This window comes from Acomys minous, assembly GCF_964271855.1.
Source record: "Acomys minous genome assembly, chromosome: 1".
Taxonomy (NCBI): domain Eukaryota; kingdom Metazoa; phylum Chordata; class Mammalia; order Rodentia; family Muridae; genus Acomys; species Acomys minous.
This window is the reverse complement of record NC_140483.1, coordinates 118,840,524-118,912,612: the sequence shown is the minus strand read 5'-3', so window position 1 is coordinate 118,912,612 and position 72,089 is coordinate 118,840,524. Positions and strand designations below refer to the sequence as shown.

The 72,089-nt window shown below is 45.1% G+C and overlaps 2 long non-coding RNA genes across 2 annotated transcripts; one reads left to right on the top strand and one right to left on the bottom strand.

Annotated features, from left to right (window-relative positions):
* Positions 1–16,444: 16,444 nt before the first annotated feature.
* On the bottom strand, positions 16,445–66,520 carry LOC311593353. The gene is made up of 3 exons (XR_014777660.1): positions 66,439–66,520; positions 66,192–66,308; positions 16,445–16,517 (listed from the first exon to the last, which is right to left on the bottom strand). It is a non-coding gene; the product is annotated as an uncharacterized lncRNA (long non-coding RNA).
* LOC311593349 lies at positions 29,680–33,674 on the top strand. Its single transcript, XR_014777658.1, has 4 exons — positions 29,680–29,888; positions 30,190–30,325; positions 32,720–33,080; positions 33,587–33,674. It is a non-coding gene; the product is annotated as an uncharacterized lncRNA (long non-coding RNA).
* Positions 66,521–72,089: the final 5,569 nt, after the last annotated feature.

Here is a 72,089-nt window from a genome sequence, read left to right as displayed (position 1 = left end):
AGCTCACCAACTGCCTGGATTGGTTCTCCCTGCGTCCTGCCACTCAGGGCCGCTGCCTGGCCTAGTGGCCCCTGTAATAGTGGGAAAAGGGATTAATGTCCCAAATGAGTCACTTCTCCTTTCTTAGGGGCCTGAAGAGAAAGGAGCAACTGGGAGTCATCAGCAGCGACCCCTGTCCCCATCCCCACCCCCAGAGCAGTGAATGCAGTTAAGTGGGGCAGGCTCTGGTGTCTTTTGTAATGTAGATTTCAAGTGAACAGTGAAACAGAAACAATTTTTTTGTAGAAGTATGACCCCTCCCCCTGCCCGTTCACTATTTATATGAAAGCATTTACACTGATAGAGATATGTCCTTTGTATTTTATTTTACATTCTATGATCTCTTTATGCCACATTTATGTGTTACAACTAAAAAGCACCTGTTGCTCATCTAACGTTGTGACTTCCGTTGCTGTCCCAGGTTCTAAATTAGATGGAAGCCTGCAGCCATCCACAACCGTCATTCCCTGGTGTCGGGCACTCCTCAGGAACTATCTTAAGTCAGATCGTTAAAGTAGTATCTCCTTATGTTACAAAGGAGAATAACAAAGAGTCTCAGAAACATAACAAGTAAAGAGAGTCAGATATGGCCCTCACTCCACCCCATCATAGCTGCGCCTCCGACTAGGGTCGCATCCAGGGGAAGGAATCCCAGATGGAAAATGATGTGCGTGTGCGTGTGTGAGTCCTGGAGAGGCAGGGGGACATTCCCCTCGCCCTTCTCCTCCTTCGTGCATCTGGTGGAGGAGAATGTTCTCTGCTTCTGCTGGAAGTACTGTGATTCTGCCTAAGGCAACATGGAGTCAAGAGAGATGAGCATTCTAAAATAGGAAGCTGACCTGGGAGCATGCACAGCCCCTAACTCGATGGCACTTTCTGCCCACTGAAAAAGAAGAAAGGGCATACCAACAAATTAAGCCCAGACTCAGGGCTAAGCTTTGTATTCAACAGACGGACACGGACATATTGCCTGACAGAGTTACAAACAGAAAAAAAAAGAGCACTAAAGTCAGGGTAAAATACCAATCCTTGCATGAAGATTTGTTTTGAATCTGGCTAATTCTTTAATATCTTAACAGCTTCACTTAGGCTTACACATGAAAGTATAACAACGTATGTCCCTTCCATACGTCCTTCCAAACACCCTTACGAAAGTACATATTACCTGATAATAGGCAGGTCGTGAGGAAAGAGAGACAGCATACAGATGCTAAGACTCACAGAAGCGAAGATGGAAATAAATTACAGTACAGACCCATGGAGCCATCTTATACTAGAAATAACAAAATCAACAATAGTGAATGGCACAGAAAAACTTCAATCAGACATCACTCCTTTCATTGTAAAAGAGAAATTTAGAGCCCATTTTTCAACTAACAGTGCCGATTTTATTGTATTAAACACTGGGCAGAAGGACTTTTTTCCATGTTGTTGCATGATGAATTCTGAATGCCTGCAGGACTGCTTAGTGTAGATCCTCAGTGACTATCCATTGAGTGACTTAAATTTCAGCTTATAAAGCAAGAGAACATGAAGAAAACACGGTGCTTCACCATGAGGCCCAATCCAAAGGAGCTAGCTAAGGAGTCGAACTCTGAACCTGCAGAAAAGGGGAAGATGCTGAAAAGATGTTGCAGTAACAGCCCAGCTTCCTGCTGGAGTCACCCGCTAAGGTTCCCACAGCAAATCATGTCATTAGAAGAATGGGGGTTGCAAACAAAGAAAGGGTACACTTATCTTCGGAAAAAAATGGCCCACAATCTCTGGGTTGGACTTGGCTACATTCTACATGTTTTCCTGCCTCCAAACTCATGTGTTGAAACGAGGCCCCGAAGTGATGACACTGGGGCAGGGCCTTTGGCAGGTGATTAGATCAAGTAAGGGTGCCGGTGGTGAACGTCGCGAGTGCCCGTCCAAAAGAGGCCAGAGAGACGCCGTCACGTCCAGCACATCACGCAGTCCCTGAGCGCTGAGTCCTCCTCAGACACAGATACTGACAGCCTCTTGATGTAGGGCTTCCCAGACTCCCAAATTTTCAAGCAACAGTTTCTGACGTACATAAATTACACAGCAAAGATATTTTATGTAAGCAGCCCAAAGTAACTAAGTCTTCATTGACTAAGAACCAAATGATTAAATTCAGTTTGGAAGAAATAAATAAATAAATAAATAAATAAATAAATAAATAATAAAAATAAAACGTTTGTGACAATCCTGTCTGTCCTTCATTCTCTAATTTGTTAGTGATTTGAGTTTCGAATTGTCCTAGTTTTTACATGGACTCCTTTATGGAAACAAGAGATTTAGCAGCAGTGTCTAAAGGCCATTGGGACAATTTCTAGAAGGGGACACTCCCCCTGATTTCAGAGGCCATCCGAGGCCACTTTCTCTGAAATGCAGGTCAGTCCGCGTCCTGAGCTTTCCTGTGTGATGTGTTTTCTCAGGTAACCACGCAGCCACCAGCCGGCTTCTCACCCGTTCCATCCAATGAGTCCTGGGAACCTGGCCCTCTACTCCCTGACAGGCTTCCAAGCCCCAAAGTCTGTCTTTTCTTCTCAGTGTAATGGAGAAGCCCAGAGAACAGAAAGGAACTGATGCGTATCTGTGGGCTCCACGGTACCTGGAGGTTTAGCCAAGAACACTTCCCTGGCAGACTCTCTGAAGAGCAGAGAGCACCGACATCCAGCCGTCCCTGTGGGGTTCTGTCCAAGCCATCTGCACCTGGGCTGCTTGTCAGCTTGCTCTGAGCTTGGAACCGCCACCTACCCAGAGGTGCTGGCGCTTGCCTCTTGGTCTAATGCTTATGCCTGAACGCAGGGCTCGTTGACCAGGTTTCTAACCCTCCTCCAGCACTGCTTTTTGTCGGCTTCCAAGCCACGCGTCAGCCTTCTGAAGTTAAGCCCTTTCTAAACACTGTGTTCTCCTTCCCCGCATCCACCAGTTCAGTTTCATCGGAGATCTTTCTCTTAGCTGCTAAAGCGCCAGCCACCCGCTTTGGCGGTGCTTACGGGTTATTGGTGATCTATTATATTACATTATTTTTGAAAGAGTACTATTTATGCCCCGCTCTTACTGTTTTTAGTCCTAGTATTGACTTCATGTTTTAACACAAGTTAACGAAACAAACCCTAACCAACCAAGAACTCACGAGGCGTCCTCTGCAGAGGTGACTCTTCTGTTCAGGGCCTAAAGGGAGGAGCTTGTGAAGGGAGGAGAGGCAGGACAAATGATGCCAGCGTGTAACAGTACGGTAGCCGACAAGGTCATACAGTATGCTGCTGGCACAGCAAGAGATGGGCCAGCTCACCTGGAGGAACAGTAGCTGGAGCAGGACATGGTCCTGGACCCCAGCACAGACCGTGAACTGGAGATGAGGGGTAGAAGGAGCTAGAACTCAAAGTGAAGTAATTGAGTCTGATGGGTCAGGCTGTGTTGCTGTGGGCCACACGCCATGGCTTGTGTGTGTGCTTTGTCCAATAGTGTCCTGTAGCTGCTGATACCTAAGTGTTTGGAATTTGAAGGTTTCTCTCTCTCTCTCTCTCTCTCTCTCTCTCTCTCTCTCTCTCTCTCTCCACGTTCTGTGTAAAAATGGCTGGGTTTTTTTTTTAATATTAAGAAAATGCATGCAAAAGTAGATAAAAATGAGGCCTGGAAAGCTGGCATTCTGCTCTTACAAAGGACCCAAGTTCAGTTCCAGCATCTCACAACCACTCCAGCTCCAGGGGATCCAACACCCTCTTCTGGCTTCCAAGGGCAGACACAGACAGACAGACAGACAGACAGACAGACAGACAGACAGACTTAAAAATAAGCCTTTGGTTTTATTTCTTTGTTTTGAATTTTTATTTTGGTTTTTCTTGTCATTTGGTTTTTGTTTGAACTAGGGTCTCACTGTGTAACCCTTGGCTGACCTGGAACTTTCTATGTAGAACAGGCTTACCTCAGACTCACAGAAATCTGCTTGTCTCTGCCTCCTAAGTATTGGGATTAAAGCTATTCATATATACACAACAACAACGATTAAAGAAAAAAAAAAAAAAGAGGCCATGAATTTGACAGAAAGCCAAACGGGGACAGTGTGTGTGGAAAGGTTTGGAGATCGGGTGGGGAAGGGGAAAATGGTATAATTATGTTGTAATCTAAACAGCTTTTAAATAAGTTTTAAAGTAGCCAAATGTTTTTATTGAAATGGCAGTAAAAACTGAAAGCCCTGCTATAAAATATAGACTCATACATTTCCAAACAGTGTTCACAGGCGCTACCCGGAATCCCTGTCTTGCTGAGTAGAATCCGTCTGAAATAAGTGGAGCACAACACCATGTCTACAACGCTTTCTCCTTTTCTTCCCAGTATTATTTATCATGTCTGAAAACCTATACGGTATAGGTGTGGCCTTTCATCCTCTCGAATATAATAAACTCATGTTCTGCTCTTAATTCCTTCTCATAAATTCTTAAAGGAAAATAACCCAAATAAGACTTTTCTTCAACAAACTCAAGCTTCAAATATGGCTTAAAAGTTTAGAAAAAATAAACTCTTGTCCTGTGAAAGCAGAAAGATAAATGTCTGGAGATGTTGAGATGTGTTTTGGGTACTTCGTTTTGAACCCTGTAGGCATCATAGGTATGCCTCGAAACCATCAAATTACTTTCATGTTTGCACCAATTCTGCTTACAAATCTAAGATTTGAAGGATGTGAAAGGGAGAAAGCTATGGGCCCAAAACAGGATGAAAGAATTGATTATTGCTGGACATCCTATTGGGACTCTAGGTGAGAGAAGTATGGGAGAATGGGGAAATAGAAGAGTCCAGAGGGTCCTAGAAACCTACAAGAAGAGCACTATGATGGGCAGATCTGGGCCCAGAGGTCTGGCTCAAATTATGGCACCAGCCAAGGACAATACATGCAGTAAACTTCGAAACCCTACCCAGATCTAGCCAACGGACAGGACATTCTCCACAGTTGAGTGGAGAGTGGGATATGACTTTCTCACGTACTCTGGTGCCCCATATTTGACCACGTCCCCTGGATGGGGAATCCTGGTGGCACTCAGAGGAAGGATAGCAAGTTACCAAGAAGAGACTTGATACCCTATGAGCATATACAGGGGGAGGTGGTCCCCCTCAGTCACAGTCATAGAGGAGGGGAGTAAGGGAAAAATGTGAGGGAGGGAAGAATTAAAGGATACAAGGGATGGGATAACAATTGAGATGTAATATGAATAAATCAATAAAATATATTTTTTTAAAAAGTTTGACATAAATGTTTTATACTGGGGGAGGGACACCACACCTAGAAAAGTATAGCTTGTTTTTAAAATATAAAATCAAATATACCTTGACACATGTTTTAATTGGTCACTTGCAAGTTGCTTTCTCTACAAGCCTGGAAGTTGATGTCTTGAAGGGGTCAACAGTCTTAACTGTACAAGATCACTTTCCTCTCCTTCCTCCACTCCTACTGCCTAAAATGTGGGGCTGACAGTTCGATCTCTGCTTCACTGAGGTTTTAATTCAGCCAGGAGTCGGATATGCCCTCTGCCTTAAGGAGTTCTTTCTGTCAGGTATGAAAAATGGGCTGAGCAAGAAAGGACCTGGGGACAGAGGAGTCAGCTCTGAAGCCACCGAAGTCCCCATGGCACCACCTGTCTGCAAAGCCTACTCGTAGGCGTAAGCTACGCACAGCAGCACTGTATATATGCTAAGCGGTTTCTCATTCCTCCCTGTAAGTCCTGACAAAAGCATTTTTAAAAACAGACTTTTAAAAATATGTCTACTACAATTATTCTTTTACTAGAAAAATTAAAGTTTTATCTAACATCTTTTTAACCCCATAAGCTGTTTCTTTCTTTAAAAAAAAAAATGTATTCTGTTGGCCAAGTGAAGTGTCCAGATGGCGATCAGAATGTGTGTCATGATTCAGCAAGACTACTGTCGCTCTCGACATTAAACAGTGTGCGTCCTTTGTAATCTAGGTGTGTTTTTTTTATTCTATGACAACCGCCGTGTACTTGAGTCAAGGACTACATGGCAACCCCCAGGGTTCCCCATCACTCCTGCCCAAAGCCAAAGAGACGTGCACACTGCCCGCACCTTTGAAGTACACCAGTCTAAATCTGTCGGAACAACTGTTTAACCCTCTTTTCAGCTCAGAGGCTTTGAAGTTGGCCAAATGACGAATCCAATCTGACTTCCTTTTTATATGGCCCAGGTTTCTCCCTTCTGTTGCCTGGAGCCTGGGTTTCTATTATCTAAGACTAAGCAGCCTTCAGAAAAGAAGAATTTTTCACAGGGATGATTTTGTTCTCCAAGAAGAACAATAAAGCTAATTTTGCTGATGTCCGTGCCTTCTGACACCCCAGTGTCCAGTAGACTGCGAATGCAAGGGCAAGAAATGAATAAAAGTATCAGATTTTGTGATGTATGTCGATTGTCTGTTGTGTCCTGACCCTGGATATAAAAGCCTGGAGACTTTGTAGTTGGTGTTTTGTTGAGCTTCTAGAAGGGGTGCAGATGAGAGAGGACATAAGGAGACCTCTCCACTCGCAGCCTCACCCAGCAGCAGGAATAGACCCCTGATGCTTGCATTCTTTAAGCCAGCCCTTTCCTAAAGTTCACCCTTTCCTGCAAGTCGGCTCAACTGTTTAGCACATGTCGACCCTGCAGTAATGAATCGGCAGAAGCCTAATTCTCATGATGATTAATGGGGCTCCTCAGAGGCAGCCCATTATTCCATCCAAAGTTAAAAGAGTGATTCATCATTAATCACTGTAAGAAATGGGCTCCGTGATTCATAATTCCGAGCCAGCCCATTTCCTTAAGGGTCCTTCTTGCCTTTTGTTATTCCAGAAGTAGCACGGCCCATGGCCTCATGCCGCCTGCATTCAGACATGCTCACTTGCTGATTAATTTTCTTCAGAAGCCATACACCTCAAGGATACTTACTTAAACTGCAAACCCTCTGAAGAATCGTACTTTCACATGCCAGGATCCAACAGCCCTCAGTTCCTCCGAGTTAAAATGAGCACGCTCACTCAGAGACTAACAAATCCATGCCAGGTCAGTATTCTTCCTGCGTGGTGACCTCAACACACCACAGCATTTGCAGGGGGGCCATTGAAACGGGCTCGAGTCCCTTGCTTATGTCTGCACTCCTACACACTCACCCCATGTGGGCCCTCCCAAGAATCCAGGGAAACCAAGCAGTGATGTGTCCCATGCCATTTCTAAAGGAACACTGACAAAATGGTGTCCCTGTTTTTTGTGTGTATCTTTACATTCCATAGCACACCAGCAGAATGGCATTTTTCTCTGATGTTACCTGAAGAACTTACTTTTGTTACTGCTCTGATCAAACACCTGACAGGAGCCAACTTAAGGGAGGAAGGATGTTTCTTTTGGCCCAAGGTTTGAGAGGACATTGCCCCTTTAGTGGTAAGGAGGGTGTGGCAGGTGGTTAAGAGGGAGAGAGTAGACAGGAAGTTCAAGCTGTACTATGATACATCAGTGCTTGGCACCAGTGACTTAATTCCCACAGCAAAGCTCCACCCCCTAAGAGTTCTACAACCTTCTTAGACAATGCCACTGATCAGAGATGAAGAGTTCAAACACACAAGCTTATCCATGCTCCAATCTATCCTGAATTAGGAAGATAACACACCTCTGGCAGCATAAAAGGGATGAAAGCCTTCTGTGGTGTTTTGCATAGGAATAGCCATCATAGGCTCATATATCTGAATGTTTAGTCATCAAGGAATAGTGCTATTTGAAAGGATTAAAAGGATTAGGAGGTGTGGTCTTGTTGGAAGAGGTGTGTCACTGGAGGTGGGCTTTGAGGTCTCAAAGGCCCATGGCAAGGCCAGAGGTTCCCCGTCTCTGCCTATGGGTGAGGATGAAGCTGTAGCTACTGCTCCAGCACCGGTCTGCATGCTGCCATGCTCCCCACCGTGATGATAATGGTCTGAATCTCGGCAGCTCTAAGCAGAGCCCCCAGCTAAATGCTTTCTTTCATAAGAGCTGCCTTGGTCATGGTGTCTCTTCATAGCAAAAGAACAGTGACTAACACACCTTTACTATACGGCACCACCATTGCCTCTTGAGGTAGCAGGAGCACCGTGCATAAGGTCTTGCAGCAACGGAGGCAGCCCGCATAAGAACTAATAGCTTCACTGCTGGCACTCCATCTTTTCATCCTCCTCCCTTCCACGTTAGTCCTTGCTCCTCTCACTGTTCTCTCTTTACTCTCCCACGCTCCCCTTGTTATGTCTCCCATGGTTTTACCCCCTTAAGAATCTAGCAGCTGATGCCAGGATCATGGCTTAGCCCAGTCATTGGTGACATTGGCAGTGGATAGCTGTGGAGAGGGGCATGAAGCTTCTCACTATAGTTCATAGCATCTCTCAAGCTGTGATGCTTAGCTGCAGTAATTGGACAAAAACATAAAATAAAGGCAACCATATTGTTGTTATAGTCTGGGGTGGAGCCAAGTGGTTGAGCACTAGGATGTATGGAACCTCAGAGTCCTGGGTTCAAGACCAACACTGCCAATTTGTAATAGCAAAAGTTCAGCCTCTGGCCTGGCATAGAAATCCCTAAAGAATCCACTTTTTAAAATTCCTATTAGAACTAATACACAAGTTTAGTAAGGCTATAATATTTTTAAAAGCCAGTTTATATGTATCTGTATAATATGAGCTAAAAAGAGGAAATTAAAAGAATTTCACCAGTCAGTAAGACGGCTCAGTGAACAAAGCAATTACTGCCAAAGCTGGCGACTTGAGTTCATTCTCCAGGATCCACATGATGGAACAAGAGAAACAACTCTTGTATATTGTCCTATGACCTCCACATGTGTGCTGTGGCACATGCACACACAGTGTTTGTTTTTTAGAATTCCATTTACAAAAGCACTAACAAAAACAAAATGCTTAGAAATAAATTTAACAAGTTAGCTGTATAGCTAAATCATAGTTAAAGATTGTTAAAGACTAAATAAACATAAGACCTTGTTGACAAATTGGAAGCTATAAAAACCATCATTAGTATGAAAAAACTTCTCTCATTTATACCTTCTTTGTAATCCCTAGTACCAGATATCTCATTTCTTCACAGAAATTGATAAGATGATTTAAAAATTCATATAGGACCCAGAATAGTCAAAACAATCTTGAAAAAGAAAAACCAAGTTGGAAGAATCACATGTCCCAATTTACAAACTTATTACAAAGTCATACTAACCAAAACAGTGTGGCACTAATATTAGACAGACATAATAATAATCAACATCCATGAGCTGATTTTTGACAAAGGTACCTAAACAATTAAACGGATGAAAAGATTGTCATCTCTGAAATGGTACTGAAGTAGATAACTTCATGAAAGTAGATAAAGTGGATCAGTAGAAAAGGCCTCCATGATGGGGTCCTTGGCTCTCTGAGACAAAAAAAAAGGGAGTGCAGTCTTCACACTCTTTTACTCTTGTCATGCGATGGTCCACATCATTCTATGGCCTATGGCAGAGAAAGGATGCCAGCACAGATGCCAGTAGTTTAGATTTCCTAGCCACTGGGGCTATGAGAAACCATCTCTTCTTTATAAAGTTACACCGGTTGTGCTATTTTGCTATAGTGACAGAATACAGCTGAGGACAGGAGGCCCCAGTCGGCTTCTATTTCTCCCATAATTGTGCATAACTCTAGAACTCTAACTTACTGTCCTCTTTTCTCTGGGCTTCTATTTTTCTTATTATGTAAGTTCTAAAGTGGTAATGACTGCGAGCCAAGCTCTATTGCTACGTGTCCTTCTTAAGTTTATCCTGCTTTCTGTAACCGATTATCATTTGCTTGAAGACTGACGCATCTGTGTGCTGTAGCTGGGAATGATTTGCATGTGTTAGAAACATCACTTCTGCTACCACGGAAGTGCACCAACGGGACAGGTTTCTCCAAAGGGACAACCCTTGGGGCTTAGTCATGATAAACACCTTCGGGAGACCCCTCCATCCTTCAGACTTACCTTCAATGACCAAGAGTGACCTTCTGGAAGAGTCGGCATGCCGTTCAAGCAATGCCATCCTGAGTATACTTAGGGACTATTTCTGCAGGTGCTGGGCTCTCATAATTATCCCCCTTGGTGCTTTATGTTTGTCCCTTGACTGCAGATTGCTGAATGATGATTACGCCATTTTGTTCACCTCAGAGCTACTGGACACCTAGCCAGTAGCTACATGTAAATATTTGTGGAATAAACAAATCATAAATAACTGCAAAAAAGGCCCAAGGAGACCCATGATTTCTCACTGTATTTGCTTTTCTGCCTTTTGACCCCAGGTGTCAGGCTTTCAATAGTTCCACCAACACACACACACACACACACACACACATACATACACACACACACTCACACACCACACACACACATACACACACACACACACCACACACACAAATACAACACACACACACACCACACACACAAATACAACACACACATACACACACACACACACACACACACACACACACACACACACACACACAGGCACCCACCAATGACGTTCATGTGAAGACAGCCGGAACTGAAGTGAAGCCAAGGAGAAATGGTTGTTTGTCAAACTTAAAAGACAAACGTTAGCAGCCCTCCATTTAAACAGAGTTCTGAGGCTTATAAAGTTCAAGTTCCATTTTTGCTTGGCCAAGTGTTATTTTCTGGCTCAGTGTAAGAAAAGTTTAAGGATTTCTATTAGAAGATGCTGCGGATTTGGGGGCACTCCAGTTTTACTTTAGTAATTACAGTTACCTCTTTTCTCCTTAAAAGTTATATTATGGTTTGTTTTTTTTTTAAGTCTTGGCATTGATTTTGGTACGATGTCCTGAATGTTGCTCAACACTGTTCACAAACAGGTAGAGATAATTCCTAAGGTGGGTGATGTGGGACAGAAGGCGCTGAGAAGCAGACTGGGGGTGGAACCTGAGTGGGCCCCTGCTCTCTTCCCAACGCTGATTCATGCAACGTTAGGACAGTTGCTGACACCCTTTGTGCCTCTATGTCCCTGTCTGGAAAATGGGTTAATCGTCTCACCTCCCAGCAGGTGTTGCAAGGTTTAATGAGTTAATGGTGTTTGAGCACTTTGAGCTTCAGATGAAAGCGATAGGCCAGAACAAAGCCTGCTGGTGATTATGGGTAATTAAAGCTCTGGTAGAAAGACTGGTCTGAGTTGCGCCCCCCCCCCCAAAGCCACCACAAGAGAGCTAAGACATAAAACAGACCCAAGTGGTGCAAATCCTGGGAGTTTTCACCCGGTCGTCGTGTGATCCCACTACACTAACTGTCACGTTTCAGGTCCCATGAGCCAAGCCCTCAGAATCTGTGGGGAAGCTTACATTGCCCGTCACTCTGAGGTGATCTCTACCACCCTGACCCCTGAGATAGGTTAATCAAAGGGCAGTGCTCACCCACTCCTTTGAGATGGACCTTGCCGTAGAGTTTTAGGGACACCGAGCAGATCCATCTTCATCTGCCTGGTCCCCGTGCGCTCAAAGGTCATTCAGGAGAGGAAAACCTTCGAAACCACGGAGGAGATATACTGCACAAATACTGTTAACCGTGGCAAGGACAGCGCCGGTGGTTCCAATTAGCGCCACCAGGACCTCAAGGGGCACACGTTGCAGCTTCCCACCTGGCACGGTTCAATCGAAAATGGGAGAGGGCACTGGATTCGGCGACGCAGAGGAGGACTTTCAAAACGAGATGGAAGGGACACCAAAAGTAGAGATCTAAAGGCCCAAGACTGACTCAAGGCCCTGCGCCACACGCAGCCGCACAGAGCGCTCCTTCTTCCCTGCCGGAAAGCAGCCTGTGTTCGCACCACCCCCACTGACATGCACAAGCCACAAGACCTAGACGCTTTGCTCGCCAGAGTCAAACAGCCACGGCCTATGCCACCCGGCTAGCATCAGAGAGGGAAAGGCTTGGGCTGTGGCACGCCTAACATACCCAACTCTGCGCGCTTCTACCTGATGACCCAATACCCCGCTTTATTAGGAGCTTAGGTATGTGAAGTGCTTTTTTTTTTTTTGGTTTTTGGTTTTTGGTTTTTTAGAGACAGGGTTTCTCTGTGTAGCCTTGGCTGTCCTGGACTCGCTTTGTAGACCAGGCTGGCCTCGAACTCACACCGATCCACCTGCCTCTGCCTCCCGAGTATGAGGTGCTCTTTTCCAGGAAACCTAGTATCTGAGATGGGGAGACTAGTGCACGGGGTCCACAGACTCCCTCAAGTCCGAGAACGTCTGCGTCAGACACAGGAACGGCATTAAGGATGGAGCGCTCGAGGGAAGCGGCAGAAAAGGACTGCCACCTAAAGATACAGGCTGCCTGCCCGGGGGGGGGGGGGGGCTTCAGAGAGACGGAAGGAGCCTCTGTCAGGAGGCATAGGAAGCAGCTGCCTGAATGATAAATCCGAGAACCGCAGTCAACATCTTCACAGATGTGCAGCGCTGTGCTGGGATCGGGGGTGGGGGCGCGGATTAGTTTCAAGCCAATAGAAAGGCTTTTTTTTCCTGTTTCTGTTTGGACAGGCTTTCCCTTTGTACCCAGGATGGCTTGAAGTTGGAAATCCTCCCGAGAGGAGCCCACTTCTAAGAGCACTAACCTGAGAGGAAATTGACTGTTCACCGGCTTCCCAGGCATGAGCAAAGAGGTTACTGGGTATGATTTGGACCGTTGGTCTTTTACAGGGAGAAGCACTGGGGGATCGCATTCTGCAGTAAGGAGGAGATAATACTATAAAGACCCATGTAGAGCCTTCGCCTCGTTCCTTCAGAAGCTGTGTGTGAAACAAATCCTCCCAGGTCTTCCTCTTTCTGTGTCTGTCTCTCATTTCCTAGATGGTCATCTGGGAGAATTTAAAAGATCGTTATAAAGAATATTTTCCCTATAGAACACAAAACTTCCACTTCGAGTTTCAAAGCAAAGCTGTAAAGTCAAACACACAGAAGGGAAAGAGAGCAGAAACTGGTTTCCTGACAACAAGCTGAGCACCAGTGTCAGGGGCGATGGTATTTCCAGGACGTCCTCTAGGTGGCAGCATTTAGTTATAGCTGCGCCCTCACGTCCGCTTTCAATGGCGGTTGGAGGGCGACTGGGTTGAGTGAGTTTGACTTGGTCGGCTTCAATTTTCAAACTATCGAGCATAATCAATGAAAATTTTAATATCATTAAATGAATGCCTATGCTGAGGAAAAATAGTTGGAATTCAGCTCTGCCTGACAAAGAGGAAGCGGCCTATTGATCACACTCAAGGTCGCAGCTGCCTCAGGCTTGCCAGCGCCCCTATCACATTTCCTCACCTCCTCAGATATGCACAATCTTTTATTTTTTTCCCCTTCTCCCTTGAAGTCAACATTAAAGCAACATAAACTGGTTGTGACTATTCTTTTTTTCATTCCCAGGCAGTTTTTAAAGAGATTAACAAAGCTGCTAACTCTATCCACTAAAGGGAAAAAATAAATAAATAATGTATGTACTGTGCTCACAGCTAAAGTCCGGGCACTAAGCTAATACTGTGTATAATTATATACTAGGAAAAAGACTTATAGAAAAATTTTCTTATAGGCCAAGTGTGCCTATAAAGGCATAACAATCAGGTCTCGGGGGGGGGGGGGATCACTATAATTTATTGATGGGAAACTTGGTATAGACGGAATTTTCAATTGCCATTTGGTTCTGTCCCTAGGAAAACAGTCTGTGACGTTGCGTAAGATCCTCTAGAGCAATCATTCCCGTCCAGTAGATCAGGGTCAACCAGCCCGGCGCCTAGCTTACCTGGGGCACTGCCAAGGCGGAGCTACCCACACCCTCTCTGGATCAGCAGGTTTCTATCCTGTGCTTCCAGTTAGGAAAAAGAAAGTGCAGTCTCTGGAGTTGCCTCACACTGGGGCCATCCACACGGGCCTGGGCCAGGCCTAAGCACTGATGCCCCTCTGGGGACCTTCTACTTCTCTGATGAAGGCTCTTGCTGGCCACTGTCCTGGGGTCAGACAGCCCCACTCGTTGGGGAATTTCCAAACCTTATTGTTTGCTTGGCTTTTTTGAAACCTTCCCTCTTCCTCTTAAAACCTAAAGCTGTTTTGCATAGGTATGGGTTGGGTTTCGGTGTTGTTTTTATTTTTTTTTTAAATTGGTAGCTTAAAAAAAAAAAAACAACTCCATAGCTCACCTGAAAAATAACTAGAGTAGGCAGCATAGCATAGAGTTCTGAAAGCGACTTCTTCAGAGTTTGTCAGTAAATACAAAGAAAGAAAGAGTCTTCAACAAGGAGTGCTCTCAATATACAAGCCAAGGCTCATGTGTATAACTGACAGTGGTTACGAACAGTAATAAGGCTAACAGATCAGGCTTCCGCAGTTCGGTGGAGCTCCAGGAAAGCCGTTCTACTGTTTGCTCAGCTGCCATGACAAAGTGCCACAGCCTGGGTAGCTTACATAAGAGAAATTTCTGGACTCACAATCGTGGAGGCCCGAATCAAGGCCCAGCTGTCGGAAGGGCTGGTTTTGTTTTGTGCGGTGTTTTTGTTTTTGTAAGCGTTCCGTCCTTTGGCTTGCCATCCAATCTGTCTTCTTGAATTTTGTCGTCTTCCTGCTGTGTGTATGTCTGTCCTAATCTTTCCTAATAAGGACAGGTGTCCGTATGCAGTCCACCCATATGGCCTTAATTTTGGCATCAAGGATCAGATCTTCCAGTCACAGCCAGTCTGATGTTAGGACATCAACTAATAGGAGTGTTGGGGACACTAACTCTACCTGTAACAGCTTTCCAACTTCTTGAGCCTTGATTTATGTGTGTGTGTGTGTAAAACATATACAATGTTATATACGTCCACATATATACATATATGTGAACAAACATAATATATACATACATGTACATATTACATATACATGTGCATGTGACATCAACAGCCTCAGAGTGCTTATGAGGATAAACTGACCAAAAGTTATAACACGTTTAGTTCTTTGTACAACTGAGGGAATTCCCTTACCAACAAGATAACGGTTACAGGGACACACCTCAGATCAGAGCCACTCTAGTGGAGCGAGGATGGGAACAGCAAGAAGAGGGATTAAGACCGTCATCCACTCTCCGTTACGTACACTGACAGCTCAGAGCCAGTACTTGTGGAGGAGGGGGGTCACAAGAGCGTCCAGTAGAAGCGGTTCACTCACAGGCCTGACTTCAAGGACTCAAATCAAACTTGGTCTCAGAGTGAAAGCAGGAGAAAAGCCCCAGGGTCCAGTTCCTCCTAACAGAATGAGTAGCACGGCAGAGAACAAGCGGTGGCCAAACAACCAAACCCCAGGGGTCCCGGCACATTGTCTGGGACAAAGTTTTAAATTCAGACCTCTCTCAAGCAGAGACAAAGGCTAGCCTGTCTGTCCCTGCTTCTCCAGGGAAAAAACCGCCTCAGCCATTAACCCAGTCACCCTAGCGCTTGTGACACCTGATGCTGGCCTTGCAATAAGCTGCTGAAACAGCATTGCTAAGGTGGCTGAGGGAGCAGAAGCAAGCCAGGACACACAGAAGCATGACTTCTTGCTGGGGGAGGGGGGGGAGGGGGGAGGGGAGAGGCCTGGGGGGAGGGGGGCGGGAGGAATCAGGCAGCCAGGCATGTGTGTTCCGGAAAGAAAAGCAAACACAGATCCACCTGGAGCTTCACTGCGTCCCCTGCACCGAGCCTTCTCGTTTGTGCTTCCTTTTAATTTATGACGCGAGGCACTAAAGGGACCGTCTATAGATTTAACATTGACACTCCTTCATGCTGTAATCCTCTGAATCCCATTTGCTGTAAATCTCAGCCAAATGGCAGAGAAATGGCTTTTTCCCCCTCCTACTAGTGAGGACATTATAATGAACTATGTTTTCTTCAGTGTTTTAGAAAGACTGAACGAGGCCCACAGGTTTTGGACACCCACACTCACCTCACCCAGCCTGTCTCCCGGAAGGAGACAGTCGCTAAAGAGTCCGGATTACAAACTGCCACTCTTCCGCACTGCTTAGAAAGGGTTTATGCAAAACGACTCTAACCACATGGTTTTCCCACTAAAATAACTCTCGGGCAATCACACAGGCTGGGGATAGATTTTTATGTTGCTCTAGCTGCCAATTTCAATAGAGCTGGTCTTTCTCTGACTGCTTTGCTGTACTTATAAAGCCGCCTATAGCTGTTATGTCTGCACAAGTACACACAGAGGAAAAGCACATCCATTAGCATGTCCTAGAAGGATTTTGAGATTTCTGATGAGGAAAAGAGTCATATTGTGTTAAAGCAGGTGTGCCCGGGTCCCCTTCACATAGTCTAGTGAGTCACTTAGGTATTCCACCTGCTGCACTCACACTTCTTGTCACTGGTGTCCAGCCAACGATGCCACTTCCACCTCGGGGAGCAGAATAACAGTTGCCCAAAGATGTCAAATCCTGGTCTCCTGAAAACAGGAAATTAAAGTCACACATAAGAATGAAGTCTCTGATGGAGGATAGTTTTGACACAGGGAGACTATCCCAGATTTTACAGATAATCACAGAGGACTGCAGATGTGGGGGGAGAGGTGGAGAAGTAAGGTTCGGGGTTTCTAATGTAAGAAAGTCTTAACCTGTGATTTCTGGCCTTAAACATGGAGGAGAGTCCATAAGGCAGGCACAGCCTTCAAGGCTCTGTGCCTTAGAACTTCCAGAGAAGAAGAAAACCTTGCCACCCCCGCCACCCCGAAGGGCCCCACTCTGAATTTTAACTCTGGAGCTAGGTGCATAAAACAGTGTGCTTGAAGACACAATAAGCATACAGTAGCTTGTCATGGCTGCAGAAGGAAACACGCATTGCCTCCAGCTGCCTAGAGCTAAGCATGGGAACAGCGTGCTGTTCTTCCTCAAATAGTTCAACTTTCTAAGGCTCCTTTTAATCACATGTAAAGCCTATATATCTGGTTTCCGCTCTAGACTGCCTCATGTGCATCTCATAAATACATTGTTCGACTAAAAGACAAAAAACCCAATGATTACATTCGTCACTTCTAGAAAATCGGTACTACTATGGCCCCATATCTTTTTCAGGCACAGGCTATCCACAATTCTTTTCCAATTAAAGAGTGCACACCCACATTTAACACAGATGAGTCAGACACTGTGTTCGTGCACATCTGATAAAGCCAGAGAGGAAGCGAGTAGGATCGTCTAGGATAGATGTGAACAGTCTGAACTGTTTCCAACCTCTCAGAAATCAAAAACTCACACATTTCCCTTATGTCATGATAGAACCCCCAAACTCCATTGTACAGAAGTAGTTCCCGTCACATCAGTGACCTTTCTCTAGCCTGCACTCGTGGAATGTTAACAACAGATCACCCTGCCGTTTTGATAAAGAAACTTCTGTGACTTGTGGTTACTTTTTTTCCTTAAAAACCTTGTATTTTCTGGGAAGACCTGTCCATCTGTCTGTTTCTGTCAACTGAGTTAACTTAAGAACTTAATAGAATCAGAAGTATTCCACACCAGATAGAAAATTAAAGAATGCTTTTTATGAAGACTTTAAACAGCCTGTCTTCTTTTTTTTCTATTTGTCTAAGGACATTACTTGTTTTTAAGATAACGAACATTGACTACTATGTATTAGACACATAATATCAGATAAAATGAATCCAACCGGGGGAATGCTGTTTCTCCTCTGGCTATAATTCTTGAATTCACAGAAGCATTTTGAAAACTTGGTTCAGCATCTGACTGCTGCTATAAAAAAATTTTCCAAAAGTACAAACACCTTTCCTTCTGGAAGGCAGAAGAACAAAATCAATCTTGGACGGCTTAAATCAAGACAGATTACCTAAGAAATACTGCAAGAGTCTTCTATGAGACTGTGGAGCCTAGTAACATCAGAAGCCACACCCATAAAGTCTCACCAACAGGACTGCTCAAGTGCGAGCGGAAACAAGGACAACGGACCATGGACACGCAAAAATGGATGGTAAAAAAAGACCATGAGGCCCCAACCCGGAACAAAGAACTATAGACAACTAAGGAAAGCTGAGCAGGAAGAGGTGGTCTTCCTCAGGGAAGATCACATGAATTGGTTGTCCGATGGCAAATGGTCAGCACTGAAAACATACATACAAGTAACACTGGGCTGAGCAGATTATATTGATATATTTTAACATATTATATATTAGGTTTAGATATGATATATACTTTATATTTCAAATATATAAATATGCATGTCATATAATATATATTTTATACGCACACATATAAATATATATACACATATACATATAGTGAGAATATATATGTGTGTCTATAAAACAAAACAAGAACCTGGTTATTTCTGAAGGTTCCTGGGAAGTTTCATATCTGTTTCATACTCTACATAGCTCTTTGGCTCCTAGCTACATCATCCCAATCTCCCTCTGACTCCTCCTACTTTTTCTTATAAGGACAGTTGCTATCACATCAGTCCCACCTAATTAACACCAGGTAGTCTCTGCGTATCAAGATTCTTAACCTAGTCCCAGCTACAGAGTCTCTTTTCCTACGGGAGGGAACTAACAGTCTTGGCTTCTGAGATCAGGATCCGAGAATGCTCGTTATTCAGAGTGCAGCCTACCCTCTGGCTCCCACTGTCTGAGGGGAGGAAATAGAAGGAAAAGAGAATCTTGGTCCCAAACAACTCATGAGTAGAGCAGACAACCTGCACGCCATCCTGGGGCTGGAATGATTCTCTGTAGGCCTTGGCCCCCAGTCTCCTCTCAGAGGCACTCCAATTTTCTAAAAGGGCAGCACATGTTTACAGCTGAGTAGTTGTATTAGACTACTTCATGTCTGTAGAATTTGGGGACGCTGATATCCTGTCTTCATTCATCCTTTCTGGGTCCTTTTTGGTCCACGTTGACAGTTTTTCTGCTGGCATAACTCTCTCAGAAATCTTATGGGCTGCTATTCAGGCCAACACCGGCATCCACAGAGTAACTGATACAGGAAAGGAGACATGATTTTTGAAGGCTGAACTTGACCTTGCACAGAATTCAATTATTCAAGTTGTTAAATGTGCATTAAACACGTGTAAGGTCTTCATAGGATCTTACGTGAAGGGCCTTCCATCTGTGACCCTTACAGGGAAAATCGAAATTATGTAAAGCAAAGGGAAACTGCTGCCAGAGGATAATGATGGTGGCTAGAGAGTCGAGACAGGAGGAGGGAGCCCCTCAAATCACTGCTGCAAGCACTAGGGAGAGCATCTCATAGGAAATCAAACTCATATCAGAAGGGTACTATTCATTTAAACCAATTCTAAACAACATGCTTTCCTGAGTGACAGGCCCCATTCCTGGCAAGCTGAATAGTAAGGAAACTACTGGGGAACAAAGCTCTGGTAGAGATACAGGTAGGTGAAGGACCAGCCAAGTACCAACTAGGCCTTCTGTATCACTGTGTGTGTCCCAGAACCTACTGGTTAACTTTGCCCTGTAAGAATCTGTCATGTAACTCAGTAGCTATATGTTTGGGGAAACTTCCGAAGCTCTTGGTGATTTGGTCATAGCCGCAAAACAAAATTCAGTGGGTAAACTCAAACAGTAATTTCTAAAATCAGACATACTAACATTATATGACCCATAGGCATTCTAATTTGATTTATACTGAAGGCTGACAGTAGGGGAATACTAAAATCTTTGTTTTCTATTGTGTTTCTGTGAGAACTGTATATAGAAAGGAAAACACTGCAATCGTAACAAACAATAATTAGACCCTGATCCAAACCGTTTCAAGCGGCATTCAACTGGCGGTGTATGCCATGTTGGCACACATGTTGTATGTGCAGAGTCAAGGCTGCAACAAAGTCATGCTCTGCACCATGGGAGAGGACTTAACCAAACTCTTTGAATTTACTATGTGTTTGACTTTGAGTCAATTTGTAGTTGCTACACTTTTGCCATCTTTTTCATGGCCTCCCCCTTTGGTCCCACGGCCCTGTAAGAGGTCATACAGTCAATGGCTTAAGGAGCCAAAAGTTAGATCAGACATGGGCTGGCTTTAAGATCCTTGGACATTCCAGATTCTCGTGGATCTTTCTGGAAGCCTCCATGAGGAGCTAGAGGCAATATCCAAGTGGCAGGCTCTGCAGTTTACACTTTCAGCCTCCTGTCGGACCCCAGGTTTCCTGCACACCCATCAGATGTGAGCTCTCTGTAGGGATCCCATTACTCTTGCAGAACTTTGCTGGCTCCATGGCTTCTACAGTCCACAGCTGCTCCACAGATGAATACCTGTTTCTCAACCGACTTCAGCAGCTGCAGTCTTACTCATTAATGCTTTAGGTATTAATAGACATCTTGAGGCAAGCATCAATGTTTAATTCTTCACGTGGAAGGCTGAAGCTTTGTCATACACTGCAAAGCTTGCCTGCCCTCCTAGATGTTGTGTTATCAGACCTGGGATCAGCCTCCCTCCCCCCCCCCCCCACGCTTCTGCCATTTCTGGTCCTCTTCCTTAGGCTGCAACTCCTCAATTGCATCATGCTAGCACAGCGACCATCAGAAGGCTAGCATCACTTCTGAGCTCACTTAGGAGATGGGCTGCTGATGAGCTGTAATGCTCTTTCGATGGGCACTGAAGTGATGGCACTGCGTGAATATAACTTTTCTAGCCTGCTCTGATAACAACTCCTCGACAATGTGGACGTTGGCTTTCTGAGAATGCAAAATAACTTACAATTAAACTGTATATTAATAAAATCCTTCAACATACTTGGTCCTAAAACTTTAGAAGTTTTATATTTTAACAACACAAGTGGGAAGAAGTAACCCTTTGGCTGAACCATATTCTCTCATTCAAAATAAAATGCTGCTCTTAGCATGTGCGGTAGGGTGGAAGCATCTAGAAATTTCAGAATTTCCATTGAAACTTAAATTTCAGGTAAACCATGAATACTCCTTTAGTAAAAGTATATTCTGTACAATTTGAGAGATATAATATGTGCAAAAAAAATTGGATGAGTCCCCAACTTTGCTAGATGTCCTGTATTCTGGTTTGCTAAGTCTTACAACGCTAGTTTTGGGGAGCCATTTCTTCCCTTGGCTTTGTTTCCATGGGTTGCACGTCAGTTGCAAGCTGGCCTTTCCTGGTTTGTGGGGCTATTCATTGCAGCCTTCCACCCTACTCTGTGTCTTCTCCAGCTAGGCTGCAGTAAAGCATACGGCTTTGTGGACTGCTCACAAGTATATGTTGCCAAAAATCTCTCTTATCTTCATAACTAGTCTCTAATTATAGACCAGGATGGTAGTGTTTATGTTTGTTTGTGCATAGGTCATGGGTGATGGAATCATCAGTGAGAAAAAGTGGAATCTACCCTTGTGGAGGTCTGGCTCTGTAGAGAAAGACAATTATGAACTGAATTATACCCAGAGATCTACTTTCTTGACTTAGGAGAAGGGGAGGTGATAACCATGGTGTACTTGCCCTTTAAAGACTTTGAACTAAACTACATGTATTTATTGTCTCCCTTATTTGTATTATTGCTGTGACTAAATTCTCAAGAAGAAACAAATGTAAGGCAGCATTGATTTGGGCTCACAGTTGGAGGGGACAGTCCGTTGTGATGAGGGATTTGCAGCAGCAAGAGCTTGAGGGAACTGCCACACTGCATCCACAGTCAGAAAGCAGCGCATGATGAGTGCTGGGGCTCAGTTAGACTTCTTAATTTAGCTAGGAGCCCACTTAGGGTGGGTCTTTCCAACTCCATTAATTGTGATTGGAGACCAAATCAAGTTGATAATATTAAGCATCACATTAAAAGGCTATGTATGTTTACCCCTTAATAATATATAGAAATAAATCAGTAGCATTCTACTTTCTAAAAAACTACAGTTTACTGCGGCAGACAGGAGGCAGCTCCTCTTCCTTAACCTATATTATTGTCTTACTTTCATAAGTCTGATCCAGCTGCTACCAAATGCCTTGCAATCTTTTGCTACTATAGGAGTTTGCATATACTCTTCCATTCTATCATCAGCCTTTCCTGGTAGTTATTGTCATAGCTGCTTATTATTATCAACTGAAAACAAATGTATGTGACTTTCTTCTCTCAGTGCCTAATTCCCTGATCATCCTCACCCTATCCAAATGCATGGAGACCTTTAAAGATGTTTCAATGCCACATCTGTTTTATCTTCCTCCTATCTCGGTGCCACCGTGACTAGGTTTTTCAGGGACAGGTTCACATCTGCAGCTCATTAAGGATTTTTCTGTGGTGTCTCTTCTACTTCGTGTAAGTCCCTCTGTAAGTCCTTACAATTTAAAACAATCTTTCAGAAGCTCTTGCATTTAAAGGTTACATATGCAAATAGCCAAGATTTGTAGCATACTGCTTTCCCTATCCCTCATTATTTTCCCCAACCCAGGATTTCTCAAAGCCAGCACCATTACCACTTGGGGAAATGATAACACTCATTATAGGGGATTTTTTTCCCTGTGGGTATTAGGGTATTTAGCAGCATTTCTGGCTTCTACTCACTAAACTTAAGTAGTTTAGTTCTCATTCTAAGCCAACTGTCACTGCAAAAATCATCTCCAGACTCTAGCAAATTTCCTAACAAGAGCACCATGGGAGAGAGAGAGAAAGGCCACACAGTGGAAGAACCCTCTTGTCAACACCTCTACTGTGTTTTACTTCATGTTTCCTTGCATAAGGCTTATTTTAGGGTGACCAGTTGTCCCAGCTTTCCTGATACTAAAGAATTGCCCAGACATTAGAACTTTTAGTGCTAAAGTAGACAAAGGTCTGGGAAGTCCAGGACAAGCTAGCTGATATGTTGGGTGACTAAGCCTTAAATTCCCATAAATTCACTGGTGTACTTGCTTTACTCCATCAGAACAATATTATCTACACTAGGTATTGTACTGTGAATTATGAGATGTCTCGCAATATTTCTGGATATTTCTAGGTCATGGGACAAGATCTGAGCCCAGTCTGGTTGCATTTGTTTTCATGGTTATTTCTTCTTCCTGACCATGCTGGTTTTCTGTCAACTTCGTATCATCTATAGTCATCTGACAGGAAGGGGTTTCAATTGAGGAAGTGCCTCTGTAAGACTGGGCTGCATACAAGCCTATAGGGCATTTCTGTAATTAGTGATTTATGCAGGAGGGTGCTAGGGCCAGTGGTCCTGGGTTCTATAACAAAGCTGGCTGAGCAAACCATTGGAAAGCAAGCCAGTAAGCAGCACCCCTCCATGGCCTCTGCATCAGCTCCTGCCTCCAGGTTCCTGCCCTGTTGGAGTTCCTGTCCTGATGAACAGCAATGTGGGAGTGAACGTCAAATAAACCCTATGCTCCACAAGTTACTTTGGTCATGTTGTTTCATTACAGCAATAGAAACCCTATCTAAGACATTAACTGAAAACTAAAAAATTTATATTTGTAAATTGAAATTAAAAATGTTGTGGGAATATATTAATACACCAATATATTGTCCATTCCCACTTATCAGTCCCACCTGGACTCACTTAATTCTATTGAACATTAGGATCCGTGTGTGTGTGTGTGTGTGTGTGTGTGTGTGTGTGTGTGTGTGTACTTTAAGATGAGAAAGAAAAATCTTCTGTTGTATATCTAATCTTCCCCTCATCTTCTTTTTCTTTTGGAATTCACTCAGTCCAAAGTCTACCTGAGTATTTCCCATTCTGCCTCCTTATCATGTTGGCTCTGGAACCCAGAAGGCTTTCTCAGTCTTCCATGTTCTTATTTATGCTTCAGACAACTCTTCCCCATGAGCATACAGGTAAGCATCAACTCTCTGTGTTCTCCTTTGTGAAACTACAGGTTTCTCTTTCAAGGCTCACCAGATAGGTCTCCTTACAGAAGAAGCCTTCTTTTTTTTGCCCATGGGATTCCTCAGTCATAGGGACAGAGTCTACATGTCACTAATCCCAATCTTTCCTCATAATAAGCATTCTAATTTGTGGATATTAGTTGCTCAACAAGCATATATTTAACTTAATTGGATGCATTCTACTATAAAAAAGGCAATCCATGAGTTTGTGGACACTCACTATAGTCTTAGTGTGTCCACAAAATATAGTTGGCCTTTGATGTACTTAAGGGAAATAATTGACCCATTGGCCGAATTCAGAAACCCATTTGTTTTTGAGTTCTCCTTCATTATATTTCTATCAACAACTATGTGTTCACCAACTTTTCAAGTTAACTATATTCTGTATTTTACTTTTATCTCTTACTTGATTATTTTGTACCCAAGCGGACCAATTTTTATCACTTCATAAATTTATTTATATTATTTATTACACAAATACACATGTGGAATATATTTTATTTTATTATATATGTATTTAATTTATATATAAATAATTTAGAGCCTATAGCTATTAAATATTACTGGAACCTTTCACCTGTTCCTTTCTCCCTCCCTCTATTTTTACGTATCTATTTCTTTAGATAACGTTTTAACATAACCTCATCATCCTCCCTCAGTTTCCTAAGTACTTAGGTTCTGAACATATACTATCATACTCTGCTTTCACATCTTTAGGAGCCACACATTACCATAATAATCAACAGGAACATTCATAGTCACCGGAATAAAATATGCTCTCCCTACTGACTTTTTTACTTTGGTAAACTACATGTGTGTTAGTTTGCTTTCTGTTACTGTGATAAAATACCATTACAAAAGCAATTAAAACGAAAGTGGTTTACTTTTGTCTGTGGCTTGGAAGGTTAGAGTCTCTCATGACAAGGAAGGTACGGCTTGGTGGCAGAAGCACGGAGCTGGCTGATCACATCTTCATCCACACACAAGAGGGGGCATGACGTTTCAGTCACATAGAGTGAGAAAGGCGGGTCAAAGATATAAACGATCAAAACCAGCCCCCAGTGACGTACTTTCCCCAGCATGGCTGCACCTCCTAAGGTTTCAAAAGCTTCCCAAAGAGCACCACCAACTGGGGACCAACGGTTCAAATGCATGAGCCTGTGGGAGAGATTTCACTGTCAAACTATCACAGAATATAAAGTTGATCATTAATGATGTGTGTAGTCAGCTGTCTGCCACTGTTACAAAATATCTAAGTTAAGTCAAAAATAAAAAAATAAATATTTCCTTTAGCACGCAGCTGAGTGGTTTCAGTCATTGCTTTTGGGCCCATGAAGAGGCAGCATACTGTGGAAACATGCCAAGAAGTTGAACTCACCTTGCGTTGACTGGGAGCCAAAGGGAGAGAGAAGAAGAGACTAGGACCCCAAATTACCCCATGAGAGTACACACAAAATGACCTTATATCCTCCTCATTTCTACTTTCTAGAAATTTCCCCATCTCCCAGCAGTGCTCATGCCCAAACCTTCAGCACAACAGCCTCCAAGGCTTAAACTCTAATAGCGACATCTTGCACATTTGCCGTGATAACCAGGGTCACTGTGTGGTCCCGGATCTGCCAGCTTGTTTTTCTTTTCCCAATGGCTCTTTGGTAAAATCAGTGAGGGTGATTTTTCATACTATAAGCAGCTATTAACTTTGCAGGAAGGACGTTTTAGATCTCTGACACTCAACAGCTTTGGAACCCAAACAAATGCATAACTCAAAAGAAAGAATGGCTGCGTGGTGGATTTGGCGGTCTATGCCAAGCCGGTCTGAAAATAAGAGAGTCATTCAGCGTAAGGCCCCAGGCAGCAGCCTGCTTTCCAGAACCTGCCATTGTGTTACTGAAACCATAATAAACCTGGATGAGGCACAGGAGACCCAGGACCTTGGCACATTTTCACCTAAACCAAGTCACACCACTGAACCTCGGTTAGGAAATATCAATAACTTCCGAAAAGTGGATTGCAGTTCAGTATATTTCCAGCTGTCAACACCTTGAGAACTGAAGAAAGTGGCCAGGGAATTGAGATATGAAAATAAAAGAAGGAGCGCGCACGGAGTTCCTTTCGTATTACCTCCCACGAGCCCCTGCAACCTCGCCTCGCCACCCTTCCCCAACTGAGGAAACAAATAGTAAAACCAGAGGGGCTTGCTTTGTTTCATTTGTAAAGATAATGGGGACAGTGAGATTATAAAATTCCAGAAGTATTAATTCTAATGTCCCTTTTCATCCTGTGCTTACATTCTATAATCTAACCCAGATGTTTTGAATTTTTTTTTCCCAAAGAGCTTATTTCAGAGAAATAATGTTTTAGTGAGCCATGGGTTTCACATGCCAGAGGCACATCAATCCTACCTTTTCCCCCCTTCTCTTTACAAATGTCAGAAAATTCTAAAAATGGTTATCCTATAACGAAGCTAGTTTCTTCAGACTTCGTGTTAACACTGAAATATCACACACTAGTGCGCAGCCTATCGGCATACCAAAGCGCATGCGCACCTCCACACTCACTCAGGACTGGTGGGTGGCTCCTCTCAGCTTTTCCCACGCCCCCACTCCACACTTCTTCTTCCCTCTGACTCCACCCCCACTCCTGTCTGCTCATCCCTATATAACCCCGCCATTTCAGTCATGTGCTCTCTTGCCCCTCTCTTTTGTCTTCCTTTCTCCCTCACCCTCTCTTTCCTCTTATGGCCTGGTTCAGTCGACTGCCCATGTCTAATCTGCTACTCTCTGTCCCTGCTGTGGACTCTTCCAGATGCCTCTGGCTGTACTCTCCCTCATAGCTTCAATAAAAACCTTCCCACCCAACCATACCTTGGGTCATGTCCTCACTCCCTACATCAGGATGAGGTTTTCTTCCTCAACTGGCATTCAATTATAAAATGCATTTATAGAATTCCCAATGCTATGAACTCTTTTAAAGTTTCTTGAGAACAAGACAGCAAGTTTGAGGAAAAGGGAGACTCAAAACACACAATACAGAAAGGGCTGAGGCCTCCAAATTAGCCTCTGCTCATTAATGCCAAAGGGAAGGGAAGAAAGTCAGTGAGTTCAGAGTGTCCCCCATACTTGTTCCATGAACGATTAGAGAAAAAAAAATGTGCCCAGTTTCAGGATGATGAATTAAACGTTATAAAGTTTCACTCTGAGTCATCCCGTTTGCATGTTCCAGACTCATAGAAAACCCAATAAAGGTGCTCATAAAAATAGATAAAAGCTGAAACTAGAAATTTCCACACTTCCTGATCACGATGCTGACATCTGACCACACCTGGCCTCTTGCCCTGTATTGATCACTGAACTTGGCAGATAAACAAACACTCTAAATAATCACCTGTCCTCATCTATACGGCCCCCCGACTTTGCAAATAGAAGTAATGACTAAGCCCCCCCCCCCATGTCACAGAGCCAGACAATTCTGCTGTGGCTGTCAAGGTCAGACAGACAGCTTTTGTACACTGCACTGCAGAATGCAGAACAAACACTGCTCCCTGTTCCCATTGCCTGTGCAACACGGCTTCCTTTCATCTGAGTCTTCATGTTCTCCTTGTTGCTGCCGCCAGATCCAGGCAGACTGCCTGCCGTGGAGATTGCCTTGGAGACTGTCTTGGGGATGCTGCCCTGGGTTTCTGCTTAAGCTTTCTATCAGCCCTTCCCTGAGGCTTCCCCAGCCCTACTAATGCTTCTTAAAACAATAGGGACAGAGCAGGAGAGGTCAGGTCAGTTCAGTCCATCTTAAGAACACAAAAGCTACCCAAGGAGTTAGAGCCCCATCCTGCCCACTGCATGGCAACACAACCATTCTCACATCACAGGCTTGCAGACCAGCAGACCCACTGAGCTCCCCCAGATCATAGCAGATGGCTTCAGTGTGGATTTGGGTCCATTCACACCAAACCTGAGTTCTGAGTTCTTGTCCACAACACAGCATCTCTCTCTCTCTCTCTCTCTCTCTCTCTCTCTCTCTCTCTCTCTCTCTCTCCCTCTCTCTCTCTCCCTCTCTCTCTCTCCCTCTCTCTCTCCCCCCCCCCTCTCTCTCTCAGCACAGTATTGAACTGATGACTGATAAGAGCTCAGGAGGAGTTGATGGTGTGGACCAGAAGAAAAGTAGATCACCTTTTCTGTAGATTAAGGCTTCCCCAAGCACCATAATACATTTCTGGTGAATATTTCGAGGATCAAATAAAGAGCATAAAATAGGGTAGTGTCATAGCTTTGAAACAAAGCATAATACAGCACCCGGGAAGACACAGGTCTCCAGTAACAGTAGAGAGGAAAAAGCAGCATAGAAATATATATATATATATGTATGAGATATATATATATATCACTGCCAGTAGGTGAAAAAATGGCCTGAATTTGGTGTGAGGCCCTTGGCCTCTTTCCAGTGAAACCTATTAAAACCAGTATCAGGAACGGGACAGCCGGGGCTGCAGGCATGACTCATTCTCCTGACAAATAGCCACCCAAACAGTTGGCAAGCTGCCCTGCTCCGCCCCTCTTCATGGCCTCACCACATGTAAGCATCTGGCGCATTCATCACCTTCTCCGGAGCATGAATGAATACTTAGGATGTAGATAATTTAGTAGAAATATATGTGTGTATTATCATGCAGATAAGACAATTATTTCATAATAGACATGGAGCCTGAATCATCTTGGCTGACTTTTGATCCTGCCAGCACTGCAGAAAAGCACACAGTGATATGTTAGATCGCCAGGAAATGGAGGCACAGAAGGAGAGGGAGATTACAGGCCACTGAGCACTGGCTAACGCAGGCTGTGATCTTAGCCCTTCCTTGTGGAGATCTGACTTCACAAGGAAAGGCGAAGGCGAAACAAAGCAGTCCCCGTCCACCATGTACCATTTTCCCTCATACCAGGTACTAGGAAAAAATAAATATATAAAGAAAGAAAGAGCGTTAAAAACAGCCCAAAGGTTGTAAAAAGGCTTTAGACAAAGAGGTTAAATGAATGAAAGAAAGAAAAAAAATTGCAAACCTGACGCTCATGACAACATGACAGCATTTGAGTCGGATCAGGTGACTTCCCTTGGCTCACCGGAAGTTAGTTTATACACAGACATCAGAGGCAGTAGTGATTTTCTGCTTTAGACGTTAACTTAGGAAGGGTCAGTGCCCCCCTCTCCCCCCCTTCCCCCCCCCCCCCCCCCGCTCGTTACATGCCACCACACTGAGCTTTGGGTAGAAAAAGTCCTGCTAAGGTTTTTAACTCAATTAGGCAGGAGTTGGAAGGTGTGGGAGACAAAGAAGGAAGTTGTACAGGATCTGTGAGAACTAAGCCGGAACTAACCGTGATGCAAAGACGGGCAAGAGGAGAGGGGCCGTGGGGAAATCCACCGCTCTCCCAGCCTGCACTGAGAAGATGTTCGTGCGCTAAGGGTTTGCACTTAGGCACTGCCTTTACCTGTGTTGTAGAGACTAGTTTCAGTCCCAGCTGAAGGTTAAAATGACAAGAGCAGCCTAAGAGCTACTGCATTTTAATCCAGACACCTGCGTATTTAAGCAATGTCATCCCCCGACCCAGGCTCCACATCTCCGTTTCAGCCTTACCAGCCCGCAGAGCTTTGTCAACACTGCATGGTGCGTATGCATTGTTACTCAGATAAACTTAGGGGTTCTGGGCTGACCTGTCATAATTCCTTTGAACTTGTGGTCCTGTTTCAGATGTCAGCCCATTCCTCTTTCAGCTGTAGAGAAACGAACGGCCTCTGGGGAGGAAGATACCCACACACCTCTTTCATTTGCCACTAACTGCTAAGTGAAAATAGCCACCTGCCACCGTCTGGCATCAGTTCACCCCGTTCCCCCTTGAGGAGGCCGCGGGTACTTCCCACTCCTCAAGCTTGAAGACTTCTGGAAAGCCCTCCTCTGCAGCCCGGGTCAGGATGGCGTGCTGTCTTTGTAAGAGGTGTGAGTAAAGATTGCATGGGAGGTGTGAATGCCACTTCAGTAAGGGGAAGGCAGCCAGAGAGCATCTGGGCATGGGGGTTGGGGTGCTGCTTGCTGTTTCAAATCTGAGCTACCATTCAGACTTTCTAAGACCAGACCGGCTCTCTAGGAGCCCTTGGTGAACAGCCAACATGAGAATTGTGTTTTTCCCCCCCTCTGGGCTCCCATGATATTTATTCGCTTAGCGTTGGGTAATGTGGCCGATGCATTAGTGGCAGACACTTTATACACAGTGTATTTTCACGAATAACCTGTACGATAGCTGGTCCAACACGCTTCTACCACCACGACCGTCATTTTCAAGATGAAAAAGTCAAAGCAGCACAAGATGCATAACTCGGTCATGTCATGGCGCCAACAGGCAGAAGAATCAACGCCTGGCTTAAACCACAATCAAGGTAAGACCAGACAGGAGCAAAGACATGGCTTGAGTTTCCTGCCTCCCGGATCTCACATGTTAATCAAAAAAGCGGGACGTGATCTGAATACTCATCTTAATTATAATTTTTGTGTCAGGCTCTATAGACAACTAGAATACACAAAGCAGCTCTATACTATATAGTTGTACCTGTCCGGAAACACTCACTCTGGGAACACTCAATCTGGAAACACTCACTCTGGGAACACTCCGGGAACATTCCGGCAACACTCCGGGAACACCATGGGAACACTCATTCTGGGAACACTCCAGCAACAATCCAGCAACATTCCAGGAACACTCCAGGAATACTCCGGGAACACTCCGGCGACACTCCGGGAGCACTCCGGGAAAAGTCCAGGAGCACTCCGGGAGCACTCTAGGAACACTCATTCTGGGAACACTCCAGCAACAATCCAGCAACACTCCGGGAACACTCTGGAAACACCCAGGAACACTTCGGCAACACCCTGGCAGTGCAGGGAGCCTAATGGGTGGAGCATTATTTTTTACTTTTGAAAGGGAAGTCTCAGCTGCCAGCTGTTTGTTTCTTCGCAAAAAAATATCTTTGTATTAAATATATTTCAAATGGAGTCGTAGGCTTGAAAGCTATTAAGAAAAAAGCCAACGACAGGAAGTCTGACAATCCACAGCAGATACAGTCCTGAATCTTGTCATATTTTACTCTATAGAGTACTTTAATTTCCATAAACAGAGAAATAATGGTAGGCATGAGTAATACAGATAGTTGGTCAAGATTTTCCTCAAAAAAATTTTAAGGCAGAAGAAATACACTATGAGTGTAATATATGTATAAATGTGTATGTGTATATAAGTATATATGTGTATGTATATATGTCTACATAGATATTCTGGAACTTACAAGGGATAAAATAAAAAATTATTTCCAAGATGAGACTTAACAACAAGGAAATACTCTCAATACTTACCAATAAATACACAAAATATAAAAGTTAAACCGAGGAACTCTACTCAGGGGAGGAATTGAAACTACAGAAGACTAGTATGTAATGGTAGCCAAATGCTGCTGTCCCCAAAAGGTACAGACTCACGCACAGGGGAGCCTGAGCGGTTCAGTTGGTAGGCGTTGTTCCATCTCACTGAGCTACATTTTCCTAGACTGGAGAGTGTGACCTGCAGGTAAGAGATATTGAAAAGTGGTCGGCTCACTAACAAGCATACACTTACAGTGCGCTGTGTTGTTTTACTTCTGTGAAGGTGTAAGTGAGGAAGTGGGATTTTATTTGCTGCACAAGTGCTCTCATCAAACCGCTCTGGTACTCTAAGTGGAAGGCAATGGATGCAACTGTTAGCTGTGCTTAGATTTGTGTTCTTAACCTTAATACTCTAAATTGGGGTTTCATTAGTGTAATTTGTCACAGAGATAAATGTATCGTTCTGGCTTATTTCTCCTCTTAAGTAAATTAGGCAACCCAGCTAAATCAAGTTCGATTGTTTTGGGAGTACATTTGTAGTAACATTATTTACTATACCAAATATTCTTCCAGAATGGGCCATTAAAATACATGACATCTGCAAATTGAAATATAGTTATTCACTGTAAATATAACTATAATGTTAAACATTACAAACCAAGAGAGCTATTAGGGGGCTTAAGAACTATCAAAGAAACATTTTCACTTTTAGTATTTTATGCGAGAAGCATGGGTCTGGACTTCTGCCCACCCAGATGAGATGCAATCATAGGAGTAAATAAAATTGCAAAGGAAGAAAAGCAGAAGAGGCAAAGAAATTGTTCGAGCCAGAGAGAAAGAATGACACCAAGTGTCTTCCAGACACAACAGGACTGATATACATATGAACTCACAGAGACTTTGGCAAAATGCACAGAGCCTGTACAGATTCAAACCAGACACGGTCCCAACACTGAGAGAGGAGAAAAAAATCATGATCAGAATATTTGTATGAATTTTCAACAATATTTTTTTAAAGAAAGAAAGGCAGGCAGAGAGGGAACGAAGGACAGATGCTAAGTGCAAAAAGGTTTGCTACAGGCTGGACAGACCCTTAGCATGCCCTGAAGGTCCAAAAAGGCTGTATAGCCCTTAAGATGCTGGGTCTAGTGGAAAACCTTCTGGCCACTGGAAGCTTGGTCTTGAAGACCCCAGTGCACCCTTTTTACTTCCTAGGCATAAAGTGAATGGTTTTGGAGGGGTTGTTTTGTTTTGTTTTGTTTTTTGGGTTTTTGTTTTGTTTTGTTTTGTTTTGCTCCACCTAGGCCCCTACATCACCCACTGCTGTCTCACCACTAGACAAGAGCCAGCAGATGACACACAAGTGTGAGCCGAGAGGCCTTCTCTCACAGCTTCGTTTTCTCTGGTGGTTCTTTCAGAAATAAATATCTGACCAATACAAGCTCCCGTGAGGGGCCAATGACCTCAGCACAGCCAAAGACACCAGCGGACCAGCCGGGAAAATGGGAACCAAACTGGGATGCCAAACAGGCCACAGTGAGCTTCCATTTTAGGAGTGTGGAAATAGACGGTGCAATTGGCTGGCACCCGAGTCAGTGACTCCAGACAGCTCCCATGACACATTTACCCATCTTCTCAGACTCTCTGTCACTCTGAAAGAAGAGAATACTGGCACAACGTGGTTGTTTTTCTTGTGAAGTCAAACATAAAAGTTGACAACAGAGGAGCCACGCTGCTAAAAATAGATTCCTATTAAAGACCTGTCTGCAAACCTTGAGGGTGAGCATCAAAATCCACTTCTGGGTACACAGATGCTCATCTTACAATGGAGCTGTTGTCTGATAAACCACAGTAAGCAGAAAGTGCATTCCCTACACCCACCCATGGACCATCAGTGAGCCACCTTAGAAGGATCCCTGGCCAGGCCTTGAGACCTGGTGGCTTGATCAGAGGCTCCGGCTCACTGACTTTGCCCAGTGTTTCTCATAACACGTGTCATGCTCCTGTCCCCAGGAAAAGACTAGATTTGAAGCATGATTTCCACTGAATATTTATTTAAAGTAAATTGGATTATCCTAAGACAGGAAGTGTCTGTGTATGCTCATATTTAAGGGGGAAAGCCTTACTCAGCAACACTCTGTGACCATAATAAACCCCCAAAAAGTCACAAAGCCATATAGCTGAGTAAGCAAGAATTAGATGAGATATTAAGGTACATAAAGAATGCCCCAAAGGCATTTTCTCTGTAATTTCCCCAAACCTTACCATGTTACTCTATATTCCAGAAAGATCTTGCAGAGATGATGTAGCCCTAAGAAGATTGTCGTGCATTAGCTGGACCGGAAGTATTGTCTGAGTCTTTTAAGAGTCGGGGGTGAGGGGGGAGCCAGTGCTTTAACTGCAAAAGAGGAAGCAAGGAGTGTGACAGAGTAAGAGGTGGGGGAGATGGGGGGGTCACAGGAAAAGAGGGCTGCAAGTCAAAGAACGTAGGCTCTTCTGGAAGGCAGATAAGAGAAGGAACAATTTCATCCTAGAGACTGGGAAGGGCCCAAATCTGAAAACATTTTAATGATGACGCAGTCCAAGTGCTTCCAGACTCAGGGCATCCAGCAGTAAGGCAAGAGCATTTGTATTCTTTGCCCCCACAGATAGTTTGATAATCTGCTCCAGGGCATCAGAAAACTATGCCACTTTGGGAAGTCTACTGTGGAGGACCATGTATAGTTGCACACTGCCCTCCAGGAAAGGCACCAATGATCTCTGATGGTCAGGAGATCTAAGTCCAGGCCCTCCTGCCTTCCTGCTGCCTCCATACAGAGTGGAGCTCATGGGATCTGCCTCACACACTTGTGGTTGGTTACAGTTGGAGGGAGAATTTTGTCCTGTGAGCACAGGGAGGAACAGCACAGGTAGGTAGGAACAGCGGGGTGTAACAAGCTTACAGATGGAAGCAGGAGGGAAGGGGAGAGCGGTGAAGCTGCCTGGTCAGAACAAAGGAGGTTATGGTGCTGCGACCCCCACCCCCACCCCACCCCCACCCCCACCCCCTTCTTCAGGCCTCTGAATCTGAGAAGACCACAAACTTGCTTCAGCAGCCAGTGGGACTGAAGACCATGAAAACAGCCAGAGACCCTGAGATCTAGGAGACTATGTGCTGCTTGTTGAATAAAAATGTCATCAGATTGGTTGGTAGTCCTCAGAGACAGCTATGACAAGACAAAGCAAAAGCCAAAAATCTAAATTTAGTACAATCAAGGGGTTATAAGCTCAGAGGTCTGGATGGTTCAGCGCCAACTGCTCCACAAGACATAGATGGTAACGCTAAGACAAATCAGAGATTGTGTCCGCAGTAAGAAGGACACAGGCAAATCAAACATGACAGCAGGTGACCAGAGAAAGCTGTCATGCTGGAAAGAAGTGGGAGGCAGAGGTGAGTACTCCAGGACAGGGACTCCTGGGAGCAGAGCCTCCAAAGAGGGCTGGAAGGAGGGCCTGGAGCTGGAAGAGAAGCTGGGAGGGCTGCAGCTGTGAAAGCCAGTAAGCAAACGTTGACTCTGGCTATGCAGAGGACACAGTGCTAGGAGAGGGCCCAGAGGATGGGGATGTGGCCTTGAGCTAGGCAAGAGAAATGGAGACCTAGGGAACCAAGTCGAGCTGTTGCCACACATTGCCCTGGCTGTGGTACTCTGGGTGTCTGAGTGCTTAAGTGTACTTTCTCACAGAAGGGAGGAAAACACGGAAAGGAGAGGGAGAGGAAGGTGGAGGGACTTAGCATAGCTCTTCCCACTCTCAGACTGACAGGATTTCTGAAAATTAGACAAAGCAAAAGGATTGGCGCTCAACCCATGCAGTGTGAATGACACCCAGCTCCATTTCAAAGGAATGACTCCCGGGTGTCCACACAGTAGGGGAGGGAACCGGGAAATGGGGGAAATGGGAGACTGAGCTATCAGTGGACTGTTAGGGGACTACAGGAAAGTGATGGTTGTGGAAGACATCCTAGAGGCGTGTCTTCAGGAGTGTCCTTAGTAGGAATTGAATCAAAGATTTGGGCATCTCTTGAGAGGGATGTTAGGTCCAGGAAGAGAGAGGGAACAGAGAAGAGCCTGGATGGGGCTTGAAGGGAGCTGAAAAGGCCAGCCTTTCTTTCCCAGCTGGAAGCCTGGTGTGCTGTAGGTAAACTGCAAAGAGAACCGGGAAGTTCCCAGAAAGCAAGCACACTGATGACTGACCTAATTTTTCTCAGTGAGGTCTGCGGGGCAGGACGGAAGCAGGAGTAGAGACAAGATCTGCCTCAGAGTAATGAAGTCTAAACCTGCCGGTGAGCTGTACAGCACCGAAGATCAGAGCAGAGTTGTATTTCAGCACCGGAAGCCCATGGGCTGCCTATTGCAGGTGGCTGGACCCAGTGCTGTGAGAGCCCCGCCCGCCCCCCCAAGTATCCTCCATGAAGGTCAGTGTACCTAGTCACACAGCTGTCTGCTGAAGTGCCAGCCATGTTTAAATCATGTCAAGACCTTGAAGAAGTTGTTGATTCTGAAGCAGTAGCCTTTATTAAGTGATAAGGATTATGATGACGGATTTTGTTTGTGCTCTTGTAGCATATAGGGCGTACATTTAAGGACATGCACACACATATAATTTAGTGGTCATTCAACTTTATTTGCTGAGTACATTTTTTTTTTGTGCCAAGAGCTGTTCTAGAAACTGCAGAAACAAGACCAAAGACAGATGAAATATCTGTCATTATAGAATAAGTGGTCTGGGTAATCTGAGGAAATAATATAAAATTATAATATAATTTTTTTTCCTGCAAAGAGCTGTCTAAAGTAAGAGAATGCCATCGAGAGAGGCTAGGAGGTGAGAGAGAACTTTCACCGCACTGCGTGCCCCCCTACTTCACATATTCCTTGGAAGGATGAACATGGCCACCTGCCTTTACCACACCTCACTTATGACCATGCGCACAGTAGGTGCTCCCATGTGTGCGCTGGAGAACTAGCCCAACATCCTGAAGTGTGTGTATGTCATCAGGACTGCTTAGGCCATGGCTCTTGCTCTTGCTAAATGACTAGAGGTGCGCATGCTCACAACAACGGAGTCTCCCTGACCATTCTGCGCATAAGGCAAGAGATGCTGCTGGTCCAACTCAGCTTTTCAGACTCCGCCCCCTAAAGCATAGGGTGCCGTTGGCATTTCTTCTTCTCTGAGTCCAGATCACATGGTTCTTTTGCACTAGAGTACACTGAGACTATGAGTGGCCAATTCCACTTGTTTTTCAAGGTGAAAATGCTGCCCTGCATTAGGCCTCCTGGTAACAGCGCTCACGCTGCAGGGCTTTTTGGAGGAGGAATAATCATGAGAGAAGACGGGCCGGGAAAGACACAGGTGCAGGAGCTAGCGGGAAGCGCTCTTAGAGATGTCAGCATGGAAACATTAGCTCTTTTATCCAGCGATCATTAGCCAGCAAACAGCACCTGCCTGTTCTCACTATAAAGTTTTAAGGTGGTGCAGGTGACATAACACAAAACCACTTCTGTTTCCGCCCCGTTTCCTTCCATTGCTTTGGGCCTGCATTTATAAGGGCATAATCTATATTCACTGTGGGATATTTAGATATGTTCTGACCTGAATGTTGGTGTCCCTCCAAAACACGTATGTCGAAATCGTATTCCCAGAGGTTCTGGTATTAAGGTGTGAGGCCTTCCTGAGGTAATTAGGTCATGGAGGTCTCCTGGATGGGGTTGGTGACCTTATAAAAAAAACTCAGGAAGACACATTTGCAGCCATCTGCTCTTTCTGCTGAAAAGTGTCTACTGGCTTGGGGTTCAAGAGAGAGACACTGAAGCTGGTTATGGCTTAGGGTTGAGAAATGTATTAAAAGAGTCATTTGAAGGCAGCCAGGCTTGGGTTCTCAGCTGAAAGCAGGCCCTCTAGGCAGAGTGAAGGTTCCTTTCTAGAGGTCTCTGGGGAAAGGGGAGGTTTGGTGTCCTGTGTTTGATGAGCAGTCCACGCTAGCCTTGAGCGAAGAAATGCAGGACTTGGAGGAGGGCACACCTAGCTCAAGTATACCTATTTTATTAGTAGCCCTCTGGCCTATATTCTGGCAGACTGTGACTTTAAACTGCTTTGGTGTCTTCATTGTGGTTCCTATTGCTGTGGTAAAACACCAGGACCAAAAGTGATATGAGAAGGAAACAGTTTGATTTTCTCTCATACTTTCATCACTGAAGGAAGTGGGACAGGAACCCAGAGGCAGGAACTCAAAGCAGGAACCCAGAGGTGGGATCTGATGCAGAGGCTATGGAGAAGTGGGTGTTGCTTCCTGCCCTGCTCCTCACAGCTTGCTCACTGAGTTTATATCATCTAGGACACCTGCCAGCAGTGTCACTACCAAAAATGGGCTGGGTCTTCCCACGTCAATTATTATTGTTGTTTTATTATTATTTTGTGTTTTTTTTTTTTCAAGACAGGGTTTCTCTGTGTAGTCTTGGCTGTCCTGGAACTCATTTTGTAGATCACACTTGTCTCAAATTCACAGAGGTCTCCCAGCCTCTGCCTCCCAAGGATTAAAGGCATGCATCACCACAACCAGCTCTGCATCATTCATTAATCAAGACAATGTGACAGGGCACATATAAAGGTTCCTCCACCTTATATCACAGCTGAGGCCATTTTAGTTTTAACTAAAATTTGATCCCCTTGATGGGAACCTCTGTGGGAAGTTAAACTCTGTTCTAAGAACCTGAATTCAAAATGCCCCAGATAACTTAACTTCTATTAAACTGCTTGTTTGCACAAAAGTATCTCCTAGGTTGTGTGCGCTATTGTTGTTCACAAGGGTGAGACTGGCATATGCACATTAATCATTAATCAATAAAATACCCTGCAGACTTGCCAAAGGCAATCTGATAGAGGCATTCTCTCAATCATGATTTCCTCTTCCAACATATGTCTAGGCTAGTGCCAAGTTGGCAAAATCAACCGACATACCTGGGAGTGAGAATGGTACCTCCCATTCTCCTGGAATCTAGGTACGTGGGGAGTCTGTTGAGGGTCAGAGATTCACAGACAAACTTACAGTGGGACCTTGACTTTCACTGTGCCATGGCTGTAAAAGAAAGGCTGCTGCAGAGATCTGGAAATGGCATGACTAGCCTATAGTCTGGACCCAACATCTGTCAAGAGAAGATGACTCAAGAAAGCCCCACCTTTAAAGAAGGGAACCTTTACCTGTAGTTGGGTGTGTGTTGCTCCTCCTGGCCCCAAGCTCCTGGAATGATGACTCACGGGATTCAAAATATATTTACAAATACATAGGCCATATAGCTAGGCTCTTTTCTGACTATCTCATAACTTAAAATAGCCCATTTATACTAATCTACATTATGCCATGTGGCTGGCCACCTCTGCATCTGTCTTTTTCCCATCTTCCTGGATGAATCTCCTGCACCTGACTCTATCCCAGAATCCTTTCTGCCTGCCAGATGCCTCACCTTCTATTCTATCCTTTTAGAGGTCATAGGGTTTTTAACTGACAGGCAAAGCAACCATACAATACACAAGAGATTCTCTCAATACTTACCAGAAACCAAAGCTGAATATCCATGGTTGAAAATACTACCTCAATACCAATGGGTGATAAACATCTGTGTTTATAAATTAACACTGTAATGCATTTCTTAGAATGACACAGGGAGACCGAGATGGCTGGTCATACGGCTTATTACATTCTGAGACTCACTGTTATTTAATGCATGCTAAAGAGTGCTCATGTCAACCTACTACTACTGGCTGGTGTTCCATCATCGATTGATCATGGCTACATGGAAGGGGACTTAGAATACCCCCCACTTTCACCTTCAATAAAACCTACACAACACCCATGAAAATGCGTTTATAAGAAAACTCACATTTCTTAAAATCATACGATCGCATCCCACCCATTTTTCCATGAGCAATCCCTGTGTGTTCTCCTGTGTCCATTCTTCTGAAGCGTGATTCCAACTGGAGCAGACATCTTATAGCATCCTCATCGTACAGTGCATTTGCTCATGCGGGCCAGTCTCTGGGATGGTGTGCTCAGGCCAGTGCAAGCCAGTGTCTGGATGTACCCAACACACACCATCCAGCTGGGACACCTTCTAATGCACCCTCGCTCAGCCTGCTCTGCCACTGCTCTCTCTATCCCACTTCCTTCCTCTCCCCTATTTAAATTGCTACCATGGTCAATATAAGATTTAACACACCTTCCTAGGCTTTCCTGGGGTGAACAGCTGAAAGCTTTTGTCTTATTTGTGTAGTAAGGATTTTAACACCTCTCGTTCTTACTATGTGAACCTGAGTCATGTGAATAAATGTTTTTAGGTCTTAGTTTCAGCTTTCAAACAATGGCAATAAGAATACTCTCCGTGCCATAGGCCAGGAACAAGGAGTAAACAGAATCGAATACTTAGCAGAGACTCTGAGACACCATAAACAGTAAAATGTGTACAGAAAGAAAGCTGTGGTGCCAGAAACAATTGTTCACTGGTTCCAAGGTTGAACATTTGAGTCAAAACATTACTAGAGAAGTAAGTAACATGGTCATAGACATTGAGTTAGAAGAACAAGTGGAAAAACAGCACAGCCAGAAGCAAGGATGTGACAACAAAGTCACTTCTTTGGGTCTGTATACCAAAATGCTGACAAAATACTTTTAAAGGCTTCCTGAATTTCAGGTTCTCGCTCTCCCTTTCTCTCTTCCCTCTCCCTCTTTCTCTCTCCTCTCCTCTCTCTCTCTCTCTCTCTCTCTCTCTCTCTCTCTCTCTCTCTCTCGTGTGTGTCTGTCTGTCTGTGTATGTGTGTGTGTGGTGTGAGTTTTATGCATAGGTGCGTTCATGGGTCAGTGTCTTCTTCAATAACACCCACCAATTTCCTTGAGACAGTCCCCCATTCAGTGGGAAAGTCACTGTTTGACTAGGCTGGCTCACCAAGGAGCTCCCGGTGCACACCTGTTTGCATCACTCTCAATTCTGGGGTCACTAGCATGTTCTAGGTTTTACACGGGTGCTAAGGAGTCATGGCCATGTCTTCATTCTTGCATAGCTGGTGTTTGTATCATTGAGGCATCTCTCTACCCACAAGCTTTACATTTTGTCATGGTCCAACTCCCTGAAGAAATAGGCAGGTCATGTTGTAGAGGTCCTACTGTATAGTCTGCTGACAAGCATAGCTTCTTGGAAAGAAATACTTTTAAAGGCTTCCTGAAAGAAAAAAAATTTTAAAGACAGAAAGTCAGTAAAACTGACAGGAAAGGCTTAATGCAACAGGCTTCAGTGTCAAGTCAGCAACACATCTTCCTACATGGAGAATGCACTCGGGTCTACGATAGATGTTGACGGAAGTCTGGAGTCAGTTTTATATGTTGACACATTTATACAACACTTTGACAGGCAACCTCTGTTCCTAGAGTTGACATTCTTTCAAGAATGCCTGGCTTGGGTTGTGAATTCTTATATTCCACTCAAGAGTACAGTGGAAATGAATATTGGGTGGCCGAACTCAAGCCTCTTCTAAGCTTCTAAGTCCTCCTTGTTGTTATGGAATGCCATTAAACCGTCTCTACACCCAGCCCCAGGCTAGAGATTGTAATCCAGGCCCCAGCCCTCAGCATGCCCCTTGGTGCTCACAGACCATAAAGAACAGAGGCCACATCAATGAGATTCAAGGACATTCTTTACTACGTGTTCTGAAAAGAGGCAAGTGAGCCTAAACATAAGACAATGCACTGGTTCTCAAGAGACATGTCGGTGCACATAAGATTCCAGACTAATGCCAAAACAATAGAAGGCTTTGACACCAATGCAAAAATGACCAGGTGTTACTGATATCAGAGCCCAAATCGGGTTCCACCAGAGCCAGCCTACTGCTCTCAGCTTCTATGAGTCAATAAATTCCTTTTGTGACTAAGCCAGTTTGGGTTGGGTTTTCTTCTTCTTCTTCTTCTTCTTCTTCTTCTTCTTCTTCTTCTTCTTCTTCTTCTTCTTCTTCTTCTTCTTTAGCTGCAACTAAATAATCTCAAGTGACATCCATCAAAGCACCCTTCCCAAATGGGAGCCTCACACTTTGATTCCCTGAAAAGAAAGATAACTGGTTTCTCTAGCCCACTCCACTGTGAATGGATTGGATACGCTGGACAAACACCATGTGGGGTAAAGGACACTACCTTGCCTTTGGGGATGCCTTGCGTTCACATTTCTGGGTGGGCCAGGAATGCCTATAAATTCCACCTGTTGACACATCTTCTCTGCAAGCATTTGTATTACTTGAAGGGGAGGAGCCGGAAAGAGAGGTGGCAAAGGAAAGGCATGAGACAGAATACAAGTGACTATGCAGGAAACAATATAGGCAGTGGCCTTTTAGCAAAAGACTGGCATGTGGGCACATGCGGTATGAATTCTCAGTAGAGGAACTAATCGGCCCTGTTATCTGATCTGGAACAGCAAGTAAGAAGAAGCTGTCTCTTTTCTGTGTGCTGCTTTGCTATGACTGATAGTGTTTAGGTGTGGGGTTGGCACTGGAGTGCCCACAATGGAGCCCTTCCAACAGGCTGGGCTCACTGGGAAGTTGCTGTGCTTTCTAGTTGCCAGCAGTCAGTTCATGAAGATGGCCTTTTGTTTAGTGAAAATCAGGGCAGTCTTCTGATTGAAAATCCAAGTGATGCATGCTGAAGCTTGAAGTTAAAGAGGTAGGGAGTTTCCCAAATCCTTCTGAGCAATAGAGGTTGCTTGCCATCACATCCAGGCAGAGGAGGTGGTTGAAGCCAACTGAACAGGGCTTTGTGGACCTGGGACTTTACTAGTCAACTGGTTCAAAGCTTGCCCACCTCTCTTACTGGGCTTTGTGGCCTTGGACACATGAGTTGGTTTCCTTGAACTCATGTCCTCATCTGTACATCTCTTCTTGACATTGGTAAATTAGTTCAATCATGGACTAGGAGAATCAATGGTCCCTAATAACAAATCCAGTCAGATACTCCCCCTTTACTCCCTATAGCTTCGGCGACTCACAGTCAACAGCAGTCAGGGAAGATTCTCCAGAGATTTCACAAACAACCCCTAAGATGAAGTTGACACTGTTCGGAGAAGTACAGGCATAGCCCGCAGTGTGCTGCTCCTTTCTGCCCAGGGCATGAGTCAACCCTCTGTGTAGCATGTTTACACTAGGAGTCCCTTAGTCACCAAGGATGAATTTCTCAGCTTTCAGAAGGACTGCAATGATACTGAAATGCTCAAACTTAAGTAACCTTTGTTTTCTGGTAACAATTAAAGCATGCTGTTGCTGGTTTGTTTGTTTGTTGTTTTGTTTTGTTTTTCATTTTGTGAATGTTGTGGCTAGTTGCCAACTGTGTCTGGTGTGTGTGTGTGTGTGTGTGTGTGTGTGTGTGTGTGTGTGTGTGTGTGTGTAGCTCAAGATGATCATGAGACATGCATGGGGTCTCGGGATGTGTTGCACATGGATGTACAGACGTGCTGCTGCAGATGAACAGTAATAAAATGTCACTCACTTGTGGAGATATATACCCCTTACCCTGGGTGACTAAGGGACTCCCAGTGTAAACAGGTGTACAGATGAGGACATGAATTTAAGAAATCATGGCTAAGAGGTTGGAGGTCCCTTAACATGAGAACTTTATTCTTACTTGGCAGGATCAAGAGACAGCACTTATATTACTGTTATTTTCTGTGTAATATCAAGTAGAAAAAAAATAACAATTTGGAGGCTAACTTCTACATTTCACCAGGTTTTGTTCTATCTAGTCAAATTCTAAACTGCCCAACAATCACCTCCTGATCAGACTAGGAGGATGTTAGTTAAGGCCAAAGATTTTCACTGGATGACCTGTTCCACAAGAGCAAGGTTTAGTTCTTAATCTTTTTTGTGTTTCAACAATATAGCACAAAACTAGTATGCAAAGTATGTTTCATAACTCCCCAAAACACAGTAACAGGAAAATAAGCAATCAGGAACACTACATGAAAGATTTGAATGCACACCAAGAAAGAGAGGAAAGTAGTATAAACACACACAAAAAAGATGATTGTCCCAATAACAAGAATATTGATGCTAATACAGTGACATCCTTAATCACTCAACATTAGGGAGATCAACACTCTACACCACACCTGTCAGAACTGTAGGGGCTAGGGCTGGGGAGATGGTTCAGCACTTTAGAGGAGCCACGTTGCATTCCCAGCACCCACATGGAGGCTCACAACCATTCATCTGTAACTCCAGTTCCAGAGGCCCCAGTACCTTCTTCAGTCCTCTGTAGGCCTCAGGCACATGTGTGGTATATATACAAATGTGTAGGCAAAACACTTATACACAGAAAATAAAAATAAATCATAAAAAAAAAGAATGGTGAAAAATTACCAAGTAATTGCAGAGGAACCATGACTCTCACAAGTCCATAGTGTGTGAGTCTTAAAAAGCTATGAGCACATGAAGAACAATTCACAATTTCCTGAAAGCTTCAGTGTTTAACTATCCACTGGTGCTTTGTACCTCTAGATATGTCCCTAACAAAATAAATAAACAGAGGAAGGAAGGAAGCAAAGTCCACCTGAGGATTTTCCCATGCAAGTCTGGTGAGTTTTGTTTGTAGTATGCAGAACCCAGAGATAAAAGTCCACTAAAAGATGACTGGAAATGCAAAATGTATATCTGTATGATAAAATACTACCAATCTGTGGAAATTAATCATCTCCTAAAATATAGAAAAGGCACGTGTGAATCTCAAAACAGATATAATGAATTGAAGAAGTCGGACTCAAAAATAAAAGAGCATACAGTGTATAATTTCACGACCATCAAATCCTAATGAGTGCAAGTGAACATCATAGAAAATGGTCCAAAGGTTGGCTGGAGCGAAGACGGCATGGCAGGAAGTGGTAGAGGTAGGGAGGTCAAGAGGTCAGGATAGAAACATCTTAGATTAATGAATAGATACACTTAATCCTGTTTTATTTCTCTCTTTTCCTCCTTTCTTTCTTTCTTTCTTTCTTTCTTATTCATTGTTCTTTCAAAGTGAGATCTCATGGACCCCAGGCTGTCCTTGAATACAATACATAGCTGAAAATAATTTTTGAACTCTTGATCTTCCTGCCTCCACCTCTCAAGTACTGGGGTTACAGGGGTGGGGCCATCAACCCAGGTGGGTTCATTTTCTTGATTATGTTATTAATTTCCTGGCTATGCATATACATGGTATTATTAGTAAATTGCTCTTTATTAACATTTGCGATCTATTTTGTATAAATAAATGACCTCCACTTAAAAAACATGTGCCCTCTATTTTACAGATAAAGACTTTGTTAGTGTCAAAAGTATTCTTCACTGATGGTAGCTTTTGTTTTATTTTGTTTTGTTTTGTTTTTCAGGACAGGGTTTCTCTGTGTAGCCTTGACTTTCCTGGACACACTTGTAGATCAGGCTGGCCTCGAACTCACAGAGATCTGCCTGCTTCTGCCTCCCTGAGCGCTGGAATCATAAGCATGCATCACCACGCCCGGCTTGTAGATGTGTCTTCGATACAGTCTGTCCCCCAGAGTTCATTGGAGGCTTAGTTCTCAGTGTGGCAGTGTTGGGGTGGTAGAACTTTTAAGAACTGGGCCTGAGTGTGAAGTTATGGTCATGGGGACAATTAAGGCTGGAAGTCAGTTCTTGAGGGCACAGGCGCCATCGGCATGCTCTTGGCTTCTACACACTGCTGCTTCCCTTCTGCCTCTGCACCATGATGTGGCCTAAGGAGAGGAAACCTCACCAGAGGTTCAAAGGATGGGGCTACCCAGTCTTGGATTTTGAGTAGCCAAAAATTGTCAGGTAGCTAATCTCCTTCTCTTTATCAAGTGCCCAGCCTCTGTTATCTTGTTACAGAAGCAGAAAATGAACTGCTACAACTACCAAGTTCAGAGAGCTTCTGAACAAGAGAGCTGTGGGCTCAGAAAGGATGCATATTGACTAAGAGTAAGCTTTCAAAGGGTGAGCTGAGGCTCCTGCCTCTGCTTCTGGCTCATGAACTTCCCTGGCACCACCCACATTTCCATCTCTGCTGTTGGATCCTCTCAGAGAACATATCCCAGCCTACACAACCCCACTAAATCCCACATTTATTAACAGTCTGCAGCTCACACTGCCAAGGACCTGACAGGCCAGCCCAACCTCGCCTGCAAAGGCGCTCCTTCCTCGGAAGCTCTGCTGGCACTTGCCCTCTGGAATTGCATCCACTGAACACATTGCTAGCTGAGTTGGGTGCTAACCTGGCCCACTGGGTCATTGAGCTGTCGCCGATACTTTCAACAGTGAGAACAGTCGCTGCGTGTGTGTCCTGTCTAAACTTGCTTAAAATACCTCCTCAGCTTTGGACCCTTTTACTCCCAACAGTGATTCAAAAGACATTTTTCTGGCAGCTGCCACACTCCGTCCCCACAGCACAGCACCCTGGTTTTGGTGGCACTCTGCAGTCTTCCTAGGTGAGAGAGGCTGGCATACAAAGACATCAAGAAGGAATTCGCAAAGGCTTGGGCAGCTTATTCTAAGACTTTATCCAACCACTTCAAGCCGTTTCTTCTGTTGATCTATGGGATTACTGCAGAAACAGCCAGGGCTTTTGCTGATCTATCCCAGAATATCATCCTTGTTAGGGCACGGCTGTAGGGTTTCACGATTGCACAGGGATTTTGTTTTCCTCTGACAGGCTCAAAGTGGGATACAAGCATTAAGTACGCAATAAGCCTTATGGGAACAGAAAGATTTATGGATTAAAGTTGATTCCCATACACTTAGTTTGGGAGAACTTGGAAAAGAGATTTTTCATCTTTCTCCAGCATGTAAACAAGCATAACCTGAGGCATGCATCGTCACTGAAAGTCAAGAATGTGTATGTGTATGGGGTGGGGATGGAGACTGGTGTGATTATGTGTGTGTGTGGTACACATGTTTGGTGTGGGTATGTATAGTGTTGTTGTATGGTATACATTTGTGTGTGTGTTATGCCTGTCTTTCTGTGCACAAATATTGTGTATGCTGTATGTATATATGGTATATATGGTTTATGTGGTGGGTATGATATATTTGGTTGTGTATATGATGTTTAATGTGTGTGTGTTGTGTATGTTGTTCGGTTATCTCTGTATGTGGGCCTATATGGAGGGTATCTTCATGGTGTGTGTATTTGTTGTATTTGTATAGTGTAGATGTGTGTGGTATAGTTGTCAGTGTGTGTACATGTTGTGTGGTGGTATCTATGTGGGGTGTATATGTATAATGTGGCTGTGTATGTGTGTGTGTGTGGTTGTGTGTGTGTGTGTGGTGTGGGTGTCCAGTGTGATGTGTATGTGCAGTCTCTGTGTTTATGTTTCTGTGTGTATGTGGTGTGTGTATAGTGCGCGGTATGGTGTGTGTGTGTCCATGTGTGTGTGGTATATGTGTGTCTCTGGGTGTGGTATGTTTGGTGTGTGCTTCTGTGTGATGTGTGTGATATGGTATGCTATGTGTTTGCATGTCTATGTGTGGTATGTGTGTCTATGTGTTGTGAGGGTCTGTGTATAATCTATATCTATGTGTCTCTGTGTGGTATATGTGATGTGGTATATGTGTTTTGTGTGTGCATGTATGTGTTTGTGTGTGCATGTGTGCATGTGTGCATGTGCATGCGTGCGTGCGTGCGTGTGTGTGTGTGTGTGTGTGTGTGTGTGTGTATGTGTATGTGTGTGTGTGTGTGTGTGTGTGTGTGCTGTCTGTGTGCTGTAAGGATATGCTAAGGTTAGCCCTGATTGATCAACTCGAGCAGTGGAAACTGTGCTAACTGAAGAGACAGAGGCTGACACATCAAGAAAATACTGGAAAGGCAAGGTGGTGCACAGAAAGTGCCAGAGGTTATGGAGTTGAAGTACACTGAACAATAAGATGGGGCTCTTCCTGCTGACCAAAGACCTTCTTACCTCTTGGGTGCAAATACAGACCTCAGCAAAGCCTTTCTGCAGCGAGCATTCTTGGCAGGCAGTCATGTGGGCGTAATTTCGCCTTTGTCTGGCTCCTACTCGCCCCCTGCCCTCATCCTTTCTGATTTCTGCCTGAGTGGAAAGGATCTATTGCTGTGTCGGATCCTCCAGGAATCTGCAGGGTGGGGGAGGAGAGACAGCTCCACCAGCAAGGACATGGCCTGTGACAAAGCCCTGTGGACCCCTCCCCGTGGGACCCCATGTGGCCCTTACTGGGCAGGAAGTACAATTCCCACTTTAAAGAGTCAGGATTCAAGGAGAAAAAAAATCTCAAGTTTCATCTCCTGAAGGCTAAGTCACTGAAGCTGTGTTGTCATAGCAGTGGATTTGAGATTCGTTCTCCTATCTGTCCAAGGGCGAGAACTGACTCACCAGTGAGAAGAAATGAGCTTGGGCAGTGTGAGGTGCAACGTGGTAAATCATGGGGGTCAGGAACTTGGTGATAAACATGCCTGGGGGCGGAGGGAAGGAGAGAATGGTGAAGGAAAGGAGGAGAGGGAAAGGGAGAAGATGGAGAGAGGTGGGGGGGGGGAGAAGGGGAGGGAGAGGGGGAGGGAGAGAGGGAGACTCTGCCAGTCCCTTGGAGCACTCAGTACATAGCCTATTCTTTCAAGATAGTTTGCAGAGTGCGAGAAAGACCTTGCTTCATTTTCCCTCTCTTTTTCAGTTTTCTTCTTCTTCTTCTTCTTCTTCTTCTTCTTCTTCTTCTTCTTCTTCTTCTTCTTCTTCTTCTTCTTCTTCTTCTTCTTCTTCCACATCATTGGAAGTCTGGGGATGTGTTACTAACTGACTTAGTGCAATTCTTGCCTAACATGCATGAAGTCCCAAGTTAGGCCCTCAGGGCCACATACAGCAGGCCTAGTGGCAAATGCTTGGGATTCCAGTACTTGAGAAGTGAAAGGAGAGAGTCAGAAGTTCAAGGTCATGCTCAGCTGCACAGAGAGCCTGAGACCAGCCTGGACTACATGAGAGGCTGCCCTGACCACCCCTCCCTGCTTCCAGATGTTATTAGAGGCCAAGATTATAGATGTTTATTTCTAGTCAATAAGCCAATGAGATAAAAGTAAAAAAGCAAATAGGGGACACTAACACAGAGCCCCTTCATCTCTAGGGAGAGTCCCAGTGACGATCCCTGAATATTTAGGAGATAAGAACCTAGCTATTGCCAGTCAAACGCTTCTTGGCTGGGGACGGAAGACAAAAACGAGTCTTGTTTTCCCAAACACTGAACACCAGCCAGGCCCAGCACCAGCCGAATCAACAGAAAATGAGCAGGATCGATACAGGCTGAGCCCAGGTGAGAGTATGTGACTACCACACGTGTACCCACTCTGTTCCCAGCAGGCTGAAATGGGAGACTCTTGGGATGGTGTTGGAATCCATGTGTGAAAACACAAATTGGAAATAGGCTATGCACCCCCAACACACACACACACACACACACACACACACACACACACACACACACACACCATGGGGAAAAGCTGCCTTGAGCAACAGTCCCAGAATCAACAGGGTAAGGAGCTGATAAAAGGTGGGGATGTGTTGTAGCAGCCAGCACTCCCTTAACCAAGAGGCCTGGCTCTGCACATCTCAGACGTGAAGATGGGAAACCAGAAACACAAGCTAGAAGATCAGAAGCCACTTGTCTCAGAGAGGTCACACCTGCCTCCTGAGTCTTGAAGAGCTCTGTCTTATGACCTGCGTTCCATCTACAGGAAATGTCCAAAGGGTTTGAAAAACATCTGCGGTATGATTTAAGGTGCAGAATTTAGTTGTGGAGCACAGTGTTCCTTCTCAGACAAGTCATGGAAGAGAACAGGGTGAGCTAGCAAAAATGAACCACGGGTTTGTAGGTAGTCCTCTCACGGTGAATAAAAAGTGAGCTACAAGGCTGCTGCTCTCCAGTCACCCTGAAAGTCCTACTTCTGAGAACACAGAAAGTCTGTGACCCTGGCAGCCCTCCTGCCCAGGGCTCCCATTACTAAGTCTGCATTCCCAGGACGCTGATGCCCCCATTCTCCTCTGAGTCATGACAGCTCCCCACTTGGCCTTTGTAATCCTGGGAACTCCCTGTACTCAGCCCCAGTGGCCTACAGCATGGTCCTTGAGGTGGAGCTGGCATTTTCAAGTGACTGACAGTGTTTAAAATAGAGACTTTTTTTTTTTCTTAAACTTCATCCTTCCTGTAGCGTATTTGATTATTTGAGCAGCCAGTAAGTTCCCGTTTGGCTTTCAGGGCAAGGTCACAGATCCCCACGTGTGGCATCTGCTTTAAGGAGGCGTGTTGAGTTGATGTTCTTATGTGTCATGGCTTTGGAGAAACGTACGAGTGGGAAAAGATCAGATGGCGAGCGGGGCTCTGTGAGAGGGGTGAGGTGTGTCTTCCTCAAGAAGAAAGAAAGGGAGCCAGGCAGCAAGGAGGCGAGGGTTTCAGCTGGAGGGGCTCATACCAGGACCTCAGCTGTGCAGATGTGGAAGGGTTCTGAGGTCTCAGAGCTCACGGTGTGGGCAGCTAAGGATGATCCCTTATCTGTGAGGAGCGGGGAGAGCTGCTCAACCCTCTGTGGAGGACTGACTCACACATTTATTTGTCCAGGGATGAGAGATGAGACTGGTTGTGGCAATCTAGCTGCTTGGACCTTGAAAAGCAGAAGAGAAAAAAAAGAGGGGAGGGGGAGGAGGAGGAAGTGGAAGAGGAGGAGGAGCATGTATGGATGTACCTTCCCTTTCAACATACCAAGAAACCCAAAGGGGGCAAGCTGGATCCCCAGATCTTCAGGAGACACTGATGTTTGTGTTCTCCTGGGCTTTTATTCCCAGCACAGACTAGAGAAAGAGAAGCATCACCTAGCAGAAGTAGTCTGTTTCAGCAGCTGTTTCTCCTGCCCAGGGCTCCCATGACTAAGTCTGCATTCTCAGGCCGCTGACCCCCATCCTCCTCTGAGTCACGACAGCTCCCCACTTGGCCTTCCTAATCCTGGGAACTCCCAGGACTGAGCCCCAGTGGCCTACAGCATACCACGGGGTCATCACTGAAACCCAATGCGCTTACCACCACCACCCCCACACAGACTTGCAACCCTACCTGCTCCCAGATTTAGGCCTGTGTCAGAGGCTGCCTCAGGGAGGTGGGAGGGCAGTGGCCTGTTTGGTTAGGAGCAGGGTGGCCTTTGGGCACTGCCAGGCGGCTAAGAATAGTCCTGAATCCAAAGCCTGCTCGGAAATCTCTCACACAGCAGACTGCACTCCAGACAGCTACTCAGAACTAGGTTCCTACTTTATTTTTCCCCAGTAGAAGTTACAGACATCTGTATACTTCGTAACAGATCATCAACAATTATAAAGCAAAATGCAAGCTCTAACATGAGAAACACTATTTCATAAGAACTGTCAGAAGGATCAATTTCCCACTCACAATAATGGGTGTAATTGCCAGAGAGAAAAGAGAAGGAAGGAAGGAACCGGGCGCTTGAGGTGTACAAGCCACACTGCTGGAGCGGTGGCTTTGTGACTTAAGCACTTACCACCTCAATGTGGGCCAGAGTTCACATCCCTAAATCCCCACACATCCCCACACTGGCAGCTTGCCAGTAATCCTAGCCCTTGGAAGGCAGAGACAGCAAACTGGTTTCACCAGACTCTAGGTACCGCCTAAAGGGGTACCCATCTGTGACCTGGGGCCTGCTTAGAGTTCTCAGCAGTAGATATATTTTACCATATTTATTCATTTAGTTTAAATAACTTTAAGTTGGGCTCTTGTTGTCATTTCTTTCTTTTGTTGTGTCTTGATTTTTCAAGACAGAGTTTTCTCTATGCAGCACCACTGTCCTGGAACTCACTCTGTAGTCCAGGCTGGCCTTTAACTCACAGAGATCCACCTGTCTCTGCCTCCCAGGGCTGGGATTATAAAGGCGTGCATCACTACCACCTGGCTTTTTTTCTTTTTTCCATTTCTTTATTTTCTCCCTTATGGAGGAAGTAGCCTTTTGTCTTTATTCAGTGCCGGAACCCCAGCGCCCAGCTGTTAATGATTCAGTAGCTGGAAGTCTCTGAACCTGGAAGTAAGTGTACTGGCCTTTGACTCTCCTGGCCTACCTCACCTGCAAGTGAGGATGGGGGGGGGGGGGGGAAGGGCACTGTGGGTGTGTATGTGGGAGGGTGTAAGTGTGATTGATAGGTGTGTGTACTACAGGGTAGTGTAGGTGTGTGGTGCTTGCCCGTGAGTGAATAAGGGTGTGTCCCTGTCCACCTGTACTCAGAGGCAAGAACAGGACATCAGCTGTCTGCCTCTGCTGTTCTCTACCTTACTGGTTTGAGCAGAGCGCCCCCCCCCCCAAGCCAGAAGCTGGTTGGTGGGTGAGCTCTTAGGATCCACTTGGTTTTGCTTCCTAATGCTGGGGTTATAGGCCAATGCCATGATGCCGAACTTTTTAATGTAGTTCAAACTCTGGTATTCTTGCTTGCAGAGGAAGTGATCTTATTCCATGTCCCCATCCCCCTACCTCACCTTCTCTCTCTCTCTCTCTCTCTCTCTCTCTCTCTCTCTCTCTCTCTCTCTCTCTCACACACACACACACACACACACACACACACACACACACACACAGTGTAAAGTTCAGAGAGCAGGTAGGAAGACTGATAAGCCCCAGCAAGACATAAGTAGAGATCACACCCCATCCTGGATGGAGTTTAGAAAGAGGAAGACAGCTGCTAGACTTTATGTGGTCATAATCATCTGCTGGGCTGTCCCAGGACAGGGCCCAGGTCAGCACAAGGCAAATGAGAGCACAGACAACATGGAAGACAGTGAGCTAAAAAATGGACGGAAGCCAAATTCCAATGCCTCAGAGCTTAGTCACTGAGGTAGGAAGCTAGTTTCCCTTCCATCTGTTAAGGATCTCTAGATTTCTCATAGGCCAGCATCTCTCTCATCTTTCGGGACAGCTTTCATTTGGCAGGCTGTCTCTTTATGTACAGGCAGGACCCAGTCACTTTTGGAACGACTTCTTTTAGAGTCGGGGTCTCAGAGGTCTCGGATGTGGGTCAACGCCACCTCCTTGAGCTGCAGTCAGGCATCCATCTTTGCCAAACCCTGTCTTCCTTCCCAAGGCAACCATTCTAGCATCATGAAATTTATATTAGGGACTCGAAAGTTAGTTGTCCTCGTCTTGCCCTTCAGGAGCCTGAAGCCCCGACGCCTGTGTCTTATGGCTGGCAATGGCCAGGCATGGCAGACGCTCAGGAAAAGAGCCTCATACCCACCATGCTTTCCCAAGTAGCCTCCATCTCAAAGGACACCAGTCACAAGTGGGGCCTGGACTTCACCTTGAATTAGCAGGGCTCTAATGCTCTGGGAGTTCACACTGTGATGGCGATAATAACGAGGCCATGTGGAAGAGAAGACTGTTTACTTCTGCCCCTAGAGCTGCGGCCCCATTTCGCCATGGGATCGGATGGGGTCAGGTTGCTCCTCAGATAGATGAAAACCTCTGCCCTCCCAAGCTGCTTGCTTCCTCCGTGCGAGCTCATTACTGGTTGGGCTCGCACTTTCCCAGGGGCTGCAGGGAGGAGAAAGGTAATTAAATGTTTTGCTTAAATGGCCTTTTCAGTTGACAGAAATAGCTTCCCAGGGATGCAGTGGCCTCTCCCCCTAAATCCTCTTCCTGCCATGGCTAGGCTGCAGGTCCCAGGCAAATTATGAGAGAAAGCCAGCCATGAGGCTAAAATCAGAGACCCATCAAGGACTGATGGCCTTGATTGGATCCTCCATAGACTGGCAATGAAGGAGAATTATGCCACACTACGGACCCTGAACACATCCTAGGAGGCCCCCTCTGTGCTCAGACACTGCCTTGCCATGTCTGAGTTCCTTGAGTGCTAGTCATCTGAAACTGGAACAAAAGGAACCTGGGTTTTTTCCTCCTGATCCGTATGGCCCCAGTTGGACCACCCTACTGCATCCAGGTGTAACCACTGCGATGCTTAATGTCTGTTTTCAGAATGTCATTGGAGACCGCAGCATTTGCATCACAGATAGTGCCTGAAGAGTCATGATAAGCAAGGATAAGACAGGATAGATGACTTGGGCAGAACATGATGGCTCTTCTTTCCCAGTCTGGATGAATGAAGAGTCAACCACCTCCTTAGATCAGTGGTTCTCAACCCGTGGGTCACAACCCCTCAGAGGGGTCAAGCAACCCTTTCACTGGGGGGAAGGGGTCACATATTTACATTATGATTCATATCTTGACAGTTAATGAAGTGGCAACAAAAACAATTTTGTGGTTGGGGGGAGGGGCCACTACAACATGAGGAACTGTATTAAAGGGTTGCAGAGTGAGGAAGGTTGAGAAGCACTGCCCTAGACAAATGAACACAGTATACATTTGCATATCAAGACATCGGATGCAAAGGGGGTGTGAGAAAAATATACGAGAATGTGCACTCTAGAAAGTGGCATTCAAGCAGAAAGTCAGAAAGGAAAATTCCTGACATTGAGTTCATTGGTGAAATTAGATGAAGGATCTTAAGTGAGACCCCAGTTAATTCCTGTCTCAGCCAGGGCTCCCTCCTGAGGTGTAGGTTCCAATTATTGTGTTAAAGATAATAGCAGCCTATTTTGTCGAAACCTCCATACGCATTAGTGCCCACGCAGTGTCATCTATCTGGGAAGTCCGCAGAATTTTCCTCACAGGTTAATGCCCATTGCCATTGTTGAGGCTTAGAACTCCACTTAGAACTTAAGAGAGGACCAGCATCCATGCAGCACTAAGTTTTCAGAAAGATCTCCTTATGGAATGTGGCCTCAAAGCCAGTTAGAGCAGTCATTTAGGAGCTTGCACACGGATATCTAAAGATCTGTAATTACTTCCCCATTTTCCCGAGTAGCATCAGTGGCTACCTGATTGCATGCTCCTCTTGGTAGAATCGGATGCCGACAGCTTCTACCCATGTGCAAATTTGTATTGCAATCTGTTAAAAATCACAATGAAATTCCCAGTCGAAAGCTTATTAGTAACGTTCTGTTCCAAATTGAACATTAAATCGTAATTAAGGTGACTTTATTGTCATTTAATGATATAATAAGTTTAGCCCCAATCGGATCGAGCCTTTCAGAATTCATCATTGGAACAAAATGTGCTGAACACGTAGGTCTCCTCTTCCGGAGGTTGAGATGGTTTGAGTTGGTCACCAAAACAGCGGTAAGAAGAAAATGTAGCGGACATGGTTTCTCAAGTGGGTATGGACTGCTGTCAGGCTCCTGATCTTACCCTTGACCACCTCTGCTCTCCTGTCACATGTCAGTTTGTATCAAGCTCTAGCTTATGAAATGGCAGTGTGTGTGTGTGTGTGTGTGTGTGTGTGTGTGTGTGTGTGTGTGTCATGAGTGCTTCTGAGCTGAGTGCAGCACAACATGAGGCCTGTAGAACCTTCTGCTTACACTCCACATGGCCCTTGTGAGCATTCAACAAGCTCTGAATGTTCACACACTTCTCTGTGCATGTACTGTGAGTCAGTGAAAAATGTGGAAAACAGACTTGTCTCTGAGTAAATTCTGCCTTCTCTAGAACACTTCAGCCTCACTGTAATGGGCCCCCAGATCTTAGTTGCACAGCTGACCATGATGGACGTCTCATTCAGGTCATAAAACTCAGCACATAGACAGCACCACCTGCTAAAACGAAAACAAAGACCTAATCCATCAAAGTCCATAGTTGTGGCAAAGTCTCTACAATCATTAATTTTTGCTTTTTTGGCTTCTGTAGTTCTGCTTCCAGCTAAGTGTCCTTCCAAACTGAGGTGTGTTAACCCAGGATGTAGTTTTGTGCTTCAAAACTCACACTGAGAAAGGCTTTGGGCGACACTGGGACAACCGAACACCCAGTATCGTCACCAGCTTGCTAATAAAGACTTTCTGTTGGCTTAAACCAGCGCCTGAGTAGTCTTCTCCGGGAGATACATCATAGCCTTACAGCCCTGCTTTTTGGTAAGCCCTTTCACCAGGGTGCATGCTATTGTTTATGGGAGAATTAAGTGAATGCTCTCTCCCCAGGTCAAGGGATGAAACTGAGAAAAGACTCAGTGGGACAGCCAGGTGTCCAGCACTCACTGAGGGAGTCCTGAAAGAATTGAAGAGCAGAAGGGTGCAGATGGCAGGGAAGACAGAGAGCTGAGGGGAGTTGCCATCTCAGAGCAAATCGACCCTTGGCCTACCCATGATTTCAGAGCTCAGGATCGCACCAACCACATAACTACCACCCACTACAGTTACTTGGTGAACACATCCTGCCTTCTGTATTCCTGTATCAGCCCACCAGTACCTGTGGACCTCCGAACCTGGAGGGGAAGTGGAAGTTTTATGAACCAGGACATTGATTTGAGGAAGACAGAACTGATGATTATTAGTAACTGAGCCGTTCAACCAGGTCTGTGGCGGGAGCTGTGCCTCCTGCACACAGCCCAGTGTCTCTTGCATTCACACTGAGTGTGCTGATCCCAGCATGCTTTCTAATGATCCCATGTCATATTCCTATGGCAACTTACAAAAGAGTTGTAATGTAGTAAACTTGATCACCCTCAGCTCCAGCTGGTCCCAAAGCAATCACTGCTGTACTCATTGCTTTGCCTGCTGCTATCATAGTAAACTTTCTGTTGTGTTGACAAAATATCTAAGATTTAATAAAAATACAGATTTCTTTAGTTTAGCTTTTGGAGGTTAAAAAGAGCAAGAGCATGGCCTAGCATCTCTTGCTGCCTTATAGCACAGCAGATGGTAAACCAGGAATGTTTGCTGCTAGGAACTGTCTTCTTTTCATAAAGCTACTAAATGCCATCATGGGCTTCTACCCTTGTCCCCTCAGCTAATCCCAACTACATTCCAAAGGCCCCGCCTCTAAGTACTACTAACATAAGGTATGAATTCGTGAGTTTCCAAAGCACAAACTTTGTGAGGAGATGGGGGAAACCGTTTTCAAGTTATTACAACCATCCTTCTAGATTCCTGACAAGCTTCGGTAGCACCATCGTGGCTCTGAGTGAGACCGCTTTCCTGCCATTCTGATTGCTTGCTTGCCATTCGCTGACCAGACAAGGTTGATGAACTTTTCCAATTGCAATTTAAACTGGGCTTGAAAGCCATGGCAGAGGCTCCCCAAAGTGCCAACCAATTGGTATCACCTGTATTCTTTGATGAAAGAGGCTGTGTCTAGGACAGAAAACACACATTCCTTCAGGTGGCTGTGAATATGTCTGTGAAGATTGAAAAGATAAAACATGAATACTTCCCAAAGCCAGGTTTTCTACCTTGCAAGAATACATACAGCACATATTAGCAGCACACATTTAAAAAGTCTTCCTTGACTTGAAGTCACCATTCATGCATGTAGTGTCCTGGTCAAGCTGGGGAGCCAATTGCCTAAACAAAAGGCATTTTCACCTCAGGGTGGTGTGGCATGAAGTAATCATCAGTGAAAGCAAGCAAGCCATGTGTACACTAAAGTGAGTCTTTAGTCCCAAAAATTGTTAAGCTCTTTCCTACATCAGCGAGTCAGACATGAGGAGCCCTTGGACAGTGTGGTAGCCAACATCTTATAGACAGGAAAGACAAATAAACACAGAATACACATGAAACTCAGTAAGTCGGAATCTCTCCTCTGCTCCAGATGGAGGAGTCTCATATCAGAATCTAGCTGCAAGCACTTGACTAATCTGCTCATGGAGTTTAGTTCTGCTGAGTGGAAGATCTAACATCCAGAAGCAGCAGTGGCTAATCAGCTTCAGACAAAGGAAGGTTATGCTCAGCCTATGTCTCTGCCTTCTGGACTGTTCCACTCAAGATCTCATTGTAAGTGCATTAGGATTCCAGGACCCAGGCTCACATCCACCAGCCAACTTCATCCCATCCAGTTGGTGTACATCTGCCACGATGGCTCATGGGATGAATGCACAATCCGAAGATCATCCCACTCCCATTGGCCCATCCACAGACTTCCTGCACTGGATTTCTGACCCCTCTCCTTCTGTGCCTATCATAAACCACCAATTCATCCGTCACTTCTCTAACGCACTTTGCCCTCTTCTCTTTCTAAACTTGAATGTCTTTCTATATAGGAATGTTCTACTGGGTGATCAAGTTGTCTAAGAGGTTGACCAAGTGCAATAGTGGTACATAGCTCTGCCCATCGAAGAAACCCTGTACCTATGTCTTTCAGGGACACAGGAGACCCATAACAGTGGTCCATCTTCAGCCTTGCATCAATATAACAAGCTAATCTATGGGTGAGACAAGCTCCTGTCTCCATCAGATAGATGATCATCAGAAATCTCTATGTGGCAGTAGACTTATGTTGAGGGAAAGACACCAATGCAGAGTAACTGTGTCATTGGAGGTGGAGGCTACCAGTTCATGAGGCTTGCTTGTGGCCTCTGGAATGGCTCCAGCCCAATCCAAGATTCATTGCTTCTGTCTTACAGAGGATTGCCTTCACCTTATGTCTTAGTGGGGATGAAAGTGCCAACTCATGGGACAGTTTGGCATGTGGCCAACTGATAGACCATGTTGAGATTTGCTTTTTCTTCCCATGCCCTATAACATGTCATGAGATGCTGCGGGTGCCTAGCACAGAACCCAACCAGGCTCCATCTGCAGGTTCTGTATTTGAGAACAGCCTCATAGCTGGAACTTAGTAGAGCATGTCATCCCTAGGACCTCTCTGCCTTCTGTCTTCATCTCAATTCTTAATTCCCTCTAGATTTTGCCTTTTGTGGCCGCTCCAGATATAAGGACAGAAAACAAAGTTGGAAAAGCTAAGGTTCCCTGATTTCCTGGGAATGTTTTCTTCTTCTTGGCTCTGGCCTAAGGCCATATGACCTTTCAGAATTCATATGTTGAGATTCCCCGCCCACAGAATGATGCTCTCAGGAGACAAGTCTTTTGGAGAGGTGATAGAGCCTTCTAGATGAGACAAGTATGCTTAGTAAAGACACCACCAGGGCTCGTTAGCCCCTTCATAGGATGAGGACCCAAAGAAAAGATGCAGTCTGTGAACTAGGAAGCAAGCACTCATCAGACACGGACCCTGCCTCCATCTTAGACTCCATGGGCTACACATTTTGTATCAATATTTTTATAAGCGCCTCAGTGAACTAAGGAAAGCTTTCTTAGTCACCTTCCCATGATGTCGCAGACTTAAATCCCAGAATGTGTAGACTCTCGGGAGCAGACATAGTTAACACAAATATAATAATAACAGTGGTATCTGGGGAGAGGCCACCACATATTCCAAGGCTTTACTGAGGGCCGCATTTCCTCATCACTACCTGCTGAGAAAGATGCCTCATTTTGTGAATGGAGAACAGGCCAGCATCGCCCCTGGAAAGCAGTTAATGAACGAAAGAAGAGAAGAACCACAGACAGCAATCTGACAGCCGAGACAGGGACCTACGCTTGCAGCAGTCTGGACCAGAAGTTAATTCTCTTTTCACGGCGAACAGAGTGTACGTCTGTAAATAGCTTTCTTTTCCTTATGGTCCCAGACAACCTGAAAACTCTAAGGAGTTCAAAACTATAGGGATACAGTCAGCTGGTCTTACAATGACTCACTGGAAACACCTGACGTCTACAAGCCCCGAGAAAGATCACAAACAGTGTTCTGAAGGAGCAGGTGTGTACCACACAGAAGGCTAAATGACAAGTTACATACTGGTTTACAAATCATGGGTCTCAACTCCTTCTTGCATCATGGCCGCACCTTGACAGGTTTTCAATAGTATTTAAAGCAAACACATATAAACAATATTATAGCATAGAAAACGCCAGACTGCCTCAAAGCATATTAAGAATAAATATTGTTTTGTGAAATTTTGTACTTCCAGTTAAGGTACATATATTTCTTATTGTGGGTTATGATTTTCTTTTTTTTAATTTAATGTTATTTTTTATAATTTATTTACTTTACATTCCAATTGTGGCCCCCTCTCTGGTCTCCTCCCATTGCCGCCCTTCCTCATTCTCTATCCCCCACCACCACCCTCCCCTAGTCCTCAGAAAGGGGAAGCCCTACCATCTGGCCCCAGCCTATCACATCTCATTAGGACTGCCTGTATCCTCTTCCTCTGTGGCCTGGCAAGGCTACCCCACCAAGAGGGAAGTGATTGAAAAGCACGCTTCAGAGTCCATGTCAGAGAAAGCCCCTGCTTCCCTTATTAGTGGACCCACATGGAGACTGTGCTGCTTATGGGCTACATCTGAGCAGAGGGTCTAGGTCCTCTCCATGCATGGTCCTTGGTTGGTGCATCAGTCTCAGGCCTCCCTGGGCCCAGATTTGTTGGCTCCTTTGGTTTCCTTGTGAAGCTCTTGTCCCCTCCAGGTCTTTCTATCCCCATGTTCCTCCATAAGACTCTCTGCACTCTCTGGATTGTGATTTTCCAAAAAAAAATTAAATAAATAAAAAAGTGAGCTGGAGAGATGGCTCAGAGGTTAAGAGCACCACCTGCTCTTCCAAAGGTCCTGAGTTCGATTCCCAGCAACCACATGGTGGCTCACGATCATCTATAAAGTGATCTGATGCTTTTTTCTGGCTTTCAGGTGTACGTGAAGGCAGAAGACTTGTACACATAATAAATAAATAAATAAATCTTAAAAAAAAAAAAAGCGAGAAGGGCTACAGAGCTAAATTTTGCTAACCAAGCCAGACACAAATCAAGGAGAAAACAGGCCCTTGAGCTGACATTGTGAGAGGAGATGAAATGGCCGGAAACAGAAGTGTGCCCCTTGGCTGCCTGATATCAATCTAATTACAAACATTTCCATAACCTGAGCAGTTATGTTAATGACAATTAATGGAGACGACAGTATATTAAGCAACAACAACAAACAACAACAGAGAAGGTAGCCAGGGACATCCAGGCAAGACAGGTTCTGTGGAAACACAAGTCACTGCTTATCACAAGAGGACCTCGCCAACGCTTTTACATATATTACATATATTAATTGCTTCTTTCTCCGTAAGTGGATCTGAGTCAACAACTTAGGTGCAGACTTTAGGGAAGGGTAATCTGCACAGGAGGAATGAAGACTCGGGAAAAAGGAGGGTTTGAGATCATGGCCAATTCTGCCTAAGGGAAAGGCTTTCGGAGCAGAAATGTCATTTCGCTATTCCTACTCGGGCTTGCCACTATCGCTGCTTCAGTTTGCTGTTCATGCCGCCCAATGGAAATTGAGGATTCCGTCCTGATCAATGAGCCCCCATATTAGAAAGTCTCCTGACTTTATACGTACTCCACTTGGGTCAAAATACTGTATAAAGTGGAAAAGAGTAGATGTCTGAGTTTTAAAAGTGCCCTCACCTTACCCCCACCCCCACACTCCACACTGAGACAGCATTTTCTTCTCAAACAATTCTGGGAGCTTGGCCCTGCTTATCACAGCCACCAGCAGGGATCCTGGCCACTGGCTCCCAGGGATCCAAGTGCTGAAACAGCAGGACTTTGTGGATGCCTCCGGAAGACATCCGAGTTTATCCACCCTGAGGTGCTGCCATGTCAGAGCCCACTGAGCATGTCCGCAGCAGGCAATTTCACGCTTGAGCCAGAAACAGGAGCTCTGAACTGCTGCTGCAGGGTTGGAACTTAAAAGTCACACTCAGTGACCAGAGGCAGTCGGAACCAGTCCTCAGGGGGCCCAGAGGAGAGGTGGACTCTGGGAGATTTCCAACAGACTTTCTTGAGCTGTGCCTTCTCGCCCGCTCCTTCCTCCTGCTTTGTGTTGCCTTCTTTCTGTCCACTGCTCAGCACTGGCATAAAAGTCACGTGACCGAAAAGCCCCTCACTGACCTCACTGCAGTACAGACAGCAGTGCTCCCTCACTGCATGCCCCTCCTCCTCTCTGCAGCTCTGACTGGTGTCAGTAATTATGTTGCTAATTGGCATGCTTTGTCTGTTTGACACCTGCCTCCCGCCAGGTGACTGAAGCTCTAGTGAACTCAGGAGTTCCACTATGGCCACAGAACCTGACTCTAAGGAAGTCAGTGTTTGCTGTAGGAGGAAGTGCAAAATCTGGGGCATTTCTCAGTGGCAGGGTGGTGCCCTAGAAGGACAGACCCTGGGTTTGATCCTCAGAACTACCAAAAAAAAAAAAAAAAAAAAAAAACCCTGAAAGTTTGTTTTAAGAATCATTAAACCATTGTTTTGGGTTTTATGTTTTGAGAAAATAAGCATTATTACTAAAATATTAAGGGTTGACACTAAGGCACACCCATGTTCACAGCAACATTATTCATAAAAACAAAGGTAGAAGCAACTCATGTCTCCTGAAAAATGAATAAGATGCACAGAATGGGGCTCATGCCTATAGTAGACTATGAGCCTTCAAAGGGAATTGGTTAAATTCTAATACAAACTACATGGATGAACACCACCACCCCAATCATCATCATCATGAACATCATCATCATCATCATCATCATCATCATCATGAGCCAATAAGCCAGGCACAAAAAAAGATAAGTGCCTTTTAAAAGTGCTATATGGCTCTACTTACATAAGGGACCTAGAGTAGTCAAATTCATAGAAACAAAAATGGTCATCAGGGCCTGGGGCTTAGGAGAACTGGCGAGCTGAGTTTCCGATTAAGAAGATGGTTCTCAGGAAGATCAGTGGTGGATCCTCAGCAGGGGCCACGCACTTATACCATTGGGGTATGCTTAAAATGAATGCTTCACTACAGCTTAAGGATTGTAAGGGGCTGGAGAGATGACTCGGAGGTTAAAAAGCTCTCTGTACTTCCAGCCAACCCAGCATATCCACAGTGGGTGGCTTACAACTGGTTGTAATTCCATCTTTAGGGGATATGACCTCTTTTTCTTGCCTCCATACACACATAATAATAATAACAACAACAATAATAATAACAACAACAATAAATTTCTTTTCAAATGAATAGTTTTAAAATAAGATTTTAAATACTGTACTTATTCCCATCCACTTTTGTGTCACAGTAGCATAGGGCATATTTCATGCAAATGATAACAAACACACACTAAAAATGCCAATCACATGCAAAAATGGATACCCCGACTAATTCAGGGAGCTTCAGGACACCTCCTTCCAGTCAGAGGAGCCCAGTGTAGAGCTCCCAACATGGTGGGTGTTCAGAAATGCTCACTGATGCGGCAAGAACCCCAAAATAGAAAGGCAGAATTTTATGATTATCGCATTTGCAAAAGAAAGGCATTACTGTTATATTCATGAAAGAAGTATTTCATTCCCAAATACTAAAAACATCAAAATCTTAATCTGAGTTTGCAAGATGCCTGTACTTGTTGTTCACATTTTTCTGGAAAGATCATGGTGGGGTTGAAAAGAGGGGGTGAGTGCCTTGTTTATGAGCAGACAGCTGGGAGTCATAGCACCAGGACATCTGGTCACACTTGTCACCAGTGGGCTCTTTCGGCTGCCTTGAGGGGAGAAAGAGACTCTCACGGTCTGCTTCTTAAAGTTGGAGCCACCTTAAGCTTAACCTTAGTGACCTCTTCATCTGTTTTAATGTACACATGTCATGCTGTCTTCTCACAACACACCTGTCTCCCAGGGTGCACCTGCCTCCAAAGTCTGACCAGAGGTCCCACACATGAATGGGTCCTCACTCTCCTGTCACACAGAACAACTGCTTTCCATAGTCTGCCATTTCCCAAAGGGTGCATTGATTTCGAATCTCCATTTCCAAGTTCCAAATAGACTCATTTCTTTGGGGCATTCTTTCCCTTCCTTGGTAGCAGGGAAACCCGCTGCTTTCTGTCATAATGCATTAGCTTGTGTTGCCTAGAGAAAAGTGCACTTGCAGTGGTAGACAACCACTGTCACCAATGCCAACGTTCGCCAGGAGAGTAATGGGAGGTACACTAGTGTTGTGATTGTTCACAGACAGTGGCAGCAGTGAAGAAGGAGGGCCTGGAAGGGGGAAGCATAAAGAACTACACGCAGGAAAGTTCCTGAAGGCCACATCTAACAATACCAATGCACTCACAGAACAACACAGGAGCACACTTGAAGCTCTAACAGGGCACCCACACTCTGATAAGTGCTTTTATTGATGACTTGAATGTGCTGGCTGGGTTTTGCTAAGAAACCTAGGCATATCTTGAAAGAACTCTTAGCTAAGAAAGAGGCTCCACAAAAGGGGCCTATAGGTGAGTTTGTGGGGCATTGTCTTGAGTGGTGACTGGTGTGGAAGGGCCATGCCCTTTGTGGGCCTCTCCAGCAGCTCTGTCTCCAGGTTTCTGCCCTGACTTCCTTTGATGATGGACTGTGATATAAAATATGAGCCAAATAAACCCTTCCCTCCCCAAGTTTCTTATGGCCATTCTATTTTATCACAGCAACAGAAGCCCTAAAACCCATCATGGGATATTGCTGTAACAGACCTGACCATGTGCTCTTTGGGAGATTGTGGAGGGTTTAACCTTTGGGGGAGTAAAGCTTTTGCATGCTCAGAGCTCAGCAGTGTGTTCAGTAGGAGCATGGAAGACAAGCTGGGACGGGGCAATAGAATAGATTTCTCAGGTTGATTGGGGGTGCCTAGGGATGAGAACAAAAGGGATTAGCAGGTAGAGAAATAGAGTGCTGTGAGAGATGACTGAAATTGGTGGGCATTTTGGGGACAATATGGAAACCTCGTACAGTGGAACCCCCTTGGAATCTACAAGGGTAACATTAGGAAAGACTCCTAGTAACGGAGGACACAGAGCCTGAACCAGGCATCTTCTGTAACCAGGCAAGTCTCCTGGTGGACAGAGTAGGACATCAAGCCAGCTACAAAACCTTTGACTGACAATGTGTCCTGCCTGCAAAATGTGCTGGGGTGAAGGTGGCACAGAACATGTGGGAATGGTCCAACTTAAATCCCATGTGACAAGAGGGGGGAGTGCATACCTGACACTGCCAAGAAGGCCAAGAACCAGAGTCTGGATAGCCCAGAGACCCAGGATAAAACCAAGGATGACTGGCAAGAAACAAAACAATGAGACGATTCCTATTGGTATCCTGCTGTGCTCATAGACCACAGGCTAGCCCAATCATCATCAGAGAGGCTTCTCCCAACAACTGATAAGAGAAGATGCAGAGACCACAGCCAAATATTAAGTGGAGTACAGGTAATTCTGCGTAAAAGGAAGAGAGGATTGTAAAAGCCACTGGGGTAGAGGAGAAGAAAGTCCGCAGAATCAACTAAGCAGGCCTCATAGGGACTCACAGAGACTGAAACAGCGATCAGGAAGCATTTATGGGTCTGAACCAGATCCTTTGCATACATGTTGTGGTTGTGTAGGTTGTGTTCTTCTGGCACTCCTAACAGTGGGAGTAGGAGTTGTCTCTGACTCTTTTGTCTGCTCCTGGGACCCTTTTTTTCACACTGGGTTGCCTCATCTAGTGTTGATATGAGGATTCATGCCTAGTCTTATGGTAACTTTTTATGGCACGATCAGTTGCTATCCTTAGGAGTCCTGCTCTTTTCTGAAGAGAAACAGAGGAACAGTGGATCTGGATGAGAGGGGACATGGGGGGAGAGGAACTGAGAGGAGTGGCAGGAGGGGAAACAGCAGTCAGGATATAGTACATGAGAAAAAATACAAAGTGAAGGAAAAGGAGAAGGAGGAGGAGGAGGAGACTGAGAGCGATGCAAATGTTGGGGCCTGGCTTACAAAGTATTAGAGGGCAGTTTGACTGTCTGAGCCATTAATATTTTACATTAAGAATCACTAAACTGAAACCTTTGCTAGATACTGGTCAGCTATGGCTGAGAATCAGGTTTTGTTTGTTTGTTTGTTTGTTTGTTTGTTTGTTTTTGGTTTAAAGGCTTCAAAGGAGGACACTTTAAAAGGATACTTCGAAGGATGCTCAGAGAGAGATAGAGGGGGGCTTCGAAGAGATGGTTGGAGAAAGAAGCCTGCTGGTTCTGCTGGATATCCTGATGGCTAAAATTGGTATTTCTCCAAAGAACCTGATTACCCTAACCAGCTTTAATTACATCTAAAGAGGTCTACACCCTGTCTCCCCACTTCTTTCTCTCCTACCTAGGGTGGAAGGGCTAGAAGGGAGGTAGAGGCATGAAGAAACCCCATTGAAAAGGATAATTAAAAATAGCACCTGCAGAAGGGTGCATTTGGAGTGACAAGATAGGCAGACCAACCCATGACCATATTGAGGTCAGCTCAGAAAACAAAACGCGGAAGTATTTTTTTAACAAACCAAGCTCATGACACTCATTTTCCTTGATTCAATTTGCATCTCTATTTTCTATTTCAAAAAAATTTAAGATATCTTTAAAAAATCAAAGATACACAATAAGCCTAAGTTTAAGCAACATTGATTTTCAAATAATATAATTTGCTCAGTTCCCTTCTTAAACCTTTAAATTCCCTTGCAGATGAGAAAATGCTAAATTTCAAGGATGGGATCCAGTTGTTAGTCCAAGAAAATTCACTGTGTCTACCACGCAGAGTATTTAGAGACACGGGGAAAGTTTTATTCTACTTTCAGCCTCTGTATCCTGAGTTTTTTTTTTTTATTCCCTCATTTCTCTCTCTCTCTCTCTCTCTCTCTCTCTCTCTCTCTCTCTCTCTCTCTCTCTCTCTTTCTTGGGTCCCTCTTGCAGCCACAGTATTGGCTCTCTCTGCCGAGCCAGGGGCACAGGACTCACAGCAAGTGCTTGTAAGCAAAATGTCTCACTTGGGCGTTTTCTTCAAAGCTATCCCTGGTTTTCTCAATAGACTGACTTCGAACTTCACCAAATGACACAAAGGGAACAATCCTTAGAGGTTTAGGAAATATGCATGCATTTACTTACAGATAGAGCCAAAAGCAGTCTACCTCACAGAAGCACAGAGGGCAGTAGTCTTTACCAGGGGCTGGAAGCAGGCAGGGCAAGATCAAGGCTGTGTGTTATTCCATGGTACGTGTTCAGCTGTTCAGGAAAAGTAAGTTTTATGGTGTCACGTCACAGCAGGTGTCCAGCTTGTCTTAGCTTGGATTTTTATTGCTGTTAAAAACACCATGACCAAAAAGCAAGTTGGGAAGGAGTTTATTTGGCTTACATTTCCATATCATCGTCCATCGTTGATTGGAGGGAGGCAAGACAGGAACTCAAGCAGGGCTGGAACCTGGAGGCAGGAGCTGATACAGAGGCCAAGGAAGGTTGCTGCTTATCATGGCTTGCTCAGCCTGCCCAGGCATGGCAGCACCCACAATGGGCTGGGCCTTCCTCCATTGATCTGTAATTGAGAAAATGCCCTACAGCTGGATCTCATCCAGGCATTTCCTCACCTGAGGCACCTTCCTCTCTGATGACCCTAGCTGTGTCAAGGGGACACACAAAGCCAGCCAGTACAACTGACCCCTCGTCAACTTGACACACAATGCACCATGTACTTCAAAACTGCTAGCAGCCCCTAAGGAATACCTGGAGGAGGGGGCAGAAAGAATATAAGATGAAGACAGTGAGGAGGAAAGGCATGGCAGGGCCAGCATGAACACACAGCAACAGTGGACACCGACTTCCAAGACTGTAGCTTTCATCAAGGTCCAACATCATGCTGTGAAGCTCGCCTACCATGGGGAGCTACTCACTGGTAATGGTTGCTATGGGAAAGGGTCTTTTATTCAATGGTGTGGACCCTGGGAGATGAGTTGAAAGCTTCAGAGGGAAAAGACGTGAGACAACAGAGGGTAACTGAGGGATAACCTTATCATAGGATATTGTAATAACATATGAAAAAGTCAAATTTTTTTACATTTCTTACATTTAAATTGAAAAATTATTATCAATAAATTTTAAATGTTCTCACAACAAAAAGGTTAAGTTATAGGTATGTTAATTAGTGATAGATATGCTAATTAGCTTTATATAATCGTTTCCCGTTGCAATATTATGACATCATGTTGCACGCTTTAAATATTCACAGTAATTCACCAGTTGACAGCCAATCTAGAGCATCTGTAAAGCTCATTGATTTTTTAGTAGAGCGTTCTCAGGTGTCCTGGGTGTCTAAAGGTTGTTTCGGGTGTCACCAGCTCTTAAGTACAGAATTGCTGGCTTTTAAGGCCTAGACCTGGGCCCCTTGGAGTTTCTCTGATTCTGCCATTTAACTTGAAGGTGATGGAGCAGAATTGGCAGAGCTGACATCACTAGAAGAGTGGACACAGGACCAATCCCAAGTCACATGGACCCAGCTCAAGCTAGTTCAAAGTGCGGCTCCTCATTCTTGAGTTTAGGGCAAAACTATCAGCTTGTCAGCATAACCATCATATGCTCCAGGATGTGGCCCATTAGTCAAAGTCAGTGAGAGTGTGCGTAGCTTGGAGCAGAACATACTAACTCTTTCAAGTGGGGCTTAGGTCCCTCTGGAGCCAAAATGGACAGTACAACCAGGATCCCAGGGTTCACACTTAAACTATTGGGCCCAACATTTCACAAGCTGTCACGTGCCTATGGAGGAGGGAAAGGGCGAGGGGCTGTCATGCTCACCTCCAACCAGGGACTATTCTTCACTTGGTGAGAATTCAAGCAAGAATGCATCCAGGGATGTTCCTGCTGCATTCCTTCATCTCCTGAACCCCTCAAGCGATCCCCTCTCTTAAAGGTAGACCCTCTCCCTGAGAAGGTCTGTCTACCTGGTAAAGCCTGGGTCTGTCTCTGTGTAAAGAAACAAAGTCAGAGCTGGGCGTGGTGGCGTAAGCCTGTGATCCCAGACAGAACTCAGGGAGGCAGAGGCAGGCAGATCTCTGTGAGTTCGAGGCCAGCCTGCTCTACAAAGCGAGTCCAGGACAGCCAAGGCTACACAGAGAAACCCTGTCTCAAAAAGCCAAAAGAAAAAGAAAGAGAAAAGAAAGTCAAGAGTTCCTTTTGCTGGCCACCATGGGAGACATCTTTGTATGGTACTATGATCACTCTGAGCCTTCCCTCCCATCCTCTGCCATGTGACTTCCCAGCCTCCCCCCCCAGGGCCCACATCCTTCCCACTTCTCTGTACTAGGCTCAGCCTGGGGCTTGTTCCAGCAGTAGGATGAAAGCAGACATCACACACACACACACACACACACACACACACACACACACACACACACACACAAAGGCATGTGGCTGAACATGGGCATCCACTAGAAAAGGGAGCCTCCCCCCCCCCACCCGGGTGAAACTGTGGGCAGCTGGAGTATAGGCCCGCACCTTGGCACCTAGAGCCCTGAAATAATTAGTAAGTGGCTGTAGTTTGAGCCTTTTGGATCTGATGGGACTTTGATGGTATTTGAATGATACTCCTTGGCAGGTTTTCCCATGAGATTACATTTTGTCCAATTGCACTGCAGTTTTCCTGATGCTTAAAGGAGGCTTTGAAGCCAGAGGCAATGGAAAAAGAAGAAACAAACTGGTAGACAACTTCTTTTCCATGCCATCTGTCCCCAGTCTCATAGGTTGGATGCCTCACATGCAAGCAAGGACTGTGTTACACGTGCAGAGAAGCACCCTCTGGCTTCCCTCATTTTGTATTTTTCTCTCTTTGTGGCCCAAAAGTCTGCAGTATTTTTTGAGTCCCCCAAGCCTGCCAGTGACAAGTGCCTATGTACCTTCTAATGATGTTCTCCACTGCGCCATTATTAGGGGCCTGCAGTGCAGACATCCTCTGAGCGCTTGAGAGAAAGGACCACCAGCAAGACTGTAACATGTGGTGGCCAAGAAGGCAGGGGTGAGCAGCAGTGTACGGCTGTGTGTTCGCTCCAGGCTTATTTCTGGGGTTGTTTTCATGTAGTCCTAGGGACTAACCATTGCACCCACCAGCCTAGCACTCTACCACAGAGCTACTCCCTAATCTTGCTCCTTAAAGACAAACTCTTGCTATGGAGCTCAGTCTGGGCTCACATTCTTCGTGCTCTTGCCTCAGCCTCTCAAGTGTTAGGATTATGGATATGACCCAGTACACCTTCCTCGGTCTCCTCCATCTCACTGACACCTGATACGAGAGAGTAGAGCAAAGAGCATCCAAGCGATAAGGACCGCAGCACAGGGATGTGTCAACTCAACACCTCAGACCCTAACTCCAGACCCTTCCTGCTCTGTCACATGACGTCCCGGCTGTCCCATATCACAGTCTCCTCTCAAGTTGGAAGCCACTCTTCCCAGGGCTAGAGCCCTGTCTTTCTTGTTGCTCCTACACCTAGACTCTGATTCTCGAGCCAGCATTTATAACTAGTTTGCGCCACATATTCCTCACCTTCCGTCTCATTAACGTACAGTCTCTCTGACCCTCTGGGATGCTTAAGCATCTTCACCTTTAAACCAGAACTTCCACCCCTACATTGCCCTCCTAGTTGATCTTATTTTCTCCTTCAAACCCTTCTATTGCCATCCAGAAAACCTCACTCATCTGTATTCTACCTCACAGCATCTTCACTGTGCAATTCCCTCCCCCACTTGTCTCCTTTCCCTTGACATATATGCCAATAGGCTTCAACTGAAGCCTGCCCCTCCTTAAGCCCCACCTGGCTATAGCGGATTCCATGGGTATTAAATTATTTATCCGCTCATGCTACTGGATTTCAAGTTCCTGAATGGCCAGGAACTTGGCAGTTTGTTTGGTTTATTTCCTCTGCTGTGCAGCTCAAAGCGAGACTAACGAGGGACTAACAAGGCAAAGCCTGAAGGAGCAGAAGATGGTTTTCCTCCCAAGCAGAGAAAACCCGGAGCATTGTGAACTATCCTGCTGCAGTGGCGCAGCGACTTCCTGGTTAGCACTTTACTCTTGGTTTTCATGAAAAAAAAAAAACACAAAAAACAAAAAAAAAACAAGAGGTGGGGAGGTAGGGAATAGGAGGAGAGCTGGTCCACTTCCTGTGAAGACGTTCTAGGAGGGCCCACTTTGGGAAGATGGCTTCAGCGAGCTCTCAGGAAGGGCTTGGCAAATGATGCAGTGCAGGGTGGACTTCCCAGTTACCAGGAGCTACATCAAGGGAGACAAAGTCCACGAGTGCCTTCTCCTTTCCCATGGCTTCTCCTAGTCAACTCCATCTTCCCCGGCTCCACCCTGGACCTGGCTGCCGAAGCTTGCAGCTCCAGCCAAAACCCCTTTCCTTCAACTCACGGGAGCTCTTTACTCTCAGCCATAGTCACTTCCATTTGCTGAGTTGCTTAGACCTTTATCACCTTGAAAATAGTACCTTCTAGATCTTTGACAGGTAATCTCATTTAGCCTCAAGATAACCCTGCATGGACATGATGCTCAGCAGGAATGTCTCCTCTTCTTAAAGTTTGGGCTCAAAGTCTCTCAGATATTGGAGTTGGATTTTAATTTGGGGATAGTTGCATAAATAGAATGGGAAAGTTTGGCTAAGTGACCAGAGTCTAAAGGAAGTTCATTTATCTTCCTTCCTTCCTCCCTTCCTTTTTATTGTTTGTCTATTTGGATGGTTTGTTTATGTTTTTCTTTCTTTCTTTAAAAAGGTCTCTCTCAAATTAGCCTTGAACTGTGACCCTCCTGCCTCTGCCTCCTGAACACTGTGATTGCATTTGTGTCTCTTACATTCTGTCTACACATAGTCTAAAGGCGATTTTATAAAGTATTTCTAATAATTTCTTCATGAAATGAAGTTTTGTGTAACAGAATTTTCAATTTAGAGTGCAATGTCAACAATCAAAAAGTTTCACGGTTGGGAGCCAGCCATGGTGTGATCCCAGAACACTAATCCCTGAAGTCATGTGCTAAAACAGCAGGGCCAGCCTGGGCTACATCAAAATCACGACCTCACCCCAAAAAAAGTTTTCAGATTTTGGAAAATTTTAGATTTTTCCTTGTAAATGAGGACTCTGAAGCGCTGAGAACGCTCGCAGTTCATCCAGTTACAAACCAGGATGAGGTTTGGTCGTGGGTGCTAGACTCCCAAATCTACATTGTCTCACTGCCCTGCATCTCATCTTCGTGGGGGCTGTCCTTGGCAAAGCCCTCGATGTGGGTCTGAGGATGTGCAGTTAGGAAAGGAGCTATTCTTGTATTCAGTGACTGTCTCAGTACCTTGGAAGGCCTGGAGCCTGGCACACAGGATGTGCATGGTATGAGTGAAGCCCCTTCTGGCAGCAACCTTCTCAGGGCAGATCACAGGTTCCTCTCCACACCACAGTTTCCCACACATCTCTAGAAGCCGCAGACTCTCTTCAGCAATAGCTAGCCATTGTATTTGTAGGAACGTAAGTGCAAAGAATGTAAAATGCACCAGATCTGATTTTTTCCTCAAGCGTCCCTTTTCCAAGCAGATGGAAACTTTGTTCTTGCCAGTTCAGACTCATCTTTCCCTCAAGAACTTTTGGGTTAAGACTCTCCCCGCCTCCTTCTTCCTTTCTTTCCAAGAGGGCCGCAGGCTTCATAGAAAGAAGCACATCTTCTACAATATTGACTTTATTTCTGAAGAATATGTGTTCAATCCGGGCTGTCCTGACTTCAGGGCGTGGATGGAGACAGAGGTGTGAGAGCAGGTTATGGGGTTCAGCACACAGCTGCCCAGCATGGACAAGCACAGCCCATCTGTCATCTAAGGACCATCCTCCTGAAAGAGTCCAGAGGCTGGCCTGGCCAGGCTTTCAGGAGAACTCCAGTGCTGTCCAGCACCTCTATAGGGACTATGGATGCAAATACCTCTTCTAGACTTTTCCACTGTGGGCTCACAGATATCACAGATGCTGATATGATTTATAGTAATTGTA